This window comes from Aristolochia californica, unplaced genomic scaffold (assembly GCF_029961685.1).
Source record: "Aristolochia californica isolate CCGP_79_NKW_82.1479 unplaced genomic scaffold, dmAriCali1.0.hap1 SCAF_9, whole genome shotgun sequence".
Lineage (NCBI taxonomy): Eukaryota > Viridiplantae > Streptophyta > Magnoliopsida > Piperales > Aristolochiaceae > Aristolochia > Aristolochia californica.
Window position 1 is genome coordinate 1,600,502 of NW_027182290.1, and position 60,208 is coordinate 1,660,709.

Sequence of the window (60,208 nt, forward strand, 5' to 3'; positions counted from 1 at the left end):
ACTTGAACAAGTCAGGTTTCTTTAACCATCTGAATCAGTTCTTTTAGAAAGGAAAAAAAAAACGTAAGATGATGAATAAAAGGATGACCAGACATCAAAGACAGAACAGATGTATCTTTCACTTGTATCTTTTATGTACTTCTAAATGTTTTGAGAAAAAGGAGAGATGCAGACACTCTCCCCAGAATTATTTGAAATTCTACAAATGAAGAAGACTTGAACAGAGATGGGTTGCTTGTTGCGAATGATAGCCTGGTGGTGGTGGGTAATCCATTGACCCAATGCTTCCTTTTCTCTGAACTGGGTGGCTGGTGGTTCTTTCCAAAACCTAACTTTCTCAGAAGTTCGGCCACAGAGTATTTACTCCCACCAAGCAAGCATGGCTTCTGCTACTTCAAAAAGTGCCCTTCAATCAATCAAATCTCCCTTAGCAGTAGTGGATATGATGTTTGGAGCCCCACAAGAGTTTTCCATTGAGAGGAGGTATTTAATATCACGAAGAGGGTGATCCAAAAGAAGTTGAAAAGCTCTCGCTCTGGCTCCAAAAGTCACTCACAGCCATAGGGTCATTGAAAGGACAAGTACCTATCCTCAATGGTGCTTACGGGATTTTAAAGAAGAGACCCCGTTTCTCATCTTTCTATCATGTCCCTGGAAAAAGCACGGGTATCAATGGATTGTTATATCAGATAAACGAGGTCGATGCCCATGATGAAGCGGGTATTCCCTTGTTTCATTACCATCAGAGAGGAGAAAACTGAAAACCCATATGCCTGAAATGGCAAATTGAATTAGCATCATATTGAAGATCTGTGGGAGAACAGCAAATGGGTATCCTCCAAACATGATCGATCATGAAACAGGGAAAAAGGAAAAGTTGAAAAGAAAAAAGACACATGCTGGAAGGAAAAATCAAAACCAGTCATCTCATAAACGGAAGACCCCACTTAAACGAGAAACAAATCAATCAATCCAAAGAGCGTTTTCCTTTAAGTGACTAGGAAAGAGCTTTGGGGATTGAAATCATAGCTCACAGTATGTGTTTGTTTTTACTATCCCGAAAGGTGGAGAGGAAAGGGATGATTCGACTGAATTCTGCTTTGCATTTGGCGATTTGATCTTTCGGGCTTTGACACTCCCCCACGTGATAAGTTCTACCCGATCTAGGCGCTTGCTTTCTCCATTTCTTTGATTTCTTTTTACATGTTGCCACCTGTAACTCCACCTTACCAACTGGAAACCAAATAAAATGAAGCAGCCTGTTCAAGGAAAAGATGGCCTCTATCCTGTTTCTGGCTTATATGCTTTGCATGACACATGGGTGGCTCTTCTTTTCTAGGACCCTCGCGTGCAAGGATTTGGGCAGTGGAAAGTGGATGAGTATATGCACCCAATAGGATGAGATATGGAGATTTGATTTCACAGAGATAAGCTTCTTAGCTTCTAGCTTCTAATGGGTGGTGGCTGAGGAGCCTCCTTCACTCTCACTCTCTCTCTCTCGCAGTCTCTTCGAAGGGCTTTAGCTTTTTCTTATTTTAAGTGCAACTAGGAGGAACTCAAATCATATGAAGCATTGAACAATGAAAATCCTTTTCCCCTCTAGCTCCCTTGTGATCACCACCTCATAGACGTCATGATCAAGTGGGTTTGCAAATCATGTTAGTGATGAAATCCCACTGGAATTTGAAGTTCTTAGTCAAATGATATTTGATCGTATGCAAGTCCATTGACTAAGGCTAGGTATTACGTAAAATTTATCGTATTTTTTACGTGGCTGATACCAGTCATTACCCTATATTTTTTATTTTTTTTGCAATAAAAAAGATAAATATCCAAAACTTGTTATTAAAATTATAATTTCACCCTTATAAGGGGTAGGATGGCAAATCATTAACTGCACCTCATCAGTAGTGTTTGATACCATTAGTACGTAATCTAAGGCCTACTTCCTCACTTTGACCTCTTTACCTGTATTTGAGAGAAGAGAGAAAAAAGAAAGAATTTCAAAGCTTAGTTCACATCCTCTGGAATTCCTTCTCAATCAACTTGCGTGGCTGCAACTTGAAATCTAATACCTCCACCACTTGTATCGCAGGATGCTCAACAGGGAAGAAACTCTTTATTCCCAGAACTTCTCTCTCACCCTTTTGATCGTTTAATGCCCATTCCTCACCCATCGCCATTATCCCCTGAAATTCTGAACCTTTCCACGGTTGAGAAACACACTGAAGCCCTCCATGACTTCACAGCCCAAACGTCGCACTTTCGCAAGCATTGCGTGGAATCTCGCTTCATCCAGTTTTTCGAAACGACCAAAGGAGAGGTCGTTGATTAGCTTTACTTAAAGAAAGATCTGATCAACTACTTTTACGATGAAAAATATCCTCAAATTCCATAATGATCTTGCCCATCATAAGGATTAAAGATTTGCAGAAGGTTTGGGTAAGATTCGATTCATCCCGTCCACGAGATCGTAAAAAAAAAAAGAGGAGATGATAATAATAAAAGAAGCAGAAGCAGGAGAAGTTCGAAGAAAGAATCCAATCTTTACCGAATTTGCCAATTAATCCTTGTACCGTTTGAAGAATCGTAGACGATGATAGTCTAATCTGGGTTCTGGGGAGGTAGTTGCCGAGAAATCTATATTAGTTCCGAGTTTTTTTTGTTTTTTACTTCTTTAAGAGAGAAAGGGGATGAAATGCGGATATCAGATTTCAAATATAGTTCGTGCTTTTATTGGAAGGTGGCGGGAAGATCTCCATCACTACCGTGGTTGGCCGAGAGTGGACACGTCAACATCTTTAGATAAAATGTGCGGCCGCCGTCGTGGGGCCGGTAACCGCACTACCGTTGGCATCGGGGCAGTTTTCTGTTAAAACGACTTCGTTTCGTCTTTTCTCTTTCATCTTTTTTCTTTTTCTTTTATTCTTCCACTTTACAGGGCTATTTCCTACACAATCAGGAAAAATAAGGATTATGCGTTAGTAGGAGCAGGAAAAATTGACAACTGATGAAATTAATGGCTCAATAAGAGTGACAGCCATTTAAACTAAATGGGACCTTTGGTGAGTTATTAAGTGTACTTTAAATTTTATTTTAGGCCTCTTAGTGCCTTACTAGGAAATTACATGAAAATTTCCAAGAAATTCATATGGTTTTTTAACCCATCTTGGCAGAAAAATATTACCTGAAAAATTATATGATTTTTGTGTTAAGAATTTTCAGTTAGAAAAGTATTTATAGGAAACATGACGCACTAATGATCCCTCGAAAAAGTATGTCTATTAGAAATAACTTTTACATTAATACTACCATCAACATAAATAATACGGGTATAAAGATAAAAAGTAACTGTACAGTGGCATGCTACTCATAATGGAGGTTATAAAGTAATACTTAAATAATAAATAATATGTGAATTAGTAGCAATTGATACTTCCAATCTTATTTTTTAATGTTTCTTTGCTCTAAAAAGTACTTATTCTCCTGCCCTAAATCAAAATCGACACCATTCATGTACTTACTAGATCTTGTTATCTCTTTCTTGCACTTCCACACAAGTATTATTTAGCATTCACCTTTTGAAGTGAATCTTTCTCGGATTATTGCATCATTTTGGTAGATCACATTGTTAGCTTACTAGGGAATGTACTTCCACTCCTGGGTAAGAATTTTTAATTTTTTTTAGTATTAATTTTAGCTTAATGGCAACCACAAGGAAAGAGGAACCAATACCTTATGATTGTTAAAATGATCAATAATTGTTGCCTACACTCTCTTAATTAATATAAAACATCATTTGAGACTATGTAAGAAAAAGGAACCGGTGAACATCGGATGGGATATGTCGGTCCTATAGAACAATGGAATAAGATGAATAAAACTTATTCACGTGAAAAATTATGTAAACATTATAGAACCCTGATCATTTTTGCTAGAATAAGCTGGAAAGTGAACACAAATGAGAATGACAAAGGCTGATGGAAAGCAACATGTACTAGAATCAACACCAAGTTCCCAGAGAAAAAGGAACATGTAAGAGAGAGGCAAGGAAGTGCTTCTGAGAGAACCACCCCCCTCCACCCTCCACCCCTCACCCTCCTGACACACAAGTTCAGAGCTTTGCTTTTAAGAAGATGGGACAATCGATGAAAAGAAGCCTGGATGCTGAGGCTGATGTGAAGAAGGAAGAAGAAACGTCTAGGTGCATGGCCTGCGGAGGGGTCGGATAAAGGGGTCGTCGCTCTCAAGCAAGCGGTCAAGCACGCAAGGGAAGGGCTCCGGAGTTGCGTCCTCTGGCGTTGATGGTCTCTTACATGAGCGACATGCCTTCCGTCATGGACCCCGTGCCCTCTACATGCTGCGACTTGGACAACCATCACTAGTAATCACTAGTGTGAGTGGTTAGCCCAATAACCATTATGTGTACTTGGTGTACAAACAAATCATTTTTGCTTTGAATTCCACTTCTTAATGCCCACATTTTCTGTCAACCTTTTTTTCTCTTATGATGAAGAAAATAAGTCACATAAATAACAACAGGGTGGGGTGTAACGTTAGGCTTCTCCCTAGAAAAAACATTCTCGGAAACCCTAGCAGATAAAAAAAACAAAAGACTTGTACCGAAAGGAAACTAGATGTCACATTGATTGTCCACAAATCTGTAGGTTCAAGGACCCCAAAGTCACCCCAACCCTTATTTTTCTTTCAACACGTGTACCATAACACGACTGTTTTTTAATGTGACCTAGACTCAATTTTCCTCCTAATTAAGATTCTCCAACGACTATAGCCCGTAAAAAACAACTCCCTTGGTTTTTAATAAACACGTCAATGTCGTCGAGGGGTGGAACCCGCACGTCACGATGGCACGCGTGGTCCACATCGTACATGTGACCCGGTCCATTTCAGGAATCCGCGGACCAAATACTAATCTTTCTTGTCCCTCCGGTCCGTTCTCTATCTCTCAATTGGAATTCTCCACGTGGTTAAAGCATAATTATAATTATTATTAAATCAACTCATGATTTAATTAAGTCGGCATCAGGATAAAGCAATTGGGGTGGGGGTTGGAGGAGACTTGAGCCTTTTATAGTGAACAAGTCTCCTTGGTTAGAGTCAAGTCTCCGATCGGACTTGTGAGTCCTTGAGTACGAGAATTAGAGTTGAAAATCATAATTAAGGGTGTTAATTTTACTGATTTATTAATTATTTATTAAATAAATTGAAAATAGAATAAAGATTCTTATGGAATTAAACATTTAGATAAATTTAATTAATTACCAATTTACTATTAAACAATAAATAAATAGTTATGAAACAAATCCAGCGGATGAGAGGTTAGTTAAAATCCAGCTGGCAAGACTGACACGTGGGTCGAGAAAGTAAACCAAAAAAGGGGTCGGTCAGCTTTCTACGGTGGAAAAGCAGGGAGTTCGTGGATGTTTCTTGTAGGGTAGCCAGCTAGCACGTTACGAATAGGAAAGGAGCTCCAAAAGCGGAGAAAAATAGGAAAGGGAGATCTGGTAATGCTTAATTAGAGGCTTAAGCGGGGATTAATATGAAGGAGAAGCGAGCGCAACTGCTAAAAAATCTGATTAAGAAATGAAAGAAAGCGCGTATTAAGGCGTAGAAAAAAAAAAAGGGTTACTTTGTGATTAAGAATCTCTGTCAAACCTACCGAGTCTTCTCGGAGCATTTGGAAGGCCACCTGTTTGGACTTTTGACCAAAAGAGGGAGAGAATTAGAATGTGCGTTGCCATGTGAAGGAAAATTTCAGATTCTGAAATGGAGGGGGCGAGGTCTGACGAGGAGAATCTCATGCTTTCGTAAAGGACTAGCAGAGAAAAAATTGAAAAGAGGAGATTCAGGTTCCATTAACTGCAGCTGCTGCTGCCCTTTTAGCTTGGAATTCGAAATTGCAAATGCTACATGTGACTGAACAATTCGGTGAAAAATATAAAATTAAGGGATTTGATTTTTCTTTTCTCGGTTGGCTGTTTGATAACTTGTGGGCGCTTTTAAGACGGAACGTATGGGAGAGAAGATGAAGATAGAAAATTTTAGTAAGTCGTTCAGTATCTGTTCTTTCCCGAAATCACACTTGTTTTCTGGGTTTACGAACTGGAGAATAAATGGAGAAAGTTAATGTGATGTGTAACCGACGAATTCTCTTCTCTTGGTGATCCTTGCCGAACATTCTCGTCTCCTTTTTTGCCTTTTCCGTCATTATGCCCAGGCCAATGCATGCACGAATTGTAAAGGAAATGGCAAACAATTTCCTCATTTTGGGGGGTCTTCAGTGCATCCAGCAGAGAAGCTTAGAAGAAGTGGCCAGGGACGGAAAAGTCCCGTCGCTCTGTTGACTGACTGACACAGCGGCATTATGTAAGAAACAAGTAAGATCAAACGCCCAGGCGGCTCTCGATACGTGTCTATAATGGATTCCAGTTTTTTCTTCGATTCTTTGCCCTGAGGAGAAACTTCAATGTATCTGCCAACGGCTTACGGAAGAGCCAGGTGTCGCCGGCGACGGGCATCGACCAGGACAGTCCCCATTAATGCTTCTAAAAGAAATCATCCAAGGCCAGACACGTGTTCCAGTAAAAACACGGGAGAGAAATCTCGACGCAAATAACTAAATAACGGCGACCCATTTAAGAAAAACCAATTAAGTTATCTGGATCTGGATTCGTTGGACCGTCTGGGTAGAACGTAGAAGAAAAAGCAAGCACCCATTTCTTCTCTCGCTCTCTACCCGTTCAGGTTGTCTGCCTCTGTAATTTGGAACTGGAACGGAAGAAAAAGGCAGAAAGAGAGAGAGAAAAGAAAAGAAAAAAAAAAAAGGGAGCCTCCGTTTCTACTCTCAAGTTAGATTTAAGACAAATACAGAAGAAAAACTGAAAAAAAAAAAAACTGTTGTCGCTGGTTTTTTGTTGGACCAGGTTAGGTAGAGAAGACGAACCGCAGCTTCAGCTCCTTGTTTCGGACCTTTTACAAGGGGCGAGCGAACGTACTGCGTCTTTTTCCTCTCTTAAAATTTTCTCTCCGACTAATTCTCCGATATTTTTTAGAGGCAATTTGTTAATTAAGTATCGCGGTGACACGGACGTGAGGCGGACTATGTATCGGGTTTGGAATGGGGGGAACGAAATCCGTGGGTATGTGCGACGTCGACAGTGGAAGAGGAACACGTGTGAACGGCAGGTGTGGGGCCGGTCGAAGGAGGAAGACGGCGGAGGAGTCAGGCGATGTGGGGCCGCGAGGGCCCTCAGGATTTTCCGGGTGAAAGTGTGGGCCCGGTCTCACCGGTCGTTTTTGTTCTGTTCTGTCCTAGGCAGCTATAAATCGACTGCTCACCAGTCTCTCTCTCACGTCTCTCGGCCTCTCTTTCTCACTCTCCAGGCTTAACTGTGTCTGGTTTTCAAGTTTTTGACCCTCTCTGCGTTAAATCCTAATGTGTTCTTGAGCCAGAAAGTGGAAGTGCTGTTTTTGGCTTCTCACTTCTGCTTCTAGCCTGTGTTTTTGGTTCCCATTCATTCGCGGTTGGGATTTATCTGCCCTCTTTTTGGAGCTACTTCCCTGAACACGTTACGGACGCGTTTTCGATATTACTCGGATTCTTTGGGGGGGTTTTGTGGTTATTCCTCGATTTAAGTCGAGCTTCTCTTGGTTTTGTTCTGTTCTCACTGGCTAACGGAGAGAAGAAGATGACTAACCAAAATGTGGTCGTGGCCGAAGCCGGGGGTCTGACGAAATCCGGCATTAACATGGCGATAACGGTTGCCATGGCGGAATCAGCGCTGCTGCCGCCGCCGGGGCTGACCAAGCAGGCCGGCAGCTACATCGCCATTTCGAGGCGGAAGCTGCTGAAGAACCTTGAGACGGGGGGAGGGGGTGCTAGAATCAATGCGTGGGTGGAGTCCATGAGGGCCTCTTCGCCTACTCATATCAAGTCTGTACCGTCTCTATCTTCTCCGGACGACAGTTCCTGGATTGTGAGTTTCTTCTCTTGCGCTCTAATGTCGTCGGCTTGATTAGAAAGTCAATAAAAGAACGAGAATGGTAAAAGCAATTTCATTTTTTTCTCATTGTTTCGAAAAAAAATTTCAGCTTCATCATCCTTCGGCTCTGAGAATGTTCGAGCAAATAATGAGCGCGTCCAAGGGGAAACAAATCGTCATGTTTCTGGACTACGACGGCACACTTTCGCCGATCGTAGAAGACCCAGATCGTGCTTTCATGTCCGACGCAGTAAGTGTTTCTCATCCCAGCGTTGCTTGCTCTGTTCTTCCTGCTCCTTCTCTGTTTTCAGCTCTAATGGATTTCTTCCCTTGTGTGCTTCCAACAACGAAAACCAGATGAGAAAGGCGGTACGAGACGTTGCGAGATATTTTCCGACCGCTATTGTGAGCGGAAGGTGCAGAGACAAGGTACATTTTTCTTTTCCGTATTAGTCGTATCTTCGACTCTTTCCAGCCCTGGAGACAAGGCACAGAACAGAACCAACACAATTTTTCTGAATTTCAGTTTCCATGTTTTTTTTTTCCTTTGATTTCAGGTCTACAGCTTTGTACAATTAGCAGAACTGTACTACGCCGGGAGCCATGGCATGGATATCAAAGGACCGGCCAAAGGCCCGAAATACAAGAAAGTGAGTTCTATACTTCTATTCTGAAGCAGACAAACGCGACGCATAAATCTATAGCAATGTCTGTTGGGAAAAATAGGAATTGCTAACATTTTCTTTTCTGTAACCAGACCAAAAAATCCGTTCTCTTTCAACCAGCAAGCGAGTTCCTGCCGATGATCGACGAGGTGGGTATCTGCTCGATCACGATTGCTGATGATTTCCACTACAGAATAATCGAGAAAAAGTTTGCGTTTGCGGATTTTCTTATAATTGCTCTTGCCGTTTGAAGGTTTATAAATTCCTAGTGGAGAAGACTAAATCCATTCCGGGAGCGATGGTGGAGAATAATAAATTCTGCGTATCTGTGCACTTCCGTTGCGTGGATGAGGAGGTCTGAAATTTTCTAAACGAAGCCCATACTCTCTAATTTTTTCTTGCTTTTTGTGTAGAAAAATGTTAATAAATGTCTGATTCATCACACATCCCTGCATGCATTGTTCAGAGATGGAGTGGACTGGCCGAGCAAGTCAGATCAGTTCTGAAGGAGTACCCCAAGCTCAGGCTTAGCCAAGGAAGAATGGTGAGCACACTTGACCTCGACCCATTTGCTTCTGAAACACTTTCTTTCTTTCTTTGGCTCCTTTCTCTCAGCCATTAAAGAAAAAAATAAAATCAAAATTCAAACAAGGTATTTGTCGATTTGATTTTTTTTTTTCTTACTTCGATCGGATTTACAGGTGTTAGAGATTCGACCCACCATTAAATGGGACAAGGGGAAGGCCCTGGAATTTTTGTTAGAGTCACTCGGTAAGTTATCAAACGAACAAAAATCTTTAAAAAAGTCCGCCATTAAAGAATCGAGAAGAGATTGCAGGACTAACGGGAACGCGATTTAATTATTTCTTCTCTGCTTGTCCAGGATATGCCAATTGTAACAACGTATTGCCGGTGTATATTGGAGACGATCGTACCGATGAAGATGCTTTCAAGGTATTCTCGTTCTCCTCGTGACCCATTATTTTACTTCATTAACTATCATTTTTCCACCCAGTTTAATATGATTTCCGCCATTAGAATATACTCAGCGTTTGTCACTCGTCACAAGGTGGTGAAATCTGTTTCTGTATCTGTTAGGTTCTGCGTGAGAGAGGACAAGGGTTCGGTATTCTCGTTTCGAAAAATCCCAAAGACACCAACGCCTCATACTCCCTTCAAGAGCCTGCCGAGGTATGTCTCTCTCCTTCTCGCTTTCACCCTCCATTTCTTAATTGTCTTTCATGAAGTCGTAATTATTGTTTACACACATCTTGCACAGATGCTCAAGTTTTTTGTTGGGTTTTCTCTTCAGGTGATGGATTTTTTGCATCGACTTGTTGAGTGGAAGCGTCTGTCTATCCGTGGACGTTCGAGGGTGTAGATTCCTCTCGGAAGCCATTTTTCTACAGAACCCCAGAAACTGAGAAACAAAAAAAAAAAAATTTCTGGAGGTCGACGAAGATACATAATTATATGTTGGTTCCCCATGTTTAGAGTCTTTTTTCTTCTTCTGTTTTTGTTAAATTGGGTGGGAAGCTCTGAAAGTCAGGCTTTCTCCCACTATACGAGAGAATCTCATTTCTCTTCCCATGTAACTAGTTTTTATTCTCTGTATAATGAGAAAGAAAAAAATGTAATTTTCATCGACGATCAACGGCGTTACTTGGTGTTTATATTACTAGATTGACCCACCAAAATCATCCCCTAAAATTTGGTAAGACTACATGAATTTGACTATTTTGGGGATTCGATTCTCGAGAATCATTATGGAGTAATTGTGCTTGTTCTGGTGTTATTATATTCCCACGGCCATGTTTTCTGTATCAAACAATATTCCGTTTACAACGAAGAAGATCGAGGAAAAAAATAAACAACAACTTGGGAGCCAGTTATGTTTAAAGTCAAATAAGAAAGGAAGTTATCGTGGACTGTGTTACAGAACGCAAATCGTTCGTTTCTTAAAGACATAAAAATGGTTCGTCTCTGATCCTCGGAAGGACCATCGCCGCCATGGCAAGTCTGCAAGTTTGACGTCAATGCATGTAGTTTTAAATCCTCTGAAGAAGCCTCTCGGAAGATTCCTCTCTCCATTCACCTCCCAACCCTCCCTGTTTACTGTTTACTTAGAGGCAGCTGTAGGGCACATAGCCTTGTTGGTGTTTAAAAATTTACAAGAGGGAAATGTCACTATCTTCAATACTTTACAGTAAGTAGCATAAGACAGTCTTTGGTTATTATATGAGGCTGCTGTCTCTTTATAAAAAAAAAATTAGAACATAATAATGCTTGTGGGGAAGAGGCAGTGTCTTTCATTGTTCTTTGTTTTCATGGCATTTCATGTGGCCGGTCACCCAGACTCAAACCTTTCTCTCTCTCTCTCTCTCTCTCAAACTCGCATTTATAGTGACAATAGATTCATTCCAGGATGTGTTTTCTCAACAGAAATTGAAGGGTCCGAACTGTTTGACAGAACTAGGGATTGGATTACTGATCCCTTTTGAAGGAAAACAAAAACCAATGGGTCATCAAACATTCATTAGAGCAACAGGGTGATGAGTTTTTCCTTGAAAGAATTTAATCAGATTCTATTTTAATGCTCAAAAGTAATTTGCAAATATCTTCTCCTTAGGTTGGCCTAAATGAGAGCACTAGATGAACATCTCTTCTCATTTCAAAGGTTGATCCTTCCCATCTTAGATCCATGATTGCGACTATTTCTGTAATGTCTCTTTTCTCTTCTCTCCATCTAAAATGACCACACTGCAACTTTAAAGCCTGACATCTATGGTGGCCAAACGTTGCTAGTCTCCGACGGCAGCTCTTGAGAAGATTCCATTTCGATAAATTTCAATCATGTATTTGAGTGTGAGGCTTCACTACTGACCCAGCTCCCTCTCACTGATTTGGAAATGCTGATGGTGGTCACCATGCATCGATGCCAGGTAGCGCAGGAGCAGTTTTTTTTAAGAAAAGGAACAGTTGCTCCTGGTGCTGAAAAATGGAGTGATTGATGTTTTTATTTAATGGAAGATTTCTGGGAATCTGTCCATGATGGAGAGGCACAATACTGTAGATACTGACCACATGGAGACACTGTTGTTTGAGTGGATTATTGAAGGGAAATAAATGCATTCTTGCTTGAGTTAGCTTCCTGTGCTGTAGTAGTAATTGCAATGCCATCTTGGGTTTCATGATAAGGCCAATAATTGTTGCCACTTTGAAGAGATTTAGACTTTTATCTTAGTTCTGTGTCAAACATATCGAGTTCATTAGAATAGAGAAGAAGAAGCCATGAAAATGCTGGTGCTGATTTGTACTGGTCTCTTTTGGTGTGCTGCCTGCTTCCAAACATGGCCTTTACACGCAGAAAATCATGTAGAGCAAGTTTTATATTCATGTAAAGAGCCCAGATAGCTAGTTGCAATTGTCCTTGAGATCCCCAACTCAAATATGCAAAGGTCCCTTCAGAATATAATATGTACTGGCACCATTTTAGGGTGCAAAGGCATATATATATACTAAGAAAGGAAAACTAGATAGTTTTGTCCTTCATGTTCTAGCCTATAGAGGAGGAAAAAACTATACAAGCACCCAATACCCTTGCCTGTAGTTGATTTAGAAAACCCCACAAGAAGGATCTGTAAGCCATGTTATTATTTGCCAGGAAGACAGATGAGAGAAAGAGAGAGATGCAGCTATTGCTCTCAAACATAGGAACAGACCTACTGTATTGGACCCTCTGATCCTAAAAAGTAAAAAAAAAAAATGAAATCTCAACATTATCTAAGGTTTAGGGAGTTGGGGATATCTTTTTTTTTTTTTGCTTCTTCCCCTTTTTAGTTTTCTGTCCCTCCCAACTTTAGATTTTTTCTGGTTAGGTTATGAAAGGGAAACCCCACTAAATGGAGGAATCTATGGTTGAAGAGGAGTTGGAATCCACTTTGGGGAGGAGAAGGAGAGGAGGAGGTGTGGGACTTTGATGTGAAGAACACTAACATGGCTTCAAGCTTTGAGAAGGCTGAGGCTTCTTCTCTTTTAGACGTGGAAAGATGGAGTCCACTAGATTCAATTCCATCATTGGTACATAAACTGGAATAAACTAAGTGTCATGTAACCTACAATAATTGGTGAGAATGGGACCTCCCTCTATGCAACCAACTCATCCACACTAAGCACTAACTGCCCTTACCCAATCATTCACAGGCTTTAGTACATAAAAAGCAAGCCCTTGGGTCCTGAAATTCTTTATGGATTTGACATTTCCTATACTATCATTTTCCCATATTATTCCTCTTATAAAACTATCTAATCCTCTTTATTTTTGTCATAAATTTAAACAAAAATTGGTTGTTCGAGGCAATTTAGATACGGGGGACTTTGAATGATCAGTTGCATTTGCCCATTCTCCCACCAAACCAGACCATAAAATACTAAACAATCTCCCTTCAGTTCCAGCTTTTCATGTGGTAATGGGTCCTCCCTCGTCTTGGGTCGCACACATCACAATGTTGAGGTCACCAATGACTTCAGAGGTGCCACCTAATGGTCCCTTCCGACACAGGTGTTGAGCCAGGGTACCCTCCAACCAATACACATGGTGCATGTGTCCTCTGCTTGGGACTGATTGGTCCCTACATGGAGGGCCGAGCCGAGTTTCTTCTCCAGTTATTGGACTGTTAAACCCTTTCTTGTCTTCTCTTATACAATACTGTGGGCTCCTTCTCCAAGTCCAGCTCTTATCACATGTACCTCCATGTGAGTTCAGAGATTCATGAAAAGCTGCTTCTTTTTTTTTCCTGCTCCTGCCTGAGCTTTTCCTCCCTAATCCGAGACATGGATTTGAGCAATGATCCAAGGGAGTTTACTTGGCTGGTTACCACGACAGGATTCCTTGGAAACGGAGATGCGATACTCTAGCTTAAATTATTTGATGCTGTGGAAAGTTCAAACATTTTAGAATAGGGGTTGAGATTCATACAGATCATGTTTCTCTGCTGTTTGGTGTTTGAACAGCAGATCAGCGAGTAAAAATGTATCTCAAAGAGATTCCCATCTTCGTCTGCGAGAGCCTTTTTATATTCATTTGCTTTTCTTTCCTGACATGCATCGTAGATAATCAGTCCTCGCATGTTGCTTAGAACGGAAGTTATAAAGCTCAGTTACAGACGCATAATGGAAGTCATTAGGTGAGGATAATTGTCTGAGCTATTAAATCGAACAGCTTATGCAGTGTCTGAAACCTGAAAAATCTACAAAAGGGGAGTGTCGTTTTTCGGTGTCATCCCAAATTACTTCTTTAAACCTTTCTTTGCGATAGAATGGTTTTAGAGATGAATGAGATCTGCCGACCTACTTCACCTGCCACCCCTTCTTTTGCGTAGAAAAACATAAAAGAGAGAACATATCAGTTCTTCATTGCAGATAAATTTAGTCTTGTTGTATTGTCCAATAGAAGGTGCATGCAAGGGTGTTAGAGGCTGGTTCACATGATACATCCTTGTGATAGTTTCAATTGTGAAGTTGGTTCAAGGCTAATCCCAAAATGACGAAGATTTTTTTCCAACTAATAAATTTAAGATCTTTTTACACGGTAAACTATTCTTTAACACTCCTTTTCACATGTAGGCCCTCTTTTGTGACTCACATATGAGTATTTGCTCTGATACCATGTGCAGATAGGTCAAATGTCAATCCCAAAATGACTAGGCAACTTAGGAAACTTTTTTTATTAACTAATAAACTCAAGATCTTTGTATTTACTAATCCATATGGGACTATTCCTTAACATCAATGACATATTTGTGGCCTCATCTCAAGCTCTCTCTAACCAAGTCATATGGGTTCAAATATGCTAGTCCGTGTGAATGAACAACCTCTAGTATACGTCTCACAAGAAAATGTGTCTCAGAAATCTCTAGGGTTGAAAATGCCCTTGTTAGATGATTTGAACTATCAAGTTGATCCAAAAACTATTATGATCTCAAATGAAGCTGAATGAGAAAAGAAATAAAACTGATAAAACACAGAAACCCTAGGAAACAAAACAATTCTACAGCACTATGTAAACATCTCAACTCTCAACCGGAGAAAATAAAATCAAAACTCTCTAAAAGGTAATTAGAGTATTCAGTGAAATTCAGACACTCATAAGAGTTTAATTCTAAAGTTAGATCGAGCCTAGTGTTAGTGCTTGTAGTTTGTGTTAAGACTTGGCTTTTCGCACCTTAATCGACTAGTCTTTTCGGGTTATATTGGTTAGGTGCTTACATGGTATCAAAACAGGTTTGTCCCGCGTTCGAATCCTTGCTCGTTCGCATATTTGGCAGGGTGGGTGTTAGTGTTTGTGGTCTGTGTTAAGACTGGGCTTTTCGCACCTTAATCGACTAGTCTTTTCGGGTTGTATTGGTTAGGTGCTTACATGGTATCAGAGCAAGTTTGTCCCATGTCCCGGGTTCGAATCCTCGCTCGTTCGCATGTTTGGCAGGGTGGGTGTTAGTGTTTGTGGTCTGTGTTAAAACTTGGTTTTCCGCACCTTAATCGACTAGTCTTTTCGGGTTGTATTGGTTAGGTGCTTACACTTAGCAGCGACCTAATGAGCCCCAACTCGTTGAATAAACAAATAATCAAATATTAGAAAGAGAAAAACCCACAAAAAATGAAGATTAAACTCTACATTAACAACGTCTTTTTTTTATATTACTAACCAACATTAAAAAACCTTGTTTCCATTATGAATTTAGCTTTGCATGGCAATCTTGGGACTTTATTTTCGTCCCTTTCGCTAAAGTGCTGGCTGTCACGTCGCACTTGACGGACATCTGCATAACCCATAGCGTAATGGAACCCACCTTGAGTTTCACCGGCATGCGCATGGAGAGGACCAGGGCGACGGAGACGTGCGACCGATTGTTAGTCATGCTCTTTTTGACTTGGGGCGGCAACCGCACGTTCGTCCCAGCGAGCACTAGTCGGAAGCTTTTGGATTCGTGGTGCTCCTGCTGGAGTGTCGGCGTCTTCCCGGTGCCTATGCCGGTTTGCTTGTAGGACAAAGTTGCATGGCCGCGAGTGGGATAGTAGATGGTCATCACGGGGTTGCGGTTGCTGGACTCCAAGGTGAACTCGTAGTTGGGTGTGAGGTGGTTGTCGGAGTTGTTCTTGACTACCAGTTTCTGGACAGAGAGAGACGGGAGTCTGGGTCTGACGGCGATGTAGAAGGCAACTCCAATGATGGTGAGGAGGATGAAAATGAAGAAGAGGAGACCGAAGAGTCCGGAGAAGAAAGCGAGGCAGGGGTTCTTCCGGGAGATAGTCCGGCCGTGTCGCTCGACGTACTCGGCGTTCTCCGGTGGAGGGATCCTGTAAATCTGGTCCTTGGGGACCTGGACGACGTAGGTCCCAGAGCGGAAGGGAGGGAAGGGAGTGGGGGGGAGGGGGTTGAGGTCGAGGTCTTCGAGGGGGGGCGGAGGAGGAGGAGGAGGAGGAGGAGGCAGAGGGGTGTGGTGAGAGGTAACCCACTCCGCCATGGGAAGACGGGGAGGGGTGGAGGAGGGGGTTCAGGTAGGGCAGAAGGAGAAAAGAGTTTAGAGAAGGAAGGGAGATCAGGGTTTGCATGAGGATGGGTGTGCGGATGGCAAGGGAGAGAGAAGCAGACGGACTAAACACACGGTAACAACAGCAAGACTTTTCTTTCTATTCTTGGTTTTCGTTGACTTGGTCAAACCCTCGTCCTCCCTCCAGTTCCCTCCAACATTGGCGTATATTAAGATTTGTTTTTCCACAGCAATTTGTGCGCTTGACCATCGCCTGTTTGATTTTTATTTGCCATTGACGCTTCTCATTCACTGTTGTGTGAAAACCAGGTTGTGGCTCTCTAACTTCCAGAATTGAATCGGCAAATTCTAGTTTCAAGCCTTATATGGAAATTATCTATGGAAATCATAAGGGTTGGGTTTGGAAAACTCATCCATGCCTTTAGCACCTTGAAGTTTCACTAAGTTTGGGTTGCCCCTACGACATTTACAACAAATCGCCTTTAAGGCCAATTCAAATGTTTCCCTCATGGGGAGTTACGACACTGAATCAACTACATTCAACCAATTTGTAAAAGTATACTCTCACATAAGTTTATAAGATCCAACTAGGCACACTAGCTTAAACCCACAAATGGATTTTCTAGCGGTTCACTAGGCTATACAAGCTTAGGACCACATAACGATTTCACTAAGCACACCAACCGGCCTAAACCGACAAAAGGGATTTTGACCAATGACTGCCTATACAAGGTCTGATGGATCACACAACAACAAACTCAATTTGTCTGCCCCTACTCCTCAATCACAACAACTTCGCTCAAATTCTATGGGGTGCAAAGGGTCTTGCCTACCCACAAAAGGGATTTTGCCCATTCACTTTAAGGTATTTACTTTTGTACATGAACTTGACTCCTTCAACCTAGACCTTTCATTTGATAATCTTATTTGACCCTTTTTACTCTTCTTGCCTTCTCTACTCGAACTTGCTTCCTTCTCTTGTAAAAATAATTGGTTTTCCTCTTGTTTGGATCAACAGTACTACTAAGATATTTGGATGTTGTGATTTCAGACATGAGCTGCTTGATCAAATCATTAGTACTTGTGTGTTTGGTAACATTAAAACTATCTAAATTGGGAAATTGAAATCCACATTCTTGTCTTGTGGGGTGAAGGGAAATCATAGCTTCGAATCTAGAATGCTCTACATTGTTTTAACTTCTGATGCGATCCAACCTGGTCATTCATTCTGATCAGAAGTTTCAGGTGAAAGATGATCTCGCGTTCACTTCTTCAAAAACAGATTTTCTCTGCCTTCGGCAACGCTTCTCGTTTGGCTTTCATAGTGATTTAGTTGAAGCCATTGAGTAGGTGCATCGTTGAAACTTGATCAAGAGTCCTTTGTGCAGATTTTTAAAATGCTTTCAATCGTGAAGAAGAAGGCTCATATAGGAATGAATCGTCAAGATTGGCGCCAAGATACCCACCACCAACCTACTCCAATGCCTCCGCAGCGCTGGAAAGCATTATCAGAATCCTCGTCGTCAATTCCCTGCGTAGGGTTTATTACGCGGAAGGAGAGAAACGAGTAGCCGTGTACGGGCTGACGAGCTGGTCGACCAGCATGGTGCCCGAGGACGGCGGCACCTCCTCTGCGGCGGAGTTTTTGTTGTCTTCTCACAAGGCGACGGTGGCTAGTTTGTATCATCTTGTGGACGACGTGATGGAAGAAGGCTTCGTGCTGTTTGAGAAGGCGCAAGGTATGAGCCTTTTCGAGTTTGCAGCAAAGGAGAAGGGATTCAACAAGGCGTTTCGATGAGCAATATTTCAACCATGGTTATTGCAGAAGTTTTTGCAGTCTATAATGGGTTCAAGTGAAGGAGATTGTCGATTTGGGTGGTGCCTGCGTTTCCATCATCGTCTCCAAGTGTCCTCACGTTCGAGGAATCAATTTCGATCTCCCTTACGTGAAATCCAATGCCCCTAAATACACAGGTTATTTTCACTTTCAATCTCGTTTGATTTGCTGCTCTGAGTCTCCATCTTCTCTTTCTTAACATGATCTCTGAGCAATCCGCAGGTCTTGTACAAAATGGAAGGAAACATGTTCAAAGCTGTCCCGAGAGCAGAAACCATTTTAATGAAGGTTGGTTAGTTTCAGAAATCTTCCATAGAACTTGCTTTTTAGCCTTCGAAAGCTAGCCTTGATGAAAATATGTCTAGTGAAGAGCATACTGCACGACTGGAACGACGACAAAGTGCGTGAAGTTGCTGAGAAAGTGTTGTGACACTGAAATGTCCCCATTATAAATCAGCTCCGAGGTCCGAAATCTGGATGATCGGATTAGTATTTATTACTAAGCACAAGCTAGTAGCTACGAACCCAACCAAGAGTTCGGAAGTGCCGTGCTCGGGTGAAGGCGATGAGCTTGTCACTCTTGCAAGACTACTCTTCCGCCGAAGAGTATTCAAAGGAGGAGAGATTTTCCGACGAGGACTACGAACGTTATGAGGTCCCAAACCATTATAGGGGAGAAAAATCGGTCTTCGACATTGGGAAGCCCCCTTCGAATTTGTCCCTTCCCTCCGCGGTCGCGCCTTCTCCGAGGTTTTTCTTAAGTTAAAAGATTTTTGGACTTTTGGACTGCAGCCAATCCCGAACCCAAAGGATGCCGCAGATCTTCTTAGGTAGTTTTTTTAAACTTTTGTACCTATTCTCAACGGTCTATTTCCTCTTTAACATTTCCATTTACTTTTTTTTCTCTTGATCATTTTTTTTTCCTTCTGCTCCGTATGATCTATTCGAATGCAAGAGGCATGGTGTGTCCTGTCTGTGGGGATCGCCCACCTGTAGATCCCAACAAAGAGCCAGCAAAGAAGAAAGGTTCTATGATCAAAGATAAGGAGAAGAGAAAAAGAATGAAAGGTCAGTCCAGTCATGCTAGTTGGAAGAGTGAAACAGAGATGCAGCTCCGGCAGCAATTTTAGTAACAAGGTCGCAACCCAGCTTATGGATATTAGTGATCTATAAAGCTTTCCCGATGATGGCACGACTGTTTTTGCTTTTTATCATTGTAAAGAGAACATACTAGGGTTCCATCTTCTTTATATTCTTTTCAAAAAGCTCGAAATTCAACCACTATTAGCACTCTTACCCGTAAATGACACTTCTAGAGTAATTACAAATGGCGACCACACACTTTCACCTCTTAGCTAGAATCGCTCTATGAACACTAGCAGGCTCTTCATGCTCCTTTTCAGCTCATCAGCCATTGATAATACTGTGCATCTATGGAGGTGGCAGATCCCAGAGAAAATTGTGAACTTCTTCAACTTCAATCAATCGATGCTAGTTTCTCTTCATCAACTTCAAATGCTTTCCGGGCTTGTTTCAGCTCTTCATTCATTGACAGTAGTTCTGTACATCTATGGAACTTTGGCGGATCCTGGCCAGAGTGGAAGGGCAAAAAAAATTACTAACACATGACAGACGCCCATATGAAAACACACTATGAATGGTAAAAAATTAGCAAAAAGATGATGAAGAATGTTGAACAGAAGGTTGTGTGAGGCTTGAGAAAGAAAACAACAAGATACATGAGAATGAGACGAATGTTTGGATTCTATTTGTTACCAGCAGCATGCTTATACTGATCAGTAAGATCCAATCAGAGAAGATCAATAGGATACCTTACGGATTAGAAACAGAAAATCTTCAGTCAGTAGTTTCCCTCTTTTTGATGCAGTGTCTTGAGCTTTGTGCACCTACAAAGGTTATAGCATTAAAAAAGCAAAGCATGATACCGAATTTAGATACCCTAAAACAAGTAGAGAAAGGAAGTAAGTTCAATGAAATGGGAACATGATGCCACAGCATTTTCAAGTCTTAACGGCACGATTTCTTAATTATCGGAACTGGCTGGCAGACTTATATCTAAGTCAGTCAGACCACTTTTTCTGAATGTTGATTACACATGTATGACTTCTTAAATTATCTCAAACCCAAGATTTGACACCAAAAAACCTCCTGTGCAGCCATTAGCTAAAGACCAAATATACAGGTGAGTTAGATCTCAAAAATGAATTGCTAATGTGAATTTACCATTTTCATAACAGTGAATGCTAGCTGAACATCTGAGATGATTTGAAGTACTGGTTTGAAAATCAATGAATCAATAAATAACAACTCAAAGAAATCATCTATCCTATAAACATGACAAAAGTGACAACAATTTATTTTTGGTTTAAATAACAACTCATGTCTAAAGAAACAAAAGTTAGATTTTTTACATGCTTCTCACTGTATCAATTTATTTTGCTTGCAAAATACTAATACAATTACTTCATAAAAAACTGTTCAAATCATGCTTTCAACTGATCCAGACCACTGAACTGTTGAATTAACTCAAGCTAGATGATCCAAAATTGATCTAAGAAAAATTAAAAGTTTTAATCTAATGAGCTCATAAAATTACTACCATAAATTGCAAAGTGATGGCCAAAGGGAACATTTAAGAAATCAAAACTGGTTAATCATTTATTAACAACTTCAGTTTGATAGTAAACAAATTAGATTGAATAGAGAAATTGATTAAGATCAATTGATTATATGCTTTACAACTCATCACATGTTTTTACTCCTTAAATTCAATAAAATATTTGATAATAGTAAAAAATATTATATCGATTGATCTGTAATAATTATTACTCTTTCTCTATCAAAATCTTAGCATTTGTCTCACCAGAACCATGCCATAGTGGGATCCTGAGGACCTAATTATGGTACCCAAGACAGACTCTCAAAATTACAATTTGAACATTGGCTTCCAAAGCAGTGACTTGAATAAATATTCAAAAGAATCTCTTTTTGTTTTGACAACAAAAACCTGATATTAACCCAATGGACCAACCAGCTTTGCCAGGCTCAACCACTTCATAGGATCTTACTGCAGAGAACCTACTTGATGAATATGAATCCAAAGGAATAGCCAGCTTCACCAGGTCCAACCGCATCACAGGATCTCACTGTGCTATGCTCTGTATCAGCACCCACTAGATGGATATATGTCTAGTTAGAATTTCTCTTTGATTGACTCATAATTAAATTTTTCTCTTACAATTACAACTTAATGCTAATTTCTTTTACCAATTAGTCTGTGTTAGCTAGTAACTGTTATTAATTGTTTCAGTTATTGTCTGAATGGTTAAAGTTCGGTCCAGATTCATCCTAAAAATGACTAGCCAAAGTTCAAACGCTTCTTTCCCCAACAAATAACCATAAAGATTATTCCTGACATTAATCTAAGTAGGATTATTCCCACTAGCACTCCCCCTCACATCCAGACCTAAGCAAATGGATAGTGAGCCTGAGCCATGAACAACGTAAATGGGCTAGAAACTAAACGGACTCAAAATTGACCCAACAGAATAAATGCCCTACCCTAATACCATGTTAAAGTTAGATTTGGGTTCATCCCATCCCAACAGGATTTTCGTAACACTAACCTATCTGAGATCATTCTCACTAACAAGTCTCATAATAAAAAAGTAATGACTTTGCTACTCTTTTGCTAGTTCTATTAAATTGCACTAACTTGCAGCTTTAATAAAAAATTTCAAGGTTCTATTCAAATCTCTCTCTCATTGTGTGCCAAATTGGACAATGCAGATGCCAGTAGGCCATGTCAGTTGATATCTATGTTAAGTATCTCCAGAGCTTCCATTTCACTCCATAACATATTAAAAGAAAGCTAAAGGTCAATAAAACTGTAGAGGCATGGTAAAAGGTTACCAAATCAGTGACATATTCAACAACAATGTCCTCCACAAGTGCAACAGTTTCTGGAAGAGGCTGCAACAGTAGCAAAATACCACAAAATCAACCATGAATCAGAATTTACTGCTTGTATGCCTTTTAATGACAACATGTGGATATTAATAAGGAACAATAGAAAAACATAAAGAAATACGACAATCCAAACCATAAACCCTATGCAGGTCGAGCTTGCATGAATGCCTTTAGACAAACAGACAGTAGAAGTCCTAGAGGATTTTTTCCTTCAGCATCAAAGAACTCTCTTAGGAATTAACCTCATTGAAGTTAAGTTAAAGCATGAGCGCAGGAAGATATCTGCAATGGAATAATTTATGATACACTTCAATCTAAGTTAAATGCAGTTGAAAAGATAGTCAAATGCTTGTTGGTTAGTGCAGTTGAAAAGTCAACAAGCAATGATTGCTCCAAGAAGTACTAATATGGAGAATATATATGTCTAAAATTAGGTTAATGGTGCTCTCCAAAATAGAGGACAATGACAAAAAATCTTCAAGCTAGAGTCCACAAGATAGTCAAATTCTATCTTCATGTCCAACCACTTTCAAAGGTAAACACTTTTGTTGTGTTTGAGTAAGTTTTACTACGTGTTTATGTCCGTCAATCTTTCAATGTGGCAACAAGTTGAATTCTTCTCATATACCTTCATCCAACTGCCATGTCCCACAACACCAAATAAACTTAAAAAGGCAGCCTCGTGTTAAAGCCGAAGACTGGCAATCATGTTATTCAGTTCATTGTGTTAACTAAGTGGCACCTAAAAACTGACATTTGGATTAAAAAAAATACTCATTAATTAGATTGTAAAGAAAATGCCAAATCATCTCAAAGATAGAAGTGAATACCAGAATGAACAATGGTAAAGTCAATGCCAAATATAACACAGGATATGCAAAAATCAAAGATGCATGACCTTGCAATGGTAGGTCGTTCATCAATTACTGGGACAAAAGAGCTACAACTAAGTCCAACATGACAATGCACAGTCGTGCCTTTGCTTTGAATTTTTTTTCTTGTTTCTTTCTTATGCTCAATGTCTTGTCTCCTGCTCTCCCTTAGGAATTTCTCTCAATGATATCTTTCTCATTGTCACTAAAAAACAAAGTCCAACTGAAATCAAACAACCTACAAAATATAAATGGTACTTCCTATGATACTTACATTGGCATCATCTCCAAAACCATACATCATGTGCTGCACTGTAACATCACAAAAAAAGTACAATTGTAATCATTAAAGAGATCAAAATAGGGAAAGATGAATCTTTTACAAATATTACATGTAGCAATAAGAACACAATCTGCCAAAAAAACAAATTCCAAAAGATTAAAAGCATGATCTTCCAATATGCACAATATATGAAAGCCTTGACATGCATGACATGCAAAGCTGGTGACATTCCAAGAAAGAGCCTGGCATGACATAAAGATAGAAGATTTGCTACTGAAAATTGTTTATCTTGACAGTTTGGGCACTTACGATCTTTCTGAAAGACTCCACGCTTCCTTTTGAAGGATGTTTCTGATGGTTGAGTTTGCCCGGGTTTGGGCTTAGAAGCTGATCCAGGAGCAGAGTTGTGCGTCGCCATCCTGCTAGTATGTCCTAATTGAAACTTGACAAAGCAAGACCTGATAAATCACGGAGGCTCAATCCATTGCAATTTCTTTATACTTAATCAACATAAAATTCATTTCATTCAAGGCTCTGAAAGGAAAAAAATAAGGTAAAAGATATAGCCTAGTTCTAGAAAAAGACTACCCACAACAGTTAAGCTAAGCTCCATGGCAGCTTATTGAGAAACTATTACTCGTGAAAATTATTTAGATTATGAAATAATTAAAATTGAAGATAGAGTCATAATAATTTACAATTTTTGAAGGAAACGACAGTAAAGAACATCTTATATGTTCCCGCAAATTGCAATACATGCAAAACACTTCACCTATAATCCGGGACCTCTATCTACACATTGCAGCAAATAGCTAACAGTCAACGATTGGTTACTAGCATGCATAATAGAAGCACACGAACCAATTGGAAAAAGTAAATATTACGAAGGTTATTAAATTAAACGAAAAAATAAGAGTCAATATTTCATGAATGAGGATATGAGTCATCCAACTCCATTTACCCTGCACAAATTTCTCAGAAACTAAAAGCACTTTCTGTATTGACGGAGAGAAGAACACGAATTTACAAACATAACTAAACAAAAGAAGAAGATCACGATGACAATGAACACAAACTCGCTAACACAATTAAACACCCAAAAAAAAAAAAAGGCTTGAGATTTTACCTGAATTAACAGTTGAAATCAGCGATATACCGTTATTACAAAGAAAGACTGAACTCAAAAGAGAATTAAGAAAATTTGAGAGAGATATGACTTCCAAACCTTGAGCAAATGCTAGAAATCCATACACGGTAGGCTCCTCAACAACTTGGGGGTTAGTGCATTTTGAAAGTGCAGTAGAAAGTGAAAGTGCATTACTTTTTTGTGTTAGTATGTGCAGTGGAACGTACAATGTAAAGTAATTTTTTGTATTAGTGTGCACAATAGAAAGTGCAGGGTAAAGTGCATAGAGAATTTTTATTGATAAAATATTCTGATAGATTCAACTTTTATAACTTTTACTTAATTTTTTATTAATAAACAAAAAGATAGATTTTAACTTGTGATAAATTAATATAATTAAAATTAAAATTACGTTTAGTTAACTAATTAAATATATAAGTATAAAATAATTAAACAAATGCTTAATTTTATAATATCAAATAGTTAATCAAAATTTTATTTCATCTTATCTAAATTCTCACTCTTAAACTAGTAATTAAATATAATATTAAAAATCATTAACTTATATAAAAACATATTTTATTATATAAAATTAGTCTATTAATTCTTATAAGATAGTTGTACTTAATTTTTTCCTTTTTCTCAAAAGCTGGGAAGGAGGGAGAAAAAAATTGGGAGGCCCCCCCTCTTTTTCTTCTTTCTCCCTCCATCACCCTCAACCTGCCTCGCCTTTATTCTTTTAGGGTTTGGGTTTAGGGTAATCATCTTAGGGTTAGGATTAGTGTATTCATGTTAGGGTTTGGGTTAAGGCTTAGGGATAATACATCAATCAAGTAAAAAAATAATAGAAATTAACAGTGCAATTAAATTAAATTAAATTAACAGAAATTAAATTCAAAAATCGTCAATTAACAAAAATTCAATTAAATTAAATCATAAAATGAAATTATATCAACTAATGCAATTAAATACAGAAATTAAATTATAACATAAATTAATTTCACTTAAAGTAATACAAAATTCAAAAAAATACAGATATTCAATATCAATAGAGAATTTCCAATTTAAAAAAAAAAATTGATTCAATATCACCAACTCAATTAAATTACACGGAATTTATTAACAGAAATTTAAAAAAATCACAGATTAGGGCTAGAGTACGATACCTTTGGTAAAATGTGAGACGTTTTTGAATTTCAGGTCACAGAAATTGAGAGAAATTTAGGGTGGGGATGATAGATTTAGGATTTAGGTTAGAGAAATTTAGGGTTGAGGGTTCAAGATAGGGGGCGAGGAGGATGAGATGAGAGAAATTAGGGTTAGGGTCTAAGAGAGGGCCGGCGGCTGGGAACAACAGAGAAAAGAGAGAAGCCAGCAGAGGAGATCTGGAGGGGCACGGTTGAAGCAGAGAGGAAGAGAGACGGTTGAAACAAAGAGGATGAGAAGCCGAGGAGGGAGGAAGGAACAGAGGAGAACCGGATAGAAGGTTAGCAGGAAGAGGAGAGGCGACGGAAGGCGAGCGCAGATAGAGGAGAGCAAAGAGCGAGCGCCAGACAGGAGACAGAGCGAGAAGTGATCGTGGGGCGAAGAACCAACGAGCGGCGAGTGAAAAGTGAATTCGCTCACGGAAGCATTACACTTTCCCTCGTAATTAAATTTCACTCCCCCACTTGAGCGTAGTAACGCTTTTGGGGCCACTTTCTCGATAAGGGAGGTTAGTGCCTTTTGCCTTTTGAAAGTGAATTACACAAAATCGGCCTTTTGTTGTGTCAGTGTAAAATGAAAAGTATATAAGCAATTTATTAATAATCTAATAGATTTAACTTTTTATAAGATTGTTTTTATTTAGCCTTTCTATTAATAAGTTAAGATAGATTTTAACTTGTTTGAATTAATAAATAATTAATAAATTAAATTAAGTTTATTTATTTAGTTAAATATAAAAAATACTTAAATAAAATTTACTTTTATAATATCCAATGGCTTAATCAATTTTTTACTTTTTAATATCTAAATTCTCACTCTTAAAATGTTAATTAAAATAATATTTAAAATCATAAATTTATGTAAATAAAAAAGAGGGTATTTTATTATAAAAAAATATTTTTATTGATCTAATTTTGTAAATTAGTTTGATTTAAGTAAACTAAATACTATTTTAATTTGTTTTTAAATTAATAAATAAATTATAAATAAATTATGATTTCTTTGTTTAATTAAGTATTAAAAATAAAACAACCAAACAAATCATTACTTTTAATATCCAAATGTTAATCAAATTGTTACTTTACAATATCTAAATTTTCACTCTTAAAACAGTCATTAAATATAATATTAAAAAGAAGGAATTTATATAAATAAAAAGGGTATTTTATTATATAACATTACTTTAATAGATTTAACTTTTATTTTAGATAGTTTTATTTGACTGAACTAAAATAATTTTTTATATGTTTAAAATTAAGAAATAAATTTTAAAATAAAATTTCATTGTTTTAAATTAATAAATAATTTAAAACTTTTTAAAAAAATTTAAAAAAGTATTTATTTATTTTATTAAATACATAAAATCATCAAACAAATTCTTACTATTATAATATCCAAATACTTAATCAAATTGTTACTTTTGTAATATCTGAATTCTCTCTCTTAAATTATAAATCAAATATAATATTTAAATCATAATTTTATATAAATAAAAAAAGGGAATTTTATTATATAAAATTACTTTGATCGATTTAATTTTTATAAGATAATTTTATATAATTATTTTTAATAAACTAAGATAAATTTCAACTTGTTTACATTAATAAATAAAAAATTAAATTAAGATTTTTAATTTAATTTTTTTTATATCCAAATGTAAGAGTGAGATGGTAGAATAAGCAAAACAATAGTGAGAGAGTGAGTGAAAGGGTATTCACTAGTCTTAGGGTATGATATAATTTTCACTCGCCACTTATAGTACACAATAACAGGTTTCCGTCACTTTCACTTACATAGTTCCCCGGTGTTAGTAGGTTTTATGAGACGGAGGATGAAGTCATGGTGTGGCCAAACACCAAGGCCGAAGACTGTGCAAGTCTAGTGCACAGCAATAGCAGCAAAGGGCAAGGCCAAGTGCAATGGCACGGCCCAGAGGGGTGCACACATATGGTTGGCCCGACATTAGCTGCAGCAGAGGAAGACACACTTGAGCTTACCAAACGGATGGCCAAGCAACAAGGTGTGCAACAACTCCAACAGCCAGCCCAGACACAAGGCAGTACGCCAACAGACACGAGGAGGCGGGTCAAAATAGGGTTGCAGCCAACAGGCACGTAGGCGGACCGAAATGGGGTTGAGCGTGACCAGGACTCCAGGCAGGTCAAAATGGGGTTGCGCGCGACTAGGACTCCAGGCGGATTGAAATGGGGTTGTGCACGTCAAGGACTCCAAGCGCGCTTGCGGCAAGGACTCCAAGCGCGTGCGCAACCCGGACTCCAGGCGCATTAGTTAGCGCCCGAAGCTGGGTTGCGCCCAGGCGTTTCCTGAGGCGTGCAAAATGGGGTTTCAAAGGCGCCCGCGCGACCAGGGCACCTCTGTCGCCAGAATTCAAATTTTTAGGATCTAGCGGATTTCTGGGCGTTTTTAGAGATTTCTAAAGGCCAAGGTAGATGCTATAAATAGATGGGCATCTCCAATTGTAAAGAGGTCAAAAAATTCTTAGCATTATTTGTTCTTCAAGTGTATAAAGAGAGTTTTTAGCCTTTGGCCTTCAAGAGTGTTTGACCACTCTTTGTAACCTTGTATTCTCAATACAAAGTTGGTTTTTCTCTTTTATATCTTTGGTCTTTTCATTATCCTTTTTGGTTTGTAACTTCTAATGTGAAGTATTGGTTGGAGGATCTGAGGCTTAAGGAGGTTGACTAGTTCTTGGGAAGGACTAGGCCACACGGGGTAGATATTCTGCTTGGCTAGACGGACTTAGCCTAAATCTGACTACATGATAACTGGTATCAGAGCGTACGTTGCAATCAATGGCTTCCACAAGTGGAGAAGATGCTTCAAGAGGCAAAGAGCAAGTAAGTGATGTTAACTTTCATCTTTCAATTATCGTTTGGACAGTGTTGAAAACCTTTGTACGAACTAGGAGGAGTTCGTTCAAAGGACGATTGAGGAGCATCAGCCAACTCCGAATTGGCTGAGAGGATTTGAGGAGGACGTCCATTCAGCCATGGCCGTCATGAGGGTGGAGATGGAACGATTGGGGAAGGACGTCAAAGACCTCTTCGGAGAGCTCCATGCAAGACTCTCTTTGTGCGAACAAGCTTTGGCAAATGGAGGGGTTGTTCACACACAAGCAAAGATAAAGGTGTCTGAGCCAAAGTCTTTCAACGGAAAGAGAGACATGAAGGTCATAGATAATTTTCTATGGCAAGTGGAGCAATACTTCCATGCTAGCAAACTCACCGACAAGCAAGTACGGCTGTCATGTTCTTATCTGATGATGTTATTCTTTGGTGGAGAGGACGCATGGGAGATGAGCAAGAGGGAGAGGACCCCGTCCACACTTGGGAAGATTTCAAGAGGGAGTTGCGGAGGCAGTTCTTTTCGGAAGATGTCGAGTACCAAGCAAGGAAGGAACTTCATGCATTGACACAGAAAGGTACTATTAGAGAGTATGTACAATCCTTCACTTCCCTTATGCTTTGTATCTTTAACATGACGGATGAGGACCGTCTCTTTTCCTTTCTTACTGGCTTACATCCATGGGCTGACCAAGAATTGAGAAGACGGGAGGTAAATATACTAGTTTCAGCTTCATCTACGACTGAAAAGTTAACCGAATATGAGAGAATGAATGATTCGACTAACAAAGAGTCTAAGGAAAATAATGCTAAAACAAATTTTAAGAAGAAAAAAGGGGAGAAGAAGCCATGGGTAAAGGATACTAAGGCCAGGTCGAAAGAGAAGAAGAGAGGGGACAAATAGAGGAAAAGATTCATTGTTTCATATAAGAGGGATTGTCCTAAAAAGAGACTCATCAATGTTGCTCAAACAGAAATGGACAATGGAGGAATTGAGCCTAAGATGAACTCTCTAACCCTTCTCAATGTTGTTATCCGTTCCAAGGAGGAGAAGGCTGCTCCACTTCCGGTAAGACCCTCAAGAGAACTTTTTTTTTATCTCTCTAACACTTGATGGACATACTATTAAAGCAATGGTGGACACTGGCGCCACCCACAACTTCCTTTCGGAGGAGGAGGCTAGACGCCAAAGGATACGAGGAGAGAAAGATGAGAGCAAAATGAAAGCTGTAAATTTTGCTGCTCATGAAGTCCAAGGCATTGCCAGGAATGTCCCGGCGGTGATAGGCAATTGGTAGGATTTCGGAATTTTACCATTGTTGGCATGGACGATTTCAAGGTAATTTTGGGAATGGAGTTTTTCACGGTTGTAAGGCTTTTGTAATGCCACATGTTGGGGTAGTGGGGATTATGGACGAGCAAAGTCCTTGTACTGTTTCTGAAGTTGAGAACAAAGATGTAACAAAACAGAGGACTTAATGATATCAGCCCTCCAGCTTAAGAAAGGTCTGAAGCAGGGTTGTTCTACTTACATTGCTTTTATTTATGCTATGGAGCAGGATGAGGCCATGCCTACCCCTAAAGAGATACAAACCGTTTTGCATGAGTATAAAGACGTCATACCTGAACAACTCCTAGCAAGGTTACCACCTAGGAGAGGGGTGGACCATCGCATAGAGCTTGAACCCGGAGCAAGAAAGCCAGCACAAGCACCATATCGAATGGCGCCCAAAGAGTTGGACAAATTGCGAAGACAACTCAGCGAGCTGCTGGATTCTGGGTTCATAAAGCCAAGCAAAACATCTTATGGGGCCCCTATACTATTTCAGACTAAGAAGGATGGAAGTATAAGACTGTGTATCGACTATAGGGCGCTCAACAAGGTAAGCAAAAAGAACAAGTACCCTATTCCCCTTATTGCTGATCTCTTTGATCAATTGAAGGAGGTTAGAGTTTTCTCCAAACTGGATTTACGAAGTGGTTATTACCAAGTTCGGATTATTGAAGGAGACGAAGGGAAGACTACTTGTGTAAGGATATACGGGGCTTACGAGTTCATGGTTATGCCCTTTGGCCTAACCAAAGCACCAACAACATTTTGCACTCTCATGAACGAGGTATTTTTCGAATACTTAGACAAGTTTGTCGTTGTGTATTTGGATGATATTGTGGTGTATAACAAGAGTATGGAATAACACAAAGAACATCTTCGAAAGGTGTTCAAGAAATTGAGACACAATCAGCTGTATGTCAAGGAAGAGAAGTGTTCATTTGGGTTGCAAGAGGTGTCTTTTCTTGGACATTGGATAGGGGGAGGACGGATATGGATGGACAACAAGAAGGTGGAGGTTGTGCGTGACTGGTCTATCCCTACCAAGATGCATGAGCTTAGGAGTTTTCTTGGTCTTGCAAATTACTATAGAAGGTTTATCAAGGGCTTCTCAGCTATAGTAGCCCCCTTGACCGACCTCCTCATGAAGGACCAAAAGTGGCAGTGGACGGACTCATGCCAAAGAGCATTCCAGCGGCTGAAGGACACCATGATGGCTGAACCAGTGATGCACCTTGCTGATTTCAGCAAACCATTTGAGGTACATACATATGCCTCAAACTATGCTATTGGGGGTGTGCTAGAACAGGACGGACACCAAGTCGGTCATGAGAGTAGGAAGCTCAATGAAACTGAGCAACGATATATTATACAAGAAAGAGAAATGACGACAGTAGTGCATTGTTTACGTCTTTGGAGGCACTATCTTTTAGGCTCCAAATTTATTGTAAGAACTGACAATGTCGCTTCTAGCTACTTTCTTACCCAGAAAAAGCTCAGTCCAAAGCAGGCCCAGTGGCAAGAATTCTTGGCCGAGTTTGACTTTGAGATGACATACAAGGCAGGGAAGGCTAATGGTGTTGCCGACGTACTAAACAGGAAGGTGGACGCACCTAACTCTTACGAGGAAGAGACCAGCCAGAGTTTGGTGCACATAGCGCAGCAAGCACCAACATCATGCACGCATGCGACAGAGGAGAAGACATGTGCGGCTGAATCCCTGCATACCACAGCAATCAGTACTTGCTTCACGCGCACCACACGCGGTGCAGTAGTAGCTGAAGATGAAGAGGCGCGCTGTGCAAGTGTAGGCGTAGGAGATATGAACTTTGAGCAAGGCAAGTGCACGCACGCATGGAAGACCATCTTGGCGTAGAAACGGAAAATGGGATTTTGCAATTACAAGCCTTAACAACAATTACACAAGTTGGTACGGAGTTGCTAGAAAGGATTCGCATTGGACTTCGCCGAGACGCCCAGGCTTACAGCGTTGTACAAGCTGCTACCTTTGGAGAGACGAGAAGATTTTGGCTCGACGACGGATTGCTCAAGACCAAAGGTAATCGACTTTATGTGCCTAAGTACGATAACATACGACGTGACCTCTTGAGGGAATGCCATGATACCTTGTGGGCAGGACATCCAGGTCAAAGGAGGACGTTGGCCTTGTTGTTTGGCCAGTATTATTGGTCAAACATGGAGAATGATGTGGAGGAGTTTCTGTGCGCACGTGTCTTATCTGTCAACAAGATAAGATCGAACAATGCAAGCCTAAGGGTTTGCTATAGCCTTACCTATTCCAAAACGGCCGTGAGAATCTGTTTCAATAGACTTCATCTTTGGATTACGTAAGAAGGATGGGTTGGCATCTATCGCGGTGGTGGTAGACGGATTTACGAAGTATGGTACATTTGTAGCTGTACCAAGTGATTGTACAGCAGACGGAGCAATTAGAGCATTCATGGCACATGTGGTGAAGCATTGAGGTTTGCCCACAACGATCATCAGTGATTGTGACCCCAAATTCACAGTGAAATTTAGGACTGAGTTATTCAAGCTATTGGGAACATCTCTAAGTTTTTCCACTAGTTTTCTTCCTCAAAGTAATGGCCAAACTGAGCGGGTAAATGCTTTGTTAGAACAGTACTTACGCCATTTTGTTGTAGCAAATCAAAAAAGCTGGCCAGACTTGTTAGACGTGGCCCAGTTTTCATACAATTTGCAGAAATCGGAATCAACCGGGCACAGTCCTTTCTAGTTGGTGATAGGACAACAACCTTTGGCTCCCATGGGTCTCTTTCTAGACACTTCACGGAAAAGTCCAGCAACTCATCAGCTGGCAAAGAGGTGGAAAGAGAAAACGGAGCTGGCACGGGACTTATTGAATAAGGTAGCTAAAAAGATGAAGAAACATGCTGATTTGAAGAGGAGGGAGTCTTCTTTCAATATCGATGACCAGGTCCTTCTCAAACTCAGACCTGAACAATTTCGTCACCTAAGGAGCAAGAACAAAGGTCTTTTGAAGAAATATGAAGGACCCCTTCCTATCATTGAACGTGTGGGCAACCTCGCCTACAAATTGCAGCTACCGAAAAGGTTTAAGTTCTACAACGTTTTTCATGTATCAAACCTTAAAACCTTATTTTGAAGGCCCGAACCTGGATAAAATAGTTGACCCAAGAGCTCCCATGGATATATCTACTACCTTTGACAATAGGGTAGAATATGTTATTGTTGATCGAGAGGAACGCCAAAGGGGCAAGCCCCGGAGGACGCAATACTTGGTCAAGTGGCAGGGTCAACCGGAAAGCGAGGCAACATGGCAAGACGTTGCCGAGTTATGGCAGTTCGAAAAGGAGGTAGCCGACTATCGTCAGTGGTTGCAGACGAGGGCGTCTGCCTTATGGCGGTGGGAGTATGAGACGGCGGATGAAGTCATGGTGTGGCCAAACACCAAGACCGAAGACCGTGCAAGTCCAATGCACAACAATAGCAGCAAAGGCCAAGGCCAAGTACAATGGCACGACCCAGAGGGGTGCACACATATGGTTAGCCCGACATCAACTACAGCAGAGGAAGACACACTTGAGTTTGCCAAACAGATGGCCAAGCAATAAGGTACGCAACAACCCCAGCCCAAACACAAGGCAACACACCAACAAACACGAGGAGGCGGGTCAAAATGGGGTTGCAGTCAGCAGGCGCGCAGGTGGACCGAAATGGGGTTGCGCGTGACCAGGCGGGTCGAAATGGGGTTGCATGCGACTAGGACTCTAGGCGGATCGAAATGGGGTTGCGCATGTCAAGGACTCCAAGCGTACGCGCGGCAAGGACTCCAGGCGCATTCGCAGGCGCGCGCGCGACCCGGACTGTAGCGCATCCGTAAGCGCGCGAAGTGGGGTTGCGCCCAGGAGTTTCCTGAGGCGCGAAATGGGGTTTCAAAGGTGCCCGTGCAATCAGGGCTCCTCTGACGCTAGAATTCGAATTTTTAGGATAGGCGGATTTCTGGGCGTTTTTAGAGATTTCTAAAGGTCAATGGGAGAAACTATAAATAGAAGGGCCTCTCCCATTATAAAGAGGTTGAAAAATCCTTAGTATTCTTTGTTCTTCAAGTGTATAAAGAGAGTTTTTAGCTTTTGGCCTTTAAGAGTATTTGGCCACTATTTGTAACCTTGTATTCTCAATACAAAGTTGGTTTTTCTCTTCTATATCTTTGGTCTTTTCGTTGTCCTCTTTGGCTTGCAGCTTCTAGTGTGAAGTATTGGTTGGAGGATCCGAGGCTCAAGGAGGCTCACTAGTTCTTGGGAAGGACTAGGCCACACGGGGTAGATATTCCGCTTAGCTAGATGGACTTAGCCTAAATCTGACCGTGTGACACTGGTTACCAAATATCCACCCCTACCACCCGTGGCCCACCACCCATGGTTAGACATATTTGATTAACAGATATTGTATTTTTATCAATTTTGTATTGCATACCTTTTTAATAAGGTTGAAAAAAATTTAAATAAAAAATTTTATGTTTCTTTAGAACATCAAAAAAGTAATAGGACCTCAGTAACACGAGACAACTGAAGAGTCTCTGCCGGATCACGGCAGACCCGAACTTGAACCAAGTTTTTCTATTCACCCGGTCCCATTCTTAAATAGGATCTGATCTAAACCTGTGTCTAATCCATTACCATCCTGGCCATCAAATTCAAGTTAAATTAGGCTCACGGATCACAAGCGAGTGGCGTGGTCGTAGACGCACTAGACCACACACAGTTTTGTTCACACATAGACAAGTCCCACGTGTTAAACGCAAGGGCCCGAATCTCCGCAAATCTTACAAATTTTTGTCTTCGTCTCACGGAGTTCACTTCCAACCCTCTTCCACCTTCTATAAATTCCACCAAATCTGCCAAACCAGAAGCCAATCGCAAAACGTAGGAGACATCTGTCAGGAGAACGAAAGGCGTGGAAGAGGATGTCCAGAGCCAAATCCATCCTCATCCTCTTCTCTTTCATCGTCTGCTTCCCTCTTCTCACTCGATCTGATGTAATAACTCCTTCCACGATCTAAGAAAAGAAATAATTTTTTAGAGTTTGATTACCGATTCCCAGGTCTGTCTCTTTTTGCAGAAGGATGAGTGCGTCTACACCGTCTACGTCCGCACAGGATCGATCATCAAGGGCGGCACCGACTCCATCATCAGCCTCACCCTGAGCGATTACCGTGGATCCGCTATCGAGATCCCGAATATGGAGACGTGGGGAGGGCTGATGGAGCCCGGCCACAACTACTTCGAGAGGAAGAATCTGGACATCTTCAGCGGCCGAGGGAGCTGCTTCGATGGACCCGTCTGCTACATGAATCTGACATCCGATGGCACCGGTTCCGGACACGGGTGGTACTGCAACTACGTGGAGGTGACCTCCACCGGCCCCCACATCCCCTGCAAGCAGCAGCTCTTCACCGTCGAGCAGTGGCTCGCCACCGATACTTCGCCTTATAACCTCACAGCTATTAGAAATTTCTGCTACAGTGCGAAGGAGACTGGTGACAAGCATCATGCTAATCTTGAACTTGGGAAATTTCTCTCTTTAGGTTGACTAATTTTGAGTTGCATAGTAGTTGTATCTATTGGGGTTCCTTCTTCATGTTCTTCCTGTTGGACCTATTCTGAGTTCTGGTCGGATATTGGTACTGTTCGAGTTCTGTAGATACTCGTAATCAACCAATTTCCTAACGTTGGCGATAACCCCAGATGCAGTTTCAATAAAGATGGATTCTACAAGACGACAATGGCATATTACTTAGCATATTACTTATTCTCAGTCCCCATTAGTTCATTTCAAACCCTAGAGATCATCAACCATCGGCCAGCCACTGTTTTCCGTGAATTGGAAAATGTAAGCAGGTGGGAACCTCTTCCACTGAGATCGTCATTGCAAAGATTTTTTTTCTGGAAATCGATAGTTTAAGTTTGGTTTCTATATTTGAACCCGTGGAAATGAACTTTGATATGGCCGATCGTTGATGCGATGCCAAATGTCTGCAACTGAGCTCAAATCTAAGAAATTTCAATTCTTTCTCTTCAAGTGAGTCATGTCGGTAGGAATGGATTTCTACGACGTCACATCTAGTGTCAGAAATCCCTGGGGTTAAAGCACCATGTGTCTGTCTCGAAATGGCGATCATAATCGTCTTTGGCCGGCCTCAACTGCCCTGTCTGGTTCACACAGGATCTGTCCGCAGGCGCGGGTGAACGGGTTCTTCTGTGCCGATGTGGTGTAATCGGACTGTACAGCTGTACAGTTGACCGGTCAAAAATTGGCATTTGTGATATTAAGTTGAAAATCGGTTATTTGTGTAATTATTTTTTATAAAAATGGGGTAATATAGTAAAATTCCCTAAAAATTACGTTGCTGGTACAAGTCTGTTTCGAAGAGGTGATTGAATCTGATTTACGAATCCAACAGCAACGGAGCAAAATTGACCAACTCGGGTCTATATAGTCTTTATGAGATCCTCTGCAATTTCTACAGAGTTGATGACACAGGACGACTTTCATCAGAAGAAACTCTCGACTTCTCCTTTGCTGTCAGCAAAGGCATACTTCGCGAATCTTGTTACGAAACAGTTGATGGCTCTTCCCTTGCATCCCGACTTGCAAAGAATGGCCTAACGATAGATTGGCTTCAGAAACTGGTCATTGGACACTGTTCGTCGTCTTCGGCAGAATAATCTGACCATCGTTAAGGTCTTCTTGGGTGAGAGTTGCGATATGATTTTTGATGAATAAGGATCATACAGAGCCTTGTATTTATCACTGGATACGGAGACTTGTTTAGCCTTTTATTGATCATTTGCTCTGTGACTTGCTCTTCCTCTTGTTTAATTTGTTATCAAAGGTGGTGAAACCTTTATCAACGATGGGAGAGAGCCTATGTCGTTGGAGCCCATTGGAGCTACGAAAGAAAGTGATGACCCTATGCCAGTTAGGAAGAAGAGAAAAGGGGTTGAGGAAGAGAGAAGGAGAGAAAGACACAAACGGAAAGACATAGGGAGCCCCATAAATTTGTCTTTTTCTCTTTTTTCTCCCATTCTCTTAAGAGAGAAAACTCAATAACTAAAATAAAAATTCCCTCTCCCACTTTCTCTTCTCTTACAATCCATTTTCTTCCAAAATATGGCTCCCTGTTTCTTTTCTTTTCTTTTCGTTTGTGTTTCTGTTTTACCAATCCACTGTCACATAACACAAAATCCTCTAGAATAAGAAAGTGAATCACCATATAAGTCTTCATTTTCAGGTCCTTGGTGTCGGAGATAGATTACTCAATAATTTCAGAATGAAAAGTAGAAAGTGTTGCAAGCTCGGTTGTTAATTGTTTTTAAAAAAGAACTGAACTCACAGTAGAAAACAGAAGAAAATTGGGAAATAAATCTTTTGGTATTCTTTCGCTTATCATATACAATATATGCAGGTTTATTTCCCAAATCTTATAGGTTTTTAAAGAGGTCTCATGAGCTTCATCTACAATATTGCCATCTTCCATTAAATAGGAACTCGGATCAGCATGAAACAAAAATTTGTTCATAAAACAATATAGATAAACCTGAGTTTCCTATATAGAGTGAGAACCACTGAAAGATCCGATTTTACCTCTTTTCAAATCGTAAACAGGAGGTTTAGAACGACAAGAAGCTCTAAAAATTAAAAAGCAGTTATCGTAAAGAAGCTACTATAGGATCTGGTCAGACGAAAAGAGTCCCACAATTGACATTCGGGATAAGACCAAGCATGATTGAGAATACATTGCATGGAAAGAAGAAAAAAAAAATTAAACACTAAATGATGCGACTTATCAAAGAGAAGAATCTTGCTTGTATAATTGATCTTCCCCACATCACATGCCACCAAACCAGCACCTTCTTCCAATCCCACACCCACATTAGGTGCAGTGTTCCCTCCACTGCATCATGCTCTCTTCTCTTTCTTATATTCTTCCCCCACAACTTCCTGGCATGAGCTTCCCAGGCCCGCATGCCCTTCTCTCTCACACTCTTCAAAAGCTACAGAAATAAATAAAGTTTTCCCTTCTTCGCCGTTCACATTTTGCCATGCTCCAAAAGCTGCTTGCTGCAACTCCTTCAGTTTTAGTTTCTTAATTCAGGTGAATATAGCTAGTTTTGTTGAAACAGAAATATGGAGGAATCCCATGGGGTCTTTCTTAATGAAAATTGAGTTTACCTGGACAAACTTGCTGCAAGAGATTGTCTTCAAAGAAAGCTCTTCAGTGGTTGGTGAAGTTTTAGATTATAGCCAAAACACACCTTTAACAGTCAACCACCCCAGTAAGCTCTTGCTGACAGTACTGCAAGCCTATCATTCTCTCATGATCCATCTACCCTTTCTCATGATCCAATCAAACCCAAGTTTTCAAACCAAATATTGCAGCAAATGGACCACCCTACTGGGATCTAGGTGTTTATATTTTATATCTCTAACATAAAGTTGAAGAAAAAAGTTTGAAACAAAGCAAAGAACTCGAACCCACAGCAGGACATGGTGGGAGGGACCAACCTCCCATGCTCTTGATTGCAGAACTCCTCCCATTATTGCACACTTGCTTTAATCAACTCCACAATTTAAAACCTAAATGGGGCTTTGTTTTATATTATCAAAACATTAAGAGTACTTAGCCTGTAAGCCATCCGAAGAATTTTATCCTTTTGAATTACATTCCCTACCTACTGTTGGAGAAAAGAACAGTTGAAAGGGGAAGTGTTTTGAGAATGATGCAGGAATTTGGTGTGGCAAATGTCTGGTACAATACCTTTGAGGAATCTTTGGGTACTGAACTGTTTAAACAGGGTTGGTCTCATTATATTATAAAGAAGAGATACCAACTTTGAGTTTTTGATGGGACTAATGAGCATGTGCACCCACCTAATGATGGATTATATTCTGAGTTTCAGTCTATAACGAGCTTAAATACTGGTAGAAATCTGTTGATGATATTAATTCGTTTCTGCGTGAGGTAAACTGAGCGCAGATGATGAAAGAATGGTACTCTGATCGTCGTCCTCTTGTATTAAATTTTCTGGGTAGCAAAAGGAAAGGCAAAGAAAGAAAACCCTCTCAGGTCTCGTGACGATGCCCAAAGCCAAAGGGGGGAGAGGAAAATTATAGAAAGGAAAAGGGAAAAGCAAAGTGAAAGAAAGCTGGCTGTCGCCTTTGCCTTTTATACTACAGGGTCCAAACCCCTCCAAAACCTGAACTGAACTGAGGGAAAGGGAAGGCAACCATGAGAGGAAGAGAAGGAGGGAGAGTTGTAGGAGGAAATGTTACGACTGATTTTCTCGTTTGTTTTCCTCCACGGGCTCATCTATCGCTCATGCCGAAACCGATTTGCAGTCCGGCCAGGCCAGTCGAACCAGCCAAACGCCACAGCTCGAGATCCTGCAAAAGAGGTCAAGCCAGTCCCCTCTTCCGGGGAAAACCGAAGCCCTCCGGCGGATCGGAGATCTCCGAGCCAACCTCACCGAAAGTCACATGTGCGGGGCAGATCAAGATCAAGCCGAAGGCGGGTTCGTGCAAGAACTGGCAATCGGTGATGGAAGACATCGAGAGGCTCCACAATAACAGAAAGACTCGGAAGAAACCCAATTGGATTGAGACCCTGGGATTCAAGAAAGACATCATGCAGTTTCTGACCTGTTTGAGAAGCCTACGCTTCGACATGAGGTGCTTTGGTTCGTTCCATGGGTCCGTTCTTGACGATTCCGACAGCTGCGATGAAGTCGACGAGGATAACGAAGAAGAAGATCAAGAAACCGATATGGGCACTGCCGGTTCAGAAGACTCAACAACCATTTTCTCCAAATGGTTTATGATATTACAGGAAAATCAGAATCATGGGTTAGTCAAAGAAAATGAAGAACGTGAAGAGGACAGAGGTGGGTCAGCTGTTGAAAGCACCGTTCCTCCGAAAAACGCTCTTCTGTTAATGCGTTGTAGGTCCGCACCTGCAAAAGGTTGGTTGAAAGACAAAGAGGAAGAAGAAGCAGTAGAAGAAGAAAAGGAAGAAGATAAGAAGAGTCCTCCCAAAATCACTCCCAAAGATTGCAAAGACAAAGAGAAGCTGCTTCTGATGCGCTACGAGCCAGACTTCTTCAAGGTCTCCACTGATATCGCAAAGGAGACATGGGTTGTCGGGAAATCTGATCCTTTCTCGAGGAGTCGAAGCTGGAAGAGATAATAAAAAGGCCGGTGATCGTGGTAGCGGCTTAAGACATTTTTCTTTTCTCTTTCCTGTTGCTGAATTTTTGCTTTTTCTTCTCTGATATTTCACTGTTTGTTTACCGCTTATTTGGGCATGCTTCTGGTTGGAAAATCCAAGTTTCTGCAGATTCCAATTTGATTTTGATTTGAAATAAGACTGTTATTTTTGTACATCCTTCTTTATCTTCACTTGAGATCTTCCACGTTTGTTTTTCCCCCTGAAGGAAGAGGAAAGGGTTTAGTGGTTTCATCATCTTGCATTTATGTCTCACAGACATCTCTGTACTGTCCTCCTATTCAAGATGTGTAACTACTCATCTTCTGATAGTTTCAGTCTCATTCAGATCTTTGCATTGTAAGAAAAAAGTTAACAATTGAAAGAGAAAGCCAATGAGATGCATAGATGAAGTCTCTCTTGCAAATTGATTGTTCTAAAACTACACCAGGCTTTCTTCTCCAAGTACCTTAAGTGCAAGAGAGGAAGCAATTTCGTCTTAGAAGGGATCTCACATGAGCCATAATTGCTCTCGTTTGGGGTGAAGAAAGCAGCCATCATAACATCCCATGTCCCTGCTGTAACAAGGTGTTAATAACTTTCCTGACCTTCTGAGTAATTATCATCTGTGGAAAACCTTACATCTAGAAACAAGTAAAGTTTCATTCGCTTGACAGATCCACTGGGCTCCTGGTGTAGTTGGTCATACTAACACACTGAAAGGGCTCCAGTTCATGTCCCTGGGTGACGCCATTTTTTTAAACCATGGAGAAATTTGAAAAGAACGTAATAAAAGAACCTTTCCATTTGATTTTCTTTCCCTTCCATTCTCTCTTAGCTTTAGAAATCCTAGAGGCGAAAAAGATGATAGGGATCTCTTCGATCCAACCCCATCGCAAAGTTATTGATAAATTTCACCTCTTGAGGGCTTCTCCTGACTTCAAGATCTTAACATCTTTATATCCTCTACTGGTTAAAATCAGCCCAAAAGACCAAACATAAAGTTAACACCACTATAAAGGGTTTGAGAAAGGAGGGATAGAGAGAAGGAGGAAAAAGATAAGGAAGACAAGAATGAAAGAAAGGGAAAAAGAGGGAATTTTCGGTTTACCAAAATCTTTTATATGGGGCTCCTCTTATAAGCTAGTTCTTGACTTCTCCTTATAGGTTTTAGTATTGATTTTTGTCAATTTAGTTAAATTAATCTACACTCCCCTTGTAGAAGTAGGCATGATTTGTCAAACCAAGAAAATTTCATGTCAATTTCTCATATAATGTATTTAAATTATCATAATTGTGGACGTTTGTGATCTTTAACGGGTGAAATACCCTGACATTTGGTATCAAAGAGAGTTGTAAATAAGGTGTTTGTATAATTGCTTGTGTAGGAACCAAATTGTGGAGATTTTCATAAATGTCATCATTGAAGTATTATGTTAAGAAATTTGATGGAAAAAAAGAATTTTAGAATATAGCAAGATCGGATGAATGACATTTTAGTGTATAAAGGGTAGTTCAAAGCATTAAGGTGAAATAAACCACCTCAATGGAGGGTGATAAATGGGATGAGAGTAATAAGCACCATTATGTTATCATTGACAAACAAAGTGGCGTACAATTTCATAAATGAAACTTCGACATCAGTTTGTGGTTGAAGTTGGAGAAAATGCATATAATGAAAATTCTTACAAATAAATTCTATTTGCAAAATCAATTATACGATCTTCATATGACAAAGGGATAAATCTATTAGATTACTTAAACAAGCTTAACAAGATTGTAACACAACTTATTATTGTAGAAGTGAAGATAGAAGATGATGATAAAGTGTTGTTTCCTCTAAATTCTCTTCCACTATCTTACGAGCATCTCGCGATAACTACATTGTATGGGATAGAGACATTAATGGATAAAGGCAAAAATATGATGTTATTTTTACAAACAAGATAAGAAAGCTTAGTAAAGAGATGGAAATATTTAAAGATTGAAGTCAAGACAAGAAAAAGTTATGGTCCAAATCAAAGGCTAAAGGCAAGAAGGGCACATAAAAAAGCAATATCCAAATGTCTTGAAGAAGGGGAAAGATGTGGACCGAGCTAATGTCACTTCTGATTTGGAGGTTGGTGAGATGTTCTTTCTATCTCTACAAGTAGGGATTCTCTATTTGATAATTGGTTTCTTAGTTCTGGTTGTTCTTATCATATGTATCTTCATAAAAGTTAATTTAACACTTGTGTGGTGAATTATGAAAGTAAAGAAAGGAGGTATTGTGGTCATTAAAGGGAGAAAAGAGAGTAGGAAATTTATACCACATGATAGGGACGGCTGCTATAGGTGGTGCTACTATAACATCTTGATATAATGGTGATGATGCTACAATTTTGTTGCAAGACTAACATGAATGAAAGGGGTATGCAAGAGTTTCATGACCAAAATTTACTCAAGGGTATTAAATCTAACAAATTGAGTTTTTATAAGTATCGTGTTCTTGGAAAATAACATTGAGTTTTAAGGTTTTTAATCACATAAGCAAGGGGATTTTTTGGTATATTCATACAAATGTTTGGGTTTTGGCCCAGTGATATCTATATGAAGGGTAAAGTGATTCATCTTATTTATAGATGATTTTTTTAGGAAGGTTTAGGTGTACTTCAGGATGGAAAATTTTGAAATTTTTATACTTTAAGGGGTGAAAAGTAAAAGTAGAAAAACATACAGATAGATAGGTGAAATTTTTGAGAACTGGAAATTGTTGTTAGTGCAAGAAGAGGTATTACAAATTTCTACACGAAAAAATGGATTGTACGTCATTTCACTACTCTAGGCATACCTCAACAAAATGGAGAAGTTGATAGAATGAAGAGGATGACACATGAAAGGGCAAGGTGTATCCGATTTCTTGTAGGATTGCCTAAGGTTTTTTGGATAGAGGCAATAAATACAGTTTGTTACGTCATTAATAAGTCACCTTCCATAGCAGTTACACTCAAGCCACACCAGAAGAAGTATGGTCAGGTGTGCCTACTAATTATTTTAATTCAAGAATATTTGGATGTGACACTTATGTTTATGTGCAAAATGGGCAAAGGTCAAAACTTGACCCCAAATCTAAATATTATATTTTTCTAATATATTAGAAGGGAGTTAAGGTTTACCAATTGTATAGCCCAAATCCAATCAAATATGAAATCAATAGAGACTTAGTGTTTGATGAAACTTCCCTCTTAAAAACTAGTGCAAAATCAAGTCCAAGAAGAAAAGAAGGGTAATGCTACTATCCAGGTACAATTGGAGAGTAAAAAAGAAAGAATATTATTATGCAACCCTAAGGTACGAGAATGCTAGTATTTCCATATAGGAGGAGTTGAATGGTGAAGATAGTATATATGCTACTAAGTCAAATGGTGATATTTCTTCAGGTAAAGTTCAAGATGCACAATTATATGATGATGAGCCCTATTGCTAAGGGGAAATTAAAAAAGATGTAGGAGTTGAGCACCAATTTGCCTTGGGTTTAAGGATATGATTTCTTTGGCATTGATAGTTAGTATGGGGGATAAACCACATTCAGTGAGGTAAAAAGTTGATGATAACAATGAGTAGTTGAATTTCATAAAGGAAGAGCTGGAATCAATTTACAAGAACCAAGCTTGGGAATTGGAAGATCTTCCCAAAGGTAAAAGGGCTAGTTGTTGTAAGTGGGTTTATACAAAGAAAAATTATATGACTCGTAGAAAAAGGATGTACATAGAAGGAAGGTGTAGACTTCCATAAGAGTTTTCTCCAATGGTGAAATACATTTCCATTCAGTTCATACTTGTGATTGTAGTTATGTATGGCATTAAAACCATATTTCTCTATGGTGAGTTGGATTAGGAGATTTATATGACACAACTAGATGGTTAAGGGTAAAAAGTAGCTTGTGTGGAAGTTGAAAAGATCTATTTACAGTCTTAAGCAATTCCAAAGCAACGATATTGTGGTTTGACACTTTTATAGTGAGTTATGACATTCATAGGAGTACGTATGATGTGTTTCTCTATTTTTGCTTCCTTCAAGATGGTTCTATTATTTTGTTGATGTTATATGTTGATGAAATGTTTATTGGCTCTAAAGATTCTAATGAAAGTGAAATGTTGAAACAAGTATTAAATATGGAGTTTGACATAAAAGATCTAGGTGAAACAAAGAAAATCCTAGGCATGGAGATCCATAGAGAAAGGAAAAACAAGATGGCATGGTTGTCTCAAATAGGATATGTGAGTGAGGTTTTAGCCAAGTTCAACATCAAAGAAGCTAAATCATAAGTATATGTTTAATGTACCATACTCTAATATTGTGAACTATTTAATGTATATTATGGTTTGTACTAGACTTGATTTGTCACATGCAATACTTGTAGTAAGTAGATATATAGCATTGGAATGTTGTAAAATGTTGTGTTATCTAAAGGGATCTATTGTTTGTAGGATTAGAGCATGAGATGTGTTGCACATAGTTATGTACATTCCAATTATGCAAAGACAAGGAGGTTCATTACTAGTAATTTATTTATCTTTGCAAGTGGTCCTATTAATTGTAATTCTATGTTACAATGCACAATTGCATCAGTCTATTACTAAGGCTGAATATGTGGCTACCATTGAAGGGGCTAAAGAGGTCGTGTGGCTTAAAGTGTTAGTTGATGAGCTTAGGGTTGATTACAAATGTGTTTCCATGTGTTGTGACAGTTTGAGTGTAATTAGTTGGACTAAAAATCCAATGCATTATACAAGAAAGAAGCACATTGATGTGAGATATTAAAGTCCTCAAAAACTCATGTTTGAGGGGGGAAATCATGTTAGAAAATATCTCTGCAAGTGATAATGTAAAAAATATGATTCAATAAAATAGAACAAAAATATTGATTTATCGTTTATTAAATAGAACAAAAATAGATAACGATTATTCATTATCTAATTAATTGATTACCCAATTTTATATAAAATTAATTCAATAAAACTCTACTTAATTGTATGGTTGACATAGAAGATGATCCAAGTGGCTTTTTTTAAAGGATTGTATAATATTTTTTTAAGGATTTTTTTATACTTTATAATGACTTTGTTCTTAGATTTTTGTATCTATGATAATATGATTTTTATGTTTTTAAATTTTATAAATGTGTAAGTTATTTCATTTATTTATTTGATTATCTATTCTACTATCTAATAAATAAATAAATAAAAATTATATAAAACAAGTTATTCAATATAAAAATAATACTCTATACCGATATATCGAATAAAACTAAAACATTAATTGAAACCCTAATGTAATGACAATATGCATGGGCAGGGGGCTCCTTCCCTACCATTGCTATAAGAGAGGGGGAGGGGCCAATCAATCGGGTTCTAACCCTTCCCCAAGTCTTACAAATCTGCAACTCAGATAAGGAACCAAGTCTAATAGAACCCACTTCAAACAGTGGAGTCAGTTTGAGTTTTATGACAAAGATATGGACTCCATTGTTAAAAAATCCAAGTTTTATGACACAGACTTAGGCCTCCATGATCAGTTCCATTATCGCAGAGATCATTTGCAGGGAATCGTCTGCTTTATTCCACTGGAAAAAAGACAATAAACAATAGCAAAGCCGTGATTACAAACAAAAACTCCTGTTATTCTTACTTTCTTTCTATTACCAAAGAACAACAAAGCTCCATATATAATTCCTCACTTCGCCCCTTTCAGTTGTTCTAATCCAACCATTAAGACACAGACGCACAATAATCGCATAAAGTTTACATTAATCAAACACAAAATGGGTATTCATCCTAATCTTAATTCCGGCCCCTCTGGTCCCCTTTCTTCTCCTTTTATATCTCCTCCTCCAGGTGCTTCACCGGCCAATTTGCAGTCGGCAGGAAACTGAACTGGTCCCCAGTTTTTCTTTATTATTTTACTCTTCTTTCTTATATTAACTTGGACCTATCCTCTCCTGCCTACGTTCATCTTCACTTAAAAACTTAAAGCCGGGATTCCTTCTCCTCCCCCTCTGTGTAACTCATTTTTTTCCAATCAAGTGCTGAAAATTTTTACAGAACTCTCTAACAAGTCGTGGCAGTTGCCGTCGACGTCTTTCACCTTGGAGCCGTTCTTGTAAATGTGGAAAGACGGGACGGAGCCCACGCCTTCGGATTTTGATATGTAGGGATGGTCTTCAACATCCACCTGATTAAACAAACCGTTAAGCAAACATTAATGTTCATGAAGCATGCGCGGATTAAAGAAGCTGTTGCGTGTATCTGCTGTTACTGTTTGTTATTTTAATTTAATCAGGGACCAGATTCCAGCTTATCCGATCGATTAAAGTGGATTTACCAGAATTATTTTAAAGAAATTCTCAGCAGGAATGAGAAAGCAAACCTTGAGGAACTTCACTGATGGGTATCTCTTGCAGAGCTGCTCTGTGAAGGCCATTTGCTTCGTTACGTTGCATGTTTTTTTGCAAAATAAAACTACCGACATCCCTGTATACGAAAAAATTATACAACAGGTCGGTCCATTTTTTTCTCTTTGGTTCAAATTTCCGATATTTTTTTTAGATTCGTTGCGTACCGGGTGAGGTGATGGCGTGTCGAAACCTGTCGTTGCTGGTGACGACGACGACGACGTCGGAGCCGAACTTCATGTCGGCGACGTCTTCCCCTCGCTGCTTCTTTAACTGGATCTGGGCCTCAAACAAGGCCCGGCCCACCTCCTCGTCCCCCGGCTTTTCTCGTATCAACGCCTCGTAGTCCTGTATTGAAGCCACCCACCTTTCCAACTATACCCATACAAAAAATCCATATTACCGTCCATGTCCAGATAGGTTTACCGAATTACCCTTCACGAAATGGCCGTTAGGCCCGATAAGCCGTTACCTTGGCGTTGCAGTCGGCTCGTCTTAGCCGGGACTTGTTATAACCTGGCCGAACCTTAAGCGCGGCGTTACAGTCCTCGACGGCTTTCTCCCACTGCCCGAGCTTAGACCGGGCCGCAGCCCGGTTACAGAGGAGGACGGCGTTTTGCGGGTCGTGGTCTAGGCCTTCGCCGTACGCCAAACAAGCCTCGCTGAACTTGGCAGCTTTGAAGAGCTCATTCCCCTTGGACCGGGCCGCCGCCACCGTTCGGGCCCTTCTGGCCACTGCTCCCGCCTCCTTGTTGATTGGGTCCAGCCGCACCGCTCTCTGAGCCTCCGCTACTGCTTCCTCGAACCTTCAGATTACACCAAAAAAATTAGAAAAGAGTTTTTAGTATTACCTGTTGATTTAGTTTTAAGCAGGAAGCTAAACCTGCCGGCGGTCATGTCGACTTGCGCTCGAGTCATTAAGATATAAGCATTCGCGGCGGCACCGAAAAATTTCGTGGCAGCGTCCGGGTCGAAAGACGGCCCCGTCGATAACGTCGCGTCGGCGTCGTGGTGGCGGTGGAGCTTCAGGAGGGCCTCCGCCTGTGAAGCGTAAACCTAAATAAAAATAAAAATAAAAATAAATCCACGTCAGATTGAATAAATCAAACGGCTTCGATGAAAGGATAGTGGGGTAGACCAGTGGGGCCGAGTCTGCTCCAAAGGAGATGGCACAGCCCGCTTCTTTTAGCATGGTGTGCCAGTCTTTGAGTTTTCGCGCCTCGTTGCAGCGGGCTAGGTGGATCTGGAGGGCCTGGGCCTGGGCCAACTCCTTTCGAGTGGCTTCGTTTCCTGATTCTCTGTACTGATTGATAGCCTTCTCTGCGTCGCCTAATCTGAAATTTAATTCAAGAAACTTCCTCAGTGGCTCTTCTTTACGGTAATAAATTGTTCAATTAAGAGATGCATTTTCCGTTGGGTTTAACTTTAATTACATTTAGAAAAACCTTCCGCAAGCATTAAAGCTCTGTACATCCCCTGTACAGATAATCCTTTGCAGTAAAGGATTAATTAAAGTAATGCTGATCTTAGTTTTCAACGCTTTGTTACACGAACTCACAAACACTGGAATCAAAAAACAAAAACTCGATCAAAACCAGGTGATTGACTAAAGTTGCAAAATTTTGATCAGAACGAGAAAGTTGTAGATGGGTTTTTCATTTTTATTTTTATTTTTAATCACAGATGTTTACGTTTGAAATCGCCCGGGAAAACAAGCCATGGCTAACTAATTTTCTTCGTTCCCTACCTGAGATACAGCGTAGCAAGTCGATGATGCGCCCGGCGATAAGAAGGATCCAGTCTGACGGCTTCTCTGCATTCTTCTACGGCCTCCAGAAGCCGGCCCAACCCCGTCAAGGCCGCACTCTTGTTGCTCCTATACGAAGCTTTTTCTGGATCGAGGGAGACTGCGAGCTCGTAATAAGCCAGTGCCTCTGCAAATTTGCCGTTCCTGAATTCGCCATTTCCTAATTCTTTGTACTCTTCGGGTTCTAATCTTCGCGACAGAGCTCGGCACATCGTCCCTTCCGGTTCTCTCACAATCTCTTTCTCCGCCGGCTTCTTTACGATGTTCCCCATTACGGCGTTACGGTTAACTCCCCTGCTGACCTTCGTATTGGCCGACCCCGCGGCTTCTGCTCTCTCTTTGGCCGTCATTGGAAGAAAATCTAGGACGCTGTTTGAATTTGCAAAAGCATTGATGGATTTCACATTCGGAACCGATTGTCTAATGTTACCCAAGTGCCCAAAAACCATCATGTTGCTCGAAGAGACACGGACGAGGCTGCCGTTGCTGCGGTAGTCCGTCATTACGACGTCTAGGTCTGCAGGAAGGGTGGTGGCTGACTTCTGGGCCGGTCTCACCGGTGCCAGCGCTCCGTTGTTGATCGACACGCCGGAGCCGGACGACGACAACGAATTAGAAATGACGAGGTCGGTTGCCGGCTTTGCTCTCACGTTCTGGTACCGACTGGGAGGAACCGGGTTCGACATTAACGGCGATCGTGAAACTATGTACTTCTCTGCAACTTTTGGAGCAGGGGGGTTGTCCATGGATGCTCCCTCTTCGGACCCACCTCCTCTTCTCCTCTTTGAATAGGAGCCGCTACTGCTCTTTGGAGAGCCACCCCTGGGGGCATCAGAACCTTGCGTTCTTCTCCAGAACTTGGAACGCCTGAAAACTCCATTGTACAACTCCATGACTCCGCAGCCGTTTCTCTTCTCAGACGGTGATGTGACCGCTTCCGTCATTCTTTTCTCTCTCAGCTTCCGCGATGAGAGAAAAGAACACAGAACCGGTTTCTCCTTAACCTTCCCTATAATGAAAAAACGGTTGTTGAATTGACTGTAAGAGGAAAGACCGAACAGAGAATCAGAAACCATGGACGGGCAACCGCCGGAAAAACCCGAGTCTCAGGCAGCTGTTTCTGTTCCCGAGTTCAAAACATCCGAAGCTGGGAACGAGGTGGATTAATGAAGAAAGACCCATTGACTATACGGAGGATTAAAAGAGACGGATTAAAATAACAAGATAAAATTGAGAAAAAGGAAAAGGGAAAAGAGAGACGGATTGCTTGTAGATGAAGACGAAGACACAGCCCTACCCCCAGGAAGTGCGTTTCCTTATGTCACGACCTCCTGGAGTGGCTGTCAAGAAACCCAACTGCCTTTTTACTTCTTTCTTATTTTCAAAGATTAGTCGCTTCTTCAACGCATTTCGATTTCTGTGAGGAGACACAACGACGAAGAAGACGAAGGATTGAAGAACAAAAAAGGGATTATTTCTTCAAACGGGAAATAAATTAAAAAAGTTTTATTTTTAAATTTTCTGCTTTTTTTCTGGAAAATGCTGGCAATGAACGTATCATTTTTGTTGCCAATGACGAGAAATCCGGTCGATTGAGAAAAATGCATCCCTCGAATTTGCTATTTCTGTTGGGGAGAAAAAAAAGAAAAACCTTTTTTTATGTTAGTTACTTTTTTCCTCTTTTCACAGGTAAAGATGCACGTAGCTTCGAGCGCTCCCCACGTAAGAGCACCGCCAGCTGGCGTTGCGTAGACCATTTCTTCTTTTCTATTTCTTTCCAGCTCGGGACTTCTCCGTCCTCCTTTCTCACGTGTATGGGTATTAATGTCAATCCACACCCACCCAATCTGATATCAATTCTCGATTCGCCAAAGTGGGCCCTCATTCTCCACCGTCCAATCCTCGTCATACGATACATGATGTTCTCGTACCAAATAAGTCAAAACCCAAAAAAGATATTAAGTTTTAAATTCATTTTTAATAAAAAAAAAAAATCTCTTGCGAGTTGACTGGGATGAAATCGTCTGGGCATTGTGATTGATGTATCTTAATTTATCGATAAAAGGTATTTTAAATTGATATTTTACTGCATAAATAATAATTATTATGAAAACTCACCAGAATTTATTTATTTTACTATAATTCTTATTTTACCTTCAAGGATAAATCTAGTTCATATTTTTATTCCATATTCGTCTACATTAATTTTGATAAATTTTAAAATAAAATAGATGGCATATCGGCCATCAGGAAGAAGCGGCAGGATGGGAGCCATGGGCTTGCTTTGGCTTTGCAGCATCCCTACGTAAGGAAGAAAAACAGAGAGATCTTCTCAGGCTCTCATGCTTGGATTTCACGGCTCGAGAGACATGCAGAAAGTCGAGAAAATTAAAGAACACGAAAAGAGATCAGTATCACTGAGAATGAGAAAGGAATGCACGTGTTCCTTACGTAAAGGGCAGCTTTACCTACGTGATTTGATCCTCCAAATCCTTCAATCCATCTCTGTAGGCAAAACAAGCTGAAGTCTGAAAACACTTCACCTGTGTCTTTTGCAATCCTTAATAAGTGATGAAAAGGAATGAAGTCAGATTAAGGAGGCAGCGTTGTCTACTGTTTGTGTTAGTTTGATGCTTTGTTTGAACTGGAAGCTTTTTTCACTTCCTTCAGTATGCCTTCATACAAGTGCTCTGCATCATAATCTGCAGTTAAACATTTCAGGATTTCCATATTTGGGTCCAGCAGGTACCTGTTATCAAAGAGTAGAACTGTAAACATCTCAGATGGAGTGGAAATCGGAGAGGAGATGATTCCGAGTTCTCATCCTTCTTACAGTCGCCCTCTTCTTCATCCTTTTTGAAGTAGGCTCAATACTCCAACGCTCTGTCTTATTGAAGCAACACTTTAACCTCAAACCTATAACCTCAGATCAAATTCTTTGAGAGGGAAGATAGGAGCTATCAAAAGCGAGATGAGTTCTATTGAATGAAGTTAAAATGGTGACAGCAGACACGAAAAAAAATGAACCTTTGAGGTATTCTTGGAGTTGAGAAGGAGAATCTCTTTGCAGGTCGATGGAAATAAACACCGATTTAAGATTCACACCATGTTTGGATTCTGAAAACATTTAAAAAACATTCTCAAATGATGGAGATAATTGTTAAAAAGATATCATGAATACCAAAGGACTCCAGTTTTCCAATTTCAGTTAGAAGAGATGTGAGAAAACAAATGTGAAACAATCAAGGACCTAAAATATCAATTTCTTTGGCCATCTTCTGAACTTCCAGCAGACCAACATTAAGAGATGATGTGTTCCCAAACTACAAGAGTGACCAATTGCCTCGAAGATCAGCATCAGTTACCACATGGTATTGTGTATCAATTAGCCGAAAGGGGTCCAAATGCAGGTTTATTGCGAGTTTTCTCATTTCCTCCACCTTGATGTGATCCTGGAATATATGTTGCAGATTTAACAAAATCCACAATGTTGTGAAATACTAAAAGTGCAACATGAAAGAAAATAAGTAGACAGGCATATAATTATAAGAGTAAGGTACCTTCTGATTTTCTCTAGTTTATTCAGAAAAAAAACTAAGTAGCAAAATGACTGTATTTCAGGGTTCTACTCCCAGATTAGGTCAACGAACAGAGACCCATGCAAATTTTTGGATTATTTTGCTCTTCCGAACTGCTTGCACTTGTCTTGGAAGATCAATTAATTTTAAAGGTTGGTATTTTCATTTAGTGGGCTTGAGATGAATGGTCAAGCCTATCCAGCTGCAATGGAACTCCTTCAGTTTAAAGGAGGGGAACCCCCCACCACTGCAATTTGAACAATATACTTCCATAGTGCAAGTTCCTTTGCAAGATTCAAAAAATTCTCAATCAGTAAATACTGAAGGCAATAAGAAAGATCACGTCACACTGAACTTGTGCAGACTTCAAAGAGACTTCAGCAATTCAGAAATTTTGTCATCAAAACGAAGTTCAGAATTAGCCACTGCAAACTGATGATGCAAGTACAAACTCCAATACATAAGATGGCAGGTAGAAACAATAACTTTTGGAATTGCTGTCCTCTCATCATTATAGTGGACTAACATGTCCTGTGTCAAATAGTATAGTTGTAGGCTGCAGAACCAGAAAGATCTGTTGATTGTAGCAGATCTTGTTCTCCCCTACTGAAGACTATAGCAATGCAGAAAGTTTAAACGGACTACTAAAAGAATGGCCATTGCTCATTTACCTGGGGCAGAGGAACCATATACCAGCACAGGGCATCCATGTCTTTGAGTTAGGAGGAACTGGCTGTGAAACAAGTCAGGGATTCACCCTTCTGCTTGTATAGTTTGGTGATCCACTACAACCGAAAAGGGAACCTTCAGAAAAAAACACCCAGTTTTAATTACCACATTGAAATATAACGCACTCATCATTTAAACAAGATCAATCACGAAATGATGCATTGTAGTTGCATTTATCTAAACAAATTCATACTGCTTCTAACTTGAATGGCACCTGTTTAGCTTTGATGGACTAAGACTGCTCACTGATGTAAAGCTTCAGCTAAACATTAGAATATAATCTGACATCTTAAAGTTACATGTGTAGGGATATTTTGGTCTTTTACATATCATGTATGAATCCGTAGGAGTGTTAATTAGATAGAAGTAATGTTAGAAGTCTATGGTTCAGATTGTATGTTTTTTAGGTATATAGTTAGTGAGTCATGTGGTGTCAAGCCTTAAGAGGCATTTTTGTAAAAAGACATTAAGACTCACTCACGTGACATTAAGGCTGTGTTTGGAACACAGAAAGTGGAGAGAAAAGAAAAGGAAGAGAAGAGAAAGAAAAAGAAAAAAGAAAATAAAAGAAAGGAGTTTTTTTTCTCTTGTTTGGATGCCCATGGAAAATGGAAGAGAAATATAATTTCTCTTGTTTGGATACATGTAGAAAATGGAAAATAAAAGAAAATTAGTAATATTTTAAAATTTTGATGATTAAAATTTTCTCTCAAGTTTTTATTTCTTTTCTTTTCTCCACAAATTCCATCATTTTTTGAAAAAAAATTATTAACTAAGAGAGAAAATGATTTTCCCTTTTATTTTCTTCTCTCAATGATTTTTTGTTGCCAAACAACAGAAAATAACTTTCTCTTCCTTTTTCATTTATTTTCTTTTATTTTCTGTGGATTCCCAAACAGGCCCTAAGTGAAATTATCGCCTTCTTTTTATCTTTTTCTCTCTTTTCTCTTCTCCTCCTTCTTCTCTTGTTTAACCTTTTTACACAAAATACTTACAACTTTCTGTCTATTTAATTACTTTTCTTCTCACAATCTTTTGCACCATTGAGTAGCAAAACCAATGATGAAGTCAAACAGGCATTGGAAGTAGTAATGGTAGAAATTGAAGCCAATAGCATATATAACTTGTGCAAACAACAAAACACATTTGGAACTTATGAAAGCCATGATTAGCTTGCGGAATCCTTTGGTTTCTAATTTCTTCATAACCTGGGATCAAAACTTGGGTAACCAATCTACTTGGCTGATAAAACAAAATCAAAATTTTCAAAGAAAAACACATCGTGGCAATCTTAAAAAATTTCTTAAATGTAACAAAGTCATGTTAAAACAATACCTGATAAGATTCAAGGCAAAGGATCAATACAGTAGGAAATCCTCAGACTAAAAATGATTTCAAAGACAAGACATGGACCGTTGGTGTAAATGAAAGAAATATGCAAGGGGTTTCCACTATTAAAAAAGAAAAATAAAAATTTTTTATAAGAATATGCACAACATCCACTATCAGAAATAGTTCAACCTCTATAAGATTCAAGGCTCATATCTGTCATCAGGTTCGTTCCACCTTTTCACCTACAGTGCTGTTTCCCTCATAGATCCAAGAAAAAATTGATTAAAGAAGTTTTAGAAATCATCTTTCACCATTCTCCAACACTCGCTTTGTCCTCATTGTTTCTCTTCTATAATATCATCTCATTCTTTCGTGACACAGTAAATCCAATGGCTGCACAACCAATTTTGCATCCTACGCAAAGATCACTTCACCATCTGAAGAGGAATATCTCACTGGCCTACTGGATATATCCGTTAAGCGGAACAGTTTCCGAATACATTTCGCATGAGTGCTTATTGCATCACAACTATGTCAAGTAGCAAGAAAGAAAAGTGAAAGCAATTCAGCTGAACTAGCAGTAACTACTACTTGGAATTCAAAAGATCAACAAATTTTCTCTCCAGTATTCGACAGTGAAGAGTTGAAAAACACAAAAAAAAAACATAAATACATTTCAAACGAGAGCAAATGGGTAACCATTTCAGAGGAAGCAACAGAAAAGCAAGACAAGTCTACTCACCCTCGAAAACAATCGAATGAATCCCTTCATCGTCTATGAAATTGAGATGCAAGCATAGGTTTCGACAACAAAATCTTCATCGTTGTATAAGATATGGATATTAGAGATGAAATCAAAAACCTATTCGGGCAAGCCACGAAAATTTGCCGCGCTAATTTGCTGTGGCCGAAAGAGAGCCCCATGGGAATTTCAATTGACAATCTGACGGTGGACATGTTCTGATGAGCTTCTTTCTTTCCAAGGCAAAGTGTGTCCAGCCTTGCTGACCAAGCTTTTGACTCGATACACCTGGAAAGGAAAGCGAACACCGCATCACGAGCACTTCTGCTCATGTTTTCCGAGTCGACTAGCTATTTCAACAAATCAATCGGATTTTAAATAAATTAAACTAAATTAAATCATTGAAAAATATAAGCAAAATGGCCTATTAGCTCAGTTGGTTAGAGCGTCGTGCTAATAACGCGAAGGTCGCAGGTTCGAGACCTGCATGGGCCATATTTTGTTTTTTTTTGTTTTTTATAAACTACTCTGTTGATTCTCTGGAACATTCATCGATTACAAACACTCCTTTTTGTGTCGAGAGCATAAAATTCTGGACTCAGGAATGAACCAGCATTTATTGTATTGATAATTTAGTTCGCCTGTTACAAATGAAGGATTAACCAACTGCAACTCTCGATTCATCTCTGGCTCCATAATAGAGATGTTTGGTCCTCATGGTGTTAATGGCTCTCGCCGGGTTTAGGCTCTTTGGGCATGTCACTCTGCAATTCTCAATCGTCCTGCACCTGTAAAGCTTCTTTTTATCCTCCGTCAACGCTTGTAATCTCTCCTCCGTGAAATCATCTCGGCTGCACAACGAATGTTCACTGTAAATCCATCCCATTTTGGTTTTTTGTTTTCATGAATTCAGCCACGAATGTGCTAATTTTTTATTTATTTACCTGTCAGAGACCCATCGGCAAGCATGGAGCAGGGCGGCCGGACCGAGGAACTCCTCTGAGTTCCACCAGTAGGAAGGGCACGAGGCACTACAACAAGCGCACAAGATGCATTCGTAGAGGCCATCCAGCTTCTTTCTGTCTTCAGGTGACTGTCTGTACTCCCTTCCGTCCTCTGGCGCTTTATTTGTCTTCAGCCAGGGTTCGATCGATCTACATTTACATTAGGTGTTGTAAGAGGTATGTTATCTGTTTGTATAAATGCCAATATGACAACAACAGACAGTAATCCAGTAATCCAGTAATCCATTCTGAACAGGAATGCATTTTTAAATTCGATGGAGACTGATATATATCTCATTTATGCTTACTTGTACTGTTGGTAGAAATGTGTGAGGTCGACTACTAAATCCTTGATGACAAACATATGAGGGAGAGGAGCTATAATGGTGGCCTGGCTAGTGTCAGTATGGATCGGTTTCAGGCACGCCACCGTGTTGCCCCCATCGATGTTCATCGAACAAGAGCCACAGATTCCTTCTCTGCAAGACCGCCTGTAGCTCAAGCTAGAATCCTCCTCCGCCTTGATCTTCTGAAGAGCGTCCAAAACCTAGTAACGGTCAAAGAACAAAAGAAACTCAGCTTCATTTCACAGTCATTCATAAGCAGAGCAGGAAAGTCGGTTCCCACCATCGGTCCACACGTCTTGAGGTCCACATAGAAGGACTGCAGAAAGGGCTTGATTTCAGGCCTATCTGGGTTCCAACGATAGATCCTGAACTCTTTCACCTTCCCCTTCACATCTCCTTTAATGGCTTCCACAGTCTCTACCGTGAATTCTGCATGTTCTTGTGCCGCAGGATGATGCTTCAGTATCGGAAAATTCTTCCGCTTGGATCCTTGCCTCCTCTTGAGGTAGGTCGCCAACTTATTGTACCCACGATCGAATATGGTTTTAACAGAGATTCCCTCTCCTATCCTCATCTCTCCCTCCCCTGGTGTTTTTTGAAGTACAATCCCAGTTCTTCTCCCCTCATCGAAATGCATGCAATGGTTGAGGAAGGACACGTTTCTGCACAGTGAGGACGTGTTCGATGAACGTGGCATTGTACGGAAGCAAATCTCAATGGGCTTTGTCATGTGCATATGAGGCCTGAAACAATGGACCGAGAACATACCGTGGATTAACTTAATGAGTCACGAGAAGACTCAGGATGAGTCGGAGGCGATTCGGCTGAGTCACAAAATGGTCCTTGGAAAGCATGATTGGCCATTTAAACCCAAACTTGAGGAAGGTTATCGTGACCACTTTGCCCATAAGTGGCTGATGTTACACCAAATGTAGCGAACGGAACGTGCCATCAACATTTCAAACTGGCTCAATCTAACCGGGGGACCATTTCTCAATTCCGGAAACCGTGTGTTCCAGTCCAAAAGATTCATTCAATGTGACCTAAAATTCAAAATGGCAAAAAAAAAAAAAATCCCCTAATTAGATGACAGCGATTCTGTTAAGAAAGAGCCACTTTTTAATTAACGGTTGAGAGGGATTTGATGAATATTTAGGGTCGATGGTGGGGTTAGGTGAGTCGGGAGCAGTGATTAGGGAGAATTCAACGTTAACTTTAGCAGGATTAGCTGAAGGTAAATTAAGTTCTATTTATATGGGGTCACAAGGAAAGAATCTTCTTTGACTCTAAGAGGGGGAGAGGCCCTTTTCCTTGTCCACTTAAAAGATTTGGTAGAGTGTCTTTTCAGCCCTGAATGAGATAACCCACCAATTGTACAAAACTCCCACTCACATTTTTTAACTTGGGCCCACATCATAAACTGTGGGGCCAGCGCTCCTTTTGCTGACTTCAATCCGGGCCCACGCCATGATGGCACTGATTGTAGTACCTTGCTTGAGCAAAAATATATATATATATATATATATATATATATATATTTTGCAAGGGTTTAATCGCTGTTATGATGTCATTAGCATCAGAGGGTGTAGCCTTAAATGGAACTGTTTAAGACACTAAGTAACTGAATTTAATCATTCGTAACTGGCCCCACTCCCCTGGAAAACAAAATGGAAGTCACAAAATTTACTTGTACTTGTAAAAAAACTCTTTTGTTACTTCCATGCGCTCCCCCTTGGCGTGTCACCGAGTGCAAATGGTACCAAGACAATTAAATGATAATTAAGTGAACAACGGTTAATTCTTGAATGACTTAATACTTATTAATCGAGTAAATAATTTCATGTGAGAATCCGTACAAGTAAGAAAGAGATTCTATTTAGTGTCTAAAAGCAAATTTTAAACCATGGTTAATTAAAGCTAAAACCATGATTGTCGCCTTGACGAGTAACCTTCCTTGAAGTTTAAGAGGCCGTAAGTGTGAACGGGCTCCGTAATAAGTTAATTAATCTGGAAAATACGTCTCCTTCCCCAACTCGACTCGATCAATCCATCTGCTGCGATTCCTTATGGACGGTGAGAAAGAGCACCAAAAGCCAGAAGCACTGAAAAAAGGGGAGGGAGAAATACATATTCGAAGCTAATTCAAAAAGACATCGAGCTTTTCGGGAATATGTTCGCTGGCGGTGCTTTAATCCTACTCCGTAATCTCCTCCCCCAAAAAAAAAAAAAAAAAGATAAAATTCTGTGTCTTAACCTCAAACGATCGATACTTATCTGATCTGTTTCAAACGCCTGAAGTTTTTTTCGACATTAATGAATAAAAGAGATGGACACACCAGTGGTTGTTGATCAGGTTCTGGGTTTCGGCCAGTCCGTAAATGGATGAACTGCCGAGGGAAGAAACAGGTCCGGGTTTGAATTAGAATGAGAAGAGAAAATGCTGAAGTCATGGTTGCAGAGGAGAGAGAAAGAGTCTCGCAAAGACCCAAGCCTCCTCTCAGCCGTAACTGTCATGGAAGTTTTAACATTTTTGTGAAGGGTAGGGAGTTGGGAGGGACCTCTCAGATCTCACATACTTGATAGGGAATTTCATCTTTATTGCTCGATCCATAAATGTTACAAATTTTTCTTATGACTTTAATGCTCTCTTTGGAACCGTAGAAAATAAAATTTTAATTATTATGATTTTTAAAAATTGTTACTAATTATTTTTAAAATAATAATAATCAAATTCTCATTTTCTTTTCTTTTCTAGGGTTCTTGAAGTCACCTAGTAAAATCAACGAGTGAGTCGGATTTCGTATTATTTTAGTAAAGAAGCACTATAGTGGATAAATTGTCGATGTAAAATACACATGTATTTGATAGTACATATGTGTATCCTTGTTAATAAATAAAAGTTTTGCTATAAAAGGGTATTGGTTAAGGTTAAGTAAATAAGTGTATCTACGTAGTATGTACTCTTTGGGGGTTGTTAATAAATATGGGTAATTACAATAATTTAATGCATGATGCTTGTTGTTGATGATGGTTGCATCAAACATGGGCATCATCAGTTCAACCAATCTAACCATCAATAAACAAAGAGGGAGATGGTCAATGGTAGTATTTTTCATTTCTCTTTAATAACATTTTTGTGGTGATTTAATAAGGGGATTTAAAGAATTTCATCTTGAGACAGAGATGCATGGGAATAAGCATGGTTAAATGAACAGCTTTAGGACAATAGATGTAGGGAGGGGGGTCCGTAATTTTATTAGATTTTAGATTTTTTTTAAAAAAAATTAGTTAAATTAAGAGTTAATTAGGGTATATAAAAGTGTAAATATTTAGTTTATAATTTTGTAATTAGATAAAGAGAGAAAATGGAGAAGAGGAAGTGGGTCTCCTACAAGTTTCCTTCATTTTCAGCTTCAACCACCACCCCCATAGCCTAATTTGGTTGCTTGCCTACCTCATTCTTCCCATCTTATTTTTTTTGCGTTTTTTAAAAAAAAGAAAATTTAACCGGAGGTTATAAACTTCATCTCCTTTTCTTCTTCTCCTTGCACACACAGACTTCCATTTCGAAATCTCTCCATTCCTTTGACCGGCTACCATCCATCAGCCGTCCTCTAATGGCGGCCCCACTTTCTCAATCTCTAGAGGATCTTTTTTTAAGTGGAAACATGAGCTGAAGCCGCCTCTCTTTTAGAGAAGCAGAAGGAACCAGTCTCTCCTCCCGCTCCCTCTCTGTCTCTTCTTCCTCTTCTCTCTCTCTCTCTCTGTCAAACCCTAATTCAACCAACCTGAAAAGCCAAACCCTTGTCTGTTTCTCTTTCTACTTCTTCTGCTGGTGTTGTTCTTCTTGGTGGGCACTGCGGAGAGATCGGTTGCGTGCTCACCTGGGTTTTCCGGCTTTGCTTCTTCTGCTTCTTCTCGCCTCTACTCTGTCGAAGAGAAGTAAAGAAGGTGCAAGAGACTGTTTCGGGAAGCAGATCAGAGCTTTTAAGAAGATGGGTACTTTATCCTGCCTTTTGTAGAAGATCATCTCATTAACTTCATGGCTTAGGTTTCAGGCTCCTCTTTATTGGGCTGTGAGTTGGATAGAGAGATCTCTCTCCCTCTGGAACTCGATCTCTTTCTCTTTCTCCTCCGTGTGTCCTTCTCTCATCTGGTTCCTGCCATGGATTCTGGTAACAGTGGCAGTATGCAGTCGTCCAGCGGCGGCGATGAAGAGTACGACTCACGAGCCGAATCCATT

The 60,208-nt window shown here is 39.9% G+C and overlaps 8 protein-coding genes, 1 long non-coding RNA gene and 1 other non-coding gene across 12 annotated transcripts in view; 5 read left to right on the plus strand and 5 right to left on the minus strand.

Annotated features, from left to right (window-relative positions):
• Nucleotides 1-7,391: 7,391 nt before the first annotated feature.
• On the plus strand, nucleotides 7,392-10,321 carry LOC137940364 (probable trehalose-phosphate phosphatase J). The gene is made up of 11 exons (XM_068785392.1): nucleotides 7,392-7,997; nucleotides 8,113-8,253; nucleotides 8,361-8,432; nucleotides 8,561-8,653; nucleotides 8,761-8,817; nucleotides 8,922-9,023; nucleotides 9,135-9,212; nucleotides 9,370-9,439; nucleotides 9,552-9,622; nucleotides 9,767-9,859; nucleotides 9,981-10,321. Exons 1-11 carry the CDS (start codon nucleotides 7,710-7,712, stop codon nucleotides 10,047-10,049), a joined length of 1,134 nt encoding a protein of 377 aa, XP_068641493.1. The 5' UTR covers nucleotides 7,392-7,709; the 3' UTR covers nucleotides 10,050-10,321.
• Nucleotides 10,322-15,396: 5,075 nt separating this feature from the next.
• On the minus strand, nucleotides 15,397-16,191 carry LOC137940139 (NDR1/HIN1-like protein 13). Its single transcript, XM_068785078.1, has one exon. The coding sequence runs from the start codon at nucleotides 16,189-16,191 to the stop codon at nucleotides 15,397-15,399; it is 795 nt and encodes a 264-aa protein (XP_068641179.1).
• A 3,040-nt stretch (nucleotides 16,192-19,231) lies between these two features.
• LOC137940575 (transcription initiation factor TFIID subunit 13) lies at nucleotides 19,232-25,902 on the minus strand. Of its 3 annotated transcripts, none has more exons than XM_068785719.1 (6): nucleotides 25,493-25,902; nucleotides 23,510-23,642; nucleotides 23,192-23,229; nucleotides 21,989-22,048; nucleotides 19,888-19,962; nucleotides 19,232-19,643 (listed from the first exon to the last, which is right to left on the minus strand). In XM_068785719.1, the coding sequence occupies exons 2-6, from the start codon at nucleotides 23,616-23,618 to the stop codon at nucleotides 19,533-19,535; spliced, it is 393 nt and encodes a 130-aa protein (XP_068641820.1). In that variant the 5' UTR covers nucleotides 23,619-23,642; nucleotides 25,493-25,902; the 3' UTR covers nucleotides 19,232-19,532. The 3 variants fall into 3 exon arrangements, with proteins under 3 accessions (XP_068641820.1, XP_068641819.1, XP_068641818.1); XM_068785718.1 differs by having other exon boundaries at nucleotides 19,233-19,643; nucleotides 23,510-23,632; XM_068785717.1 differs by having other exon boundaries at nucleotides 19,233-19,643; nucleotides 23,510-23,658.
• An 8,708-nt stretch (nucleotides 25,903-34,610) lies between these two features.
• On the plus strand, nucleotides 34,611-35,810 carry LOC137941653 (PLAT domain-containing protein 3-like). The gene is made up of 2 exons (XM_068787156.1): nucleotides 34,611-34,767; nucleotides 34,851-35,810. Exons 1-2 carry the CDS (start codon nucleotides 34,696-34,698, stop codon nucleotides 35,319-35,321), a joined length of 543 nt encoding a protein of 180 aa, XP_068643257.1. The 5' UTR covers nucleotides 34,611-34,695; the 3' UTR covers nucleotides 35,322-35,810.
• A 3,301-nt stretch (nucleotides 35,811-39,111) lies between these two features.
• LOC137940140 (uncharacterized) lies at nucleotides 39,112-39,975 on the plus strand. Its single transcript, XM_068785079.1, has one exon. The coding sequence runs from the start codon at nucleotides 39,112-39,114 to the stop codon at nucleotides 39,973-39,975; it is 864 nt and encodes a 287-aa protein (XP_068641180.1).
• Nucleotides 39,976-45,712: 5,737 nt separating this feature from the next.
• LOC137940141 (TPR repeat-containing thioredoxin TTL1-like) lies at nucleotides 45,713-49,309 on the minus strand. Its single transcript, XM_068785080.1, has 7 exons — nucleotides 48,174-49,309; nucleotides 47,565-47,760; nucleotides 47,310-47,482; nucleotides 46,899-47,232; nucleotides 46,594-46,801; nucleotides 46,402-46,505; nucleotides 45,713-46,206 (listed from the first exon to the last, which is right to left on the minus strand). Exons 1-7 carry the CDS (start codon nucleotides 49,307-49,309, stop codon nucleotides 46,054-46,056), a joined length of 2,304 nt encoding a protein of 767 aa, XP_068641181.1. The 3' UTR covers nucleotides 45,713-46,053.
• A 1,133-nt stretch (nucleotides 49,310-50,442) lies between these two features.
• On the minus strand, nucleotides 50,443-54,745 carry LOC137942178 (uncharacterized). The gene is made up of 3 exons (XR_011110488.1): nucleotides 54,615-54,745; nucleotides 52,483-52,615; nucleotides 50,443-51,350 (listed from the first exon to the last, which is right to left on the minus strand). It is a non-coding gene; the product is annotated as an uncharacterized lncRNA (long non-coding RNA).
• Nucleotides 54,746-55,035: 290 nt separating this feature from the next.
• TRNAI-AAU (transfer RNA isoleucine (anticodon AAU)) lies at nucleotides 55,036-55,109 on the plus strand. The gene has a single exon. It is a non-coding gene; the product is annotated as a tRNA-Ile (tRNA).
• A 163-nt stretch (nucleotides 55,110-55,272) lies between these two features.
• On the minus strand, nucleotides 55,273-56,539 carry LOC137940142 (succinate dehydrogenase [ubiquinone] iron-sulfur subunit 3, mitochondrial-like). The gene is made up of 4 exons (XM_068785081.1): nucleotides 56,246-56,539; nucleotides 55,927-56,165; nucleotides 55,559-55,768; nucleotides 55,273-55,465 (listed from the first exon to the last, which is right to left on the minus strand). Exons 1-4 carry the CDS (start codon nucleotides 56,537-56,539, stop codon nucleotides 55,273-55,275), a joined length of 936 nt encoding a protein of 311 aa, XP_068641182.1.
• A 3,077-nt stretch (nucleotides 56,540-59,616) lies between these two features.
• The window catches only part of LOC137942162 (chitinase-like protein PB1E7.04c), a 2,490-nt gene continuing 1,898 nt past the window's right edge, over nucleotides 59,617-60,208 (plus strand). The window contains exon 1 of the mRNA XM_068787853.1: nucleotides 59,617-60,208. This exon is cut by the window's right edge and continues 1,255 nt beyond it. Coding sequence (XP_068643954.1) covers nucleotides 60,131-60,208 — 78 coding nt within the window. The 5' untranslated portion in view covers nucleotides 59,617-60,130.

What these genes read in the sequence shown, in the direction of transcription:
- LOC137940364 (XM_068785392.1), top strand. Translation starts at nt 7,710, where the DNA reads ATGACTAACCAAAATGTGGTCGTGGCCGAAGCCGGGGGTCTGACGAAA. An exon ending in GTGCTTTCATGTCCGACGCA is followed by an intron (nt 8,254 to 8,360) that starts GTAAGTGTTTCT and finishes AACGAAAACCAG; the next exon opens with ATGAGAAAGGCGGTACGAGA. An exon ending in TCCTGCCGATGATCGACGAG is followed by an intron (nt 8,818 to 8,921) that starts GTGGGTATCTGC and finishes TGCCGTTTGAAG; the next exon opens with GTTTATAAATTCCTAGTGGA.
- LOC137940139 (XM_068785078.1), bottom strand. Translation starts at nt 16,191, where the DNA reads ATGGCGGAGTGGGTTACCTCTCACCACACCCCTCTGCCTCCTCCTCCT.
- LOC137940575 (XM_068785719.1), bottom strand. Translation starts at nt 23,618, where the DNA reads ATGGCGACGCACAACTCTGCTCCTGGATCAGCTTCTAAGCCCAAACCC. An exon ending in TGGAGTCTTTCAGAAAGATC is followed by an intron (nt 23,230 to 23,509) that starts GTAAGTGCCCAA and finishes GTGATGTTACAG; the next exon opens with TGCAGCACATGATGTATGGT. An exon ending in TTGAATATGTCACTGATTTG is followed by an intron (nt 19,963 to 21,988) that starts GTAACCTTTTAC and finishes TAACCTTTGTAG; the next exon opens with GTGCACAAAGCTCAAGACAC.
- LOC137941653 (XM_068787156.1), top strand. Translation starts at nt 34,696, where the DNA reads ATGTCCAGAGCCAAATCCATCCTCATCCTCTTCTCTTTCATCGTCTGC. An exon ending in CTCTTCTCACTCGATCTGAT is followed by an intron (nt 34,768 to 34,850) that starts GTAATAACTCCT and finishes CTCTTTTTGCAG; the next exon opens with AAGGATGAGTGCGTCTACAC.
- LOC137940140 (XM_068785079.1), top strand. Translation starts at nt 39,112, where the DNA reads ATGCCGAAACCGATTTGCAGTCCGGCCAGGCCAGTCGAACCAGCCAAA.
- LOC137940141 (XM_068785080.1), bottom strand. Translation starts at nt 49,309, where the DNA reads ATGGTTTCTGATTCTCTGTTCGGTCTTTCCTCTTACAGTCAATTCAAC. An exon ending in ACACGCCATCACCTCACCCG is followed by an intron (nt 46,506 to 46,593) that starts GTACGCAACGAA and finishes TTTCGTATACAG; the next exon opens with GGATGTCGGTAGTTTTATTT. An exon ending in CATCAGTGAAGTTCCTCAAG is followed by an intron (nt 46,207 to 46,401) that starts GTTTGCTTTCTC and finishes TTGTTTAATCAG; the next exon opens with GTGGATGTTGAAGACCATCC.
- LOC137940142 (XM_068785081.1), bottom strand. Translation starts at nt 56,539, where the DNA reads ATGAGGATAGGAGAGGGAATCTCTGTTAAAACCATATTCGATCGTGGG. An exon ending in TCAAGACGTGTGGACCGATG is followed by an intron (nt 56,166 to 56,245) that starts GTGGGAACCGAC and finishes GACCGTTACTAG; the next exon opens with GTTTTGGACGCTCTTCAGAA. An exon ending in TGCCGATGGGTCTCTGACAG is followed by an intron (nt 55,466 to 55,558) that starts GTAAATAAATAA and finishes TTCGTTGTGCAG; the next exon opens with CCGAGATGATTTCACGGAGG.